The sequence below is a fragment of the Ranitomeya imitator genome, chromosome 5, assembly GCF_032444005.1.
Source record: "Ranitomeya imitator isolate aRanImi1 chromosome 5, aRanImi1.pri, whole genome shotgun sequence".
NCBI classification, from domain to species: Eukaryota; Metazoa; Chordata; class Amphibia; order Anura; family Dendrobatidae; genus Ranitomeya; species Ranitomeya imitator.
In genome coordinates, this window is record NC_091286.1 from 496,744,427 (window position 1) to 496,816,515 (window position 72,089).

Genomic DNA, 72,089 nt, shown 5'->3' on the forward strand with positions numbered 1-72,089 from the left:
TACATTACATAAGCCCTGAGTCTCTTGTTCCATTAATTGTACACAATCATGCATTGACTTTGATGGGTCAAAGGAGTTGGAGAGTGCAGTTTCCTCAGGTATGGTACCCCCCTCAGACTCTAAAGGGAGCAAAGACGCGAGATTAAGAGTCTGAATCCTGGCAAAGGAAATGTTGGGCGGCAGTAGTAGGGAACATTGGAGACGGAGGTGTCTGGCCATTGAAATATGTTTAGGTTGGACCTGGTTAAGAATGCCATGTACATCATGAGTGGTCTGAACTAGAAGTGGGTGATCAAGAACAATCTCAGAAGCTTTATCTAATAACAGTGAAATTGCGGCTACTACTCTTACACAAGAAGGTGCGGCTCTAGCTACAGGGTCCAGATGAGCTGATATGTATGCCACAGGTCTTTGTTTGTTTCCATGTTTTTGTGTGAGCACCCCTGTAGCATGTGAGGATATCTCAGCTGCCATCAATTGAAAAGGTTTAGTGTAGTCTGGGAGTCCCAAAGCCGGAGCTGATACCAGTGCTGTTTTCAAAGAGGAAAATGACTGTTTAGCCTCTTCACTGAGTGAATATGGTGTGTTGGCAATACAGTCATATAAAGGCTGCATGAGTTGACTTGCATGTATGATCCACTGTCTACAGTGTGAAACAATACCTAGGAAAGCACGCAGCTGTTTGTGATTCCTGGGTTCAAGCATGTTACGTATGGCTTCCGTACGTTGAGGTGTGAGGTGTCTGATGCCCTGTGGTATGCAGTGACCTAAAAACACGACTGTTTGTTGACAAGCCTGGAGTTTCTGTCTATTTACTTTACAGCCTTCTTGCGCTAGGAAAATTAAGAAATTAACAGTTGAGGTAACTGCCGTCTGCTCATCAGGGCAACAAATAAGTAAGTCATCTACATACTGTAGAATGACTACTCCTGGTTCTGGGATGAAATTTTTTAGCACGGTCTGCATTGCTTCAGAGTACAAAGTTGGTGAGTGTACCATACCTTGTGGCAATCTTGTCCATGCTAATTGTTTACCCTTGAATGTAAAGGCAAACAAATGCCAACAGTTCTTATGTAGTGGCACAGAAAAAAATGCGTTTGATAAGTCAATTACCGTAAAATATGTAGCAGTGCTGGGAATTTGAGACAGTAAGGTATGAGGATTCGGTACCACAGGGGTGACCGGTGCCAAAACCTTATTGATTTCCCGTAAGTCGTGCACCATGCGATATTTCACTATAGTTTCTTTGGAGGACACTTTCTTTTTAACAGGATATAAGGGTGTATTGGCGGGTGACCTGATTTCTACCAAAACACCTTGTAACACATAATCCTGAATTTGTTGATAAATCGCCTGTTCTTGCTGGGCGCTGATGGGGTATTGCCTAAGCTGAGGTAATATGGTTCCCAGGGCAGTTTCTAACAGTATAGGAGCTACTGATAAAAATCCTACATCAGTGTCTCCTTTTGCCCATAGGCTGTCAGGAACCCGAGACAAGTCAATTTTTGCTTGTTGAGTGTAAATTTCGGGAAAATCCTCCATTGCCTGTATTCTAACATATGGTTCCAGAGTTTCTGCATCTTCAGGGATGGTCAGCATAACTGTGCCATCTTCTCTAAAATGGATGTTTGCATGCATTTTACTTAAGACATCAGTACCCAACAAGCAGGTAGGTGCACCTTTAGCAAATAAAAATTTGGATACAAAAGTTTTAGGGCCAAAGCTCACATTTAAAGGTTTTGTAAAGGGCAACGCCTGAATTTTACCATCATACCCTTCTGCATATGTAACCTTTGAGGATATATTGTCAGGATATGGTAAAAAGTCCTGATTTAAAATGGAGGATGTTGCTCCCGTATCTATCAGAAAAGGTACATTTTTACCCTCAACTTCAACTTGTATTATTGGTCTTCTAGAAGGAAGAGAGACCTGCATAACTTTCAGTCATTCTGAGCTGTCTGTTTGATCAGGCACTGGGTTATTTATCCTATTTTTGGGTACAAAGGTTCCTGAATCTATATCTGCTTTTCTCTTCCTACATTCCCTTTGGAAATGTCCTGGCTTCTTACAGTAATGACAAGTAAACTTTTGATTAGCAGAGCCAGTATTAGCCTGTGCAATTCTTACTGGCTTAGAATTTTCTCTTAAGTCCATTTCTATCCCTACAGCTTTCTGTCTAGCCAGGTGTGGGTCTTCCAAGGTTCTCCAATCAGGGGTTGCGGCCTTAAGCTTTTCCTTCACTTTTGGAGACAATCCATCTATAAAGGTTTTTGTAACTAACCTCATCATTCCTGGAGCGGTTAGATCCATGCCTTCATCTCTGAAATTATTTTCTACACTTAGATAATATTCGTCTACTGATTGTCCAGATTTCTGAGCCACCACTCCCGTTGTTCCTCTCTGCCTCTGTCTCTCCCTCATGAAAACCATTAAGTGATCTACAAATTGTGTACCTGATTCTATCGTTTGTAAGGCACCATCTCCTGCTTGGGGCCTATGTACCTGTAGATTTGCTAATAGCTCCTGGAAGAGTCCAGGAGTCATTTTCATTCTACATAATTCTTCTCCATCTGCCCAAACTCCAGCGTGAGTCTGCATAATTTGCTGTATATATTGTGCAAATCTAACTGGACACTGGGTGGGATCTGGTGCGTTATGCAAGAGAGACATGCCTTCAGCGGAGGACCAAGGGAAATATTGTCGAGTTTGGTGATATCTAGTTCCCATTACTCCGTCAGCACCAGGTTCCCTAAAGGGTCTTGGTACTACCCTAACAGGGGCAAGTACAGCGCCATGTCTAGGTGTACCACAGGCTAGGCAATCATTTCTCCAGTCTGGATTTTGTTGTCCACAGTGCGGACATACCCATCCTCCTGGTCCGGCTAAACTTTGAGGTGGTGTTTGGAGAAAAGATGGGGCATGTGGGTTAAGGTATGGGGGTGGGGTATTTTTAGATTCCACATTTTGTTTTTCTCCACAGCCTGTGGGTCTAATACACCACTTTTTACTCTGTTGATTATATGTCCATCCCTCATTTTCTGCTACCCTAGAGACATCAATCAATGCTTGGATCTGATCTATCCATTTCTTGTCTCTGATTATGCCGTTTTTCCTTTCCTGAATTCCTTCCCATAGTTTTCTACTAAAAGCTTCTGCCCTAGTAACTCCAAACTTACTAAAAATCTTTTTCAGCCCCTTAGTGGCATCTTCACCACTTCTCTCCTTTATGATAGTATAGATATCTAATTCTTCTGGTTCCGACTTTGTTTGCTTATTCCCCATTTTCTTATCCTGAGCTTTCTTGCCCTAGGTGGCGTTTGGGTATGAGAATACCTCGTTACCTTCTTCCTAAGGAGCTAGGATGTCTTTTTCTTGCCCTAGGTGGCGTTTGGGTATGAGAATACCTCGTTACCTTCTTCCTAAGGAGCTAGGATGTTTAAACTGTGTTGATGTAAGAAAATCCTGATTCCTACACCTATAGCAAACAACACAAATGCAATCAGACAGAAAAAGAAAAAGAACATACAACGTATCTTGTCCCAGGCTAATTTATCTGTCCTGGGCTTATACTATCACATACAACGTATTCTTGTCCCAGGCTAATTTATCTGTCCTGGGCTCATACTATCATACACTTATCCGTGACCAGGTTTTTGTCAAAGACAGGATCAGAGATTGAACATAGGCGCAGAGGTCTCCCCGAAAGGACGCAACCACGTTGCCCAGTGGGACAGTCACTTCTTCTGTTTCAACCCCCTGGGCGGCTTATAGGGCTATTCCCAACTTCCACACACCTTCTATTCACATTCACTCTCATTCAATGCCGTACTCCGTGAGGTGATCAATTCCTAAATAGTTCAAGAACCCGAGCTATAGGTATCCTCCTCTACTAGAACTACCCGCTAAAGAACACGACACAGAAAATCTTACGGACGGTGCAGGGCAGATATAAGAGATCTAACAGTGTCTCTTACCTGGCCAGGTTTTTGTTCATCTGCCGTCCATTATCCCAGATTCTCTTTTCGTTCGTATTCTGCCGGTGTTCTTGAAGGAATACACAGACCTCGGGTCCCTGTTCAGGCGCCAGGAAATGTCGGGATCACACTCAGTCGGAGCAGCCTTTGGAAGTGGGGAATCACCAGAAATAATACACAAGACACGTCTTGTATAGTGTATCACTGGGAAGTCTCTGAAGCACGCCTGCCTTCAAGGTGCTATCCCTTCTTTATATAGTTGTTTCAGTAGGTTTAGTGGTTATACAAGTTTTGCATGTTTAAACAAAGAGACAAAACAGGAAAGAAAGAAAAGAAAACAGTTTCGTGGGCGGCAGTTTCACAACAAACAGTACAAAGGCAATTCCACAGACAAGAAAAACAGGATTTCATACTATAGCTAAAATGTCCTTGAATGGACAGGTCAATATTTATCACAAATTCTTTTTTTTTATTTTTGTTCATTGAGGTAATCATTTTTGTTCTGCTCTTCACAGCACCAACATATTCCGGAGCGCTTTACAGTTTAACAGATTCTAACACAACAGTCATAAGTAACAGCGTTAACAATACAATAATTAAAGCGAAATAAGACGACCCTGCTCGTGAGAGCTTACAATGAGGTGGGGGAGATACAAAGCACAGGTGTGTATTTACAATGATGTATTTACAATGATGGTCCAGCCATCTTCAGGGAGTGGGGGATAGATGGAGATAGTGAATGGGCTACACACACAAACATAACATGACTGATTTCTGAATGTGATAGGCCGCGCTGAACAAATGTGTTTTGAGCGAGCACCTAAAACTATGCAAATTGTGGATGGTCCTAATATCTTGGGGTAGAGCATTCCAGAGGATTGGTGCAGCGCGGGAGAAGTCTTGGAGATGGGAGTGGGAGGTACGGATTAGTGCAGAGGTTAGTCGAAAGTCATTTGCAGAGCGCAGCGGTCAGTTAGGCTGATAGACAGAAATGAGGGAGGAGATGTAAGGGGGTGCCGCGCTGTGGAGAGCTTTGTGGGTGAGAACAAATACTTTGAATTGTATCCTGTAATGAATGACTTGACGTGTGGTATTTCCTGAGGTAGGAGTCATGTGTACTCCGAAAAGCGTAGAATAAACCACTGTTCAACTATACAATTGTTTTTTTTGGATGTGCTGGTAGCGTGGATCAAAATCCACAAATCCTCCTTTTCAGCGATTTAACTATGGTTGCACACCGACCGGTGAATCTGCAGCAGCCGGCAATATATGCTTAATATTCTACATCAGGTGAGCAGCTAATTTTACAGATATATCTGCTATAATTTGTGAGACAAGACACTATTTGCGCTTCTTTCCTGCAAGTTATTTTATCAGTTCTATTGTGAGCATTCTCCAACTGGAACTTTGCGGGGACTTCTTGCTAAAAGATTAGCTTCACACAAGCGTCTTCTCTCACAGTACTCACAGGTAACTTGAGACTTGTCTGTGATCATTCTGAAGCTGATCATTGACTGAGCCTTTGCCATTCTGGTTATTCTTCCATCCATTCGAATGGTAGTCTTCAGTTTTCTTCCACATCTGTCTGGTTTGGCTTTCCATATTAAAGCATTGCAGATCATTTTAGCTGAACAGTCTATCATTGTCTGCACTCCTTTATAAGTTTTACCCTCTCCAATCAACTTTTTTTTTTCTTTTTTTCCAATGAACTTTATTGGGTTTTTGTATTTAAACCAGGGGGGGGGGGGGGATATGCAGGGGGGAGCGGAAGGGTGGGGGGAGGATAAGAGTAATGGGAAATAGGGGAGGGAAAATACAACACATGACACATAAAACTTTGAAAAGTAATAACATTTCGACGTGGAATGATGCAGGGGACGCAGCCCTTGAAAGGCACACAGGCAGAATACAAGTCATCAACAGTGTATCTTAACAATGCAAGGGGTTGACTATTGTGGGAAGCTTATTTATAGTAAGTAACTACAAAACCAGAGGTTAATGTGAGAAGGAAAGGAGAGAAAATCTTGTGAACATTTTTATCTTATCTTAGACCTAATTGGGAATGGAGTCTTTATGGTGAGTTTCCTATGGGAGGGTAGGCAATAAAGCAATATGACCAGGGTCGTTCAGATGGGATATAAACAGATTGGACAAGAGAGTGAACTTAGAGGAGAGGGGTATGTTGGAATGTTAATTGTTCGAGGATAATATTGTTCCCATTTATGCCACTTTTGGTAAAATTTGCCAAACTCGTTATTGAATAAGGCAAATTTAAGTTCGAGTTCTCTGTGTTGCATCATTAGTTTGGTAATAAAGGCTGCATTGGGCAGTGTGGCTTTTTTCCAGTGGCAGGCAATGGATTTTTTGGCTACCATACAGAGATGCAAGATTATGCGTAGTAAAGATCTGTCGATGAGGTTAGTGTCCAAGGAGAGTAGGGCTAATTGTGGGGGGAGGATGAACGGGGATCCTATCAATTTAGAAATAATTGAGGACATTTCCAGCCAAAAGAGGGCCACAGTGGGGCAGCTCCAAAAAATGTGCAGTAGGTCACCTTTATGACCACAGTTCCTCCAACATAGGGAGGAGTTGGATGAGCTGATGTGAGACAATCTTGCTGGGGTGTAATACCACCTGGAGCATACCTTAAAGTGTGACTCTAAAAGGGATATGGAGATTGTTGATTGGTATGATGCTGAAAAAGCCTCCTCCCAGTTGTCTATGGTGGCAGAGTAACCAAGGGATTTCTCCCAGGTTATGTGAGATGCGTTTTCAATAAGAGATGTATCATTGTTGAAGCTATTGTATATGAACTTATGGCTCCAGAAAATGGAATGATTTGGATTAGATAAGATTTTTGAAGAAGATTCTGAGAGTCTCAATTTGAGGTCTAGGAATAGTTTTAGATTTTCCCTCAGAATCATATAATCAAGGAAAAAGGAAGAGGGGGCGTGAAATTTATTTTTTAATGAACTAAAGTCAAGGAATTTAGACCCATTAAAGATGTCACCAAGGTTTTGGATTTTTAAGTCAGCCCACATAGCGGGTAGGTCCAGATTCAAAATTGAGTATATGAATGATAAAGAAAGTTTGAGCTGAACGGGTCCATTTTTACCACTGTCCCCTTTTGTTGAAATTGTGGACCATGCGAGTGAGATCGCTTTGAAAATTGGGTGATTGTGGATTTTTTGGAGGGAACTAGTTATGGCTTTAAGGATTATGGGTTTAAGAGATTTGCCACCATTGATTTCCACCTCCAAGTCGAGCCATGCAGGTTCGTTCTGGTCTGACCACCAGGACGAACTCTGTTTTAGTAGGAGCGTGTTGTAATGGGCAGTGATATTGGGAAGGTCCATTCCTCCGTGAGTTTTTGTTTTATAAAAAGGGATCTGGTATTTATTCTAGGTTTTTTATTGTTCCAGATGTAGTTATTTAACCGTGTTTGGATCTTCAGCAAGGAAGATGCGGAAATGGGGAGGGGTATGCATCTAAGGATATATAGAATTTTTGGTAATGTGAACATCTTGACTGTCAGATTCCTCCCCCACCAGGACAAGCTTTTATCATTAAAAGTGGTGCAGTCTTTTACAAGTAATTCATCTATTTTTTTCAAGTTTGAAGAGGCAGTTTTATTAAGATTTTTATTGATTATGATCCCTAAGTAGGGAAATTCTTCACTACACCACTTGAATGATATTGAATTCTTCAAGAAATTGATTTCTTTTTTTGCCGAGGTGGATGGGTAGGATGTTAGATTTTGAACTGTTGATTTTGAATTTGGAGAGGTTGCAAAGTTTTCCAATTCTTTGATGGTTTCTAATGTGGAGGTAACTGGATTGGTGAGGGTTAAGATAATATCGTCGGCAAATAGACTAAGTTTGTGGTGAAGTTTATTAGAGGTTATGCCTGTGATGGAAGTATTTTGTCTAATACGTTCCACCAGGGGCTCAAGAGCCAAATTAAAGAGTAGTGGGGATAGGGGGCATCCTTGTCTAGTACCGTTGTTAATTTGGAACGGGTCTGAGATGTGGTTATTGCAGGTGATTTTAGCTGTAGGTCCTTTGTATAGTAACATAAATGAGATGAGTTTGTCATTAAAACCAAATTTTTGAAGGGTCTGTTTGAGGAAGCTCCAATCGATACGATCAAAGGCCTTTTCAGCGTCGAGAGATACAAAGACTGTTGGGGTTTTGGATTTGTTAGTGAGTTTGATTAAGTTCAGGATCCTTCTAGTGGCGTCTGCTGGTTGCCTATTTTTAATGAAACCCATTTGGTCATTAACTATTAGCCAAGGGAGGATGACACAGTCTATTGGCCAATATTTTTGAATATAGCTTTATATCTGAATTCAGGAGAGATATTGGCCTATAGCTACGAGTAGATGTAGGATTGCCCAATTGCTTAGGAATGAGGACGATAGATGCCTCCAACATTTCTGGTAGAAAGGAACCCGATTTAGAAACGTAATTAAACAATTTTACCAGATGGGGTGTTAAATTTTTCCCGAAGGCTTTATAATATGCATTACAAAATCCATCTGGCCCCGGGGATTTTTGAACTTTGAGGTGGTTGATGGCTTCTTCAACCTCTAAGGAGGAGAAGGGGGCTGATAAAGAGTCAGTTTCTTCTTTTGAAAGGGAAGGAAGGTTAATGCTGGCGAGATAGGATTTGATGTCCGAATCTTTTGGAGGGGGGATGATGGATCTAAATTTAGGTTATATAATTTAGAGTAATATTTAGAAAATTCATTGACTATATCTTGGGGGTGGGACAAAATGGTGTTATCTGTCAGGGAAGAAATTCTGTTTATTTTGTTATGAGTTCTAAATTTTTTTATTCTATTTGCCATGTACTTGGTTGGCTTGTTCAGGGAGGAATATACCTTATATTTAGAGGAATTAAGGGCTGCTTCGTAAGGGGAGAAGAGGAGGGATCTTAAATCTTGCCTAAGGGAATTTAAGTCAGAGTGGAGTTTAGGTGAAGGGGAGGGGAGACCAATTAAGGTTTTTTCCAAGTTTCGAATGTCTTTCTGAAGTTTTTGAATTTTTACCCTCTTTTCTTTTTTGATTTTAGAGGATATGTTTATTAAGGTGCCTCTAATGACAGCTTTATGAGCACACCAGTTGGTTGCGGGGTTAGTGATTTCTGGAGGATTTTCGTTGAAAAAATTGGTTATATTGTTTTGAACCGTGGTCGCATGGATGGAGTCATGTATAATGAATGAGCTGCATTTCCATGTTCTGGAGTTTTTTAGGGAGGGGCCAAGGAGAATTTCTCCAGTGACAGGGGAATGATCCGACAGTGTCCTGTCTCCAATATCCACCTTTTTGAATTTCTCAAGAGAGAAAATATCTGAAAGTATCAGATCAATCCTAGATGCTGATTGGTGGACTGAAGAAAAATGAGTATATTCTCTAGATGTGGAATTGAGACATCTGAAGGTGTCATAGAGCTCATTCTTGTCCAGCCACCAATTCAGGTCCTCTGAGGCTGGTCTAAGGCCAGAAGAGGAGTCTAGTGTTTTGTTAGGAGTGGCGTTGAAATCTCCTAGGAAAATGAGGTTACCCTTCTTTACCTTATTAATTTTCCTCAAAAGCTTGGACAGGAAACTAACCTGGTTTTTGTTTGGGGCGTATGTGTTGATGAGAGTGCAAGCTTGGCCGTTAATATTGCAGATCAAAATGTGGTATCTGCCTTTGGGATCGACACATTCCTCAATGAACTCGAAAGGGACGGTATTCCTGATCAGGGTAATCACCCCCGCTTTCTTGCTGGAGTTGCAGGCCTCAAAAATATGAGGAAAGCTACGGTGATTAAAGTAGGGGTGATTTCCTGCCAGAAATTTTGACTCCTGGATGCATGCAATGTCTGTCTGTAGACTAATCAATTCTCTCCACAATGTGTGTCTTTTTTGGGGGCTGTTTAGCCCTCTAACATTATAAGATAGTACTTTGAACGACATTTTAATGGAACAAACCAATCAAGACGCCTAGGGTCTTGGAACTGTTGTAGCCTAAGGAAGAACAAACGCGAAATCACAACAAATGTACAAGGACTTAAATAAAACTTTTCCCTAGGAAATCTTTGAGTCAGCCAAGACTTGGTGGGTACCTAGGGAGAAAAAACTGAACTAAACTGGTAGGTTGACTGAGCTACCTAGAAGAGAAAAAAGGGGGGTTAGTACAAGTGGATGGGAATAAGGGGTATATCCCGAAATGTGACGAGAAAAAGGAGACCCTAGCAGTAGAAATTAACCATATATATAATACATGCAAATTCAACGGCCTAACGATCTGACGAAGTCCATGCCCCGAGAAAATCGGGATGGTTTTTTCCCGATAGGAGATTAAAAGTTTAAGCGGGAAGTCCCATTTGTACTTAATGCCTCTGTCACAAAGGGCTGTAGTGACTGGCCTAAACTCTCTGCGGCCCTCAAGGGTGTCTTTAGAGAAGTCAGGAAAGACTTATAGATTTTTGTAAGGATCCGGGAAGGAATTCTTGTCTCTCAGGTAGGAAAGAATGGCTTCCTTAGTTTTAAAGAAATGCACTTTGAGTATAGTGTCCCTTGGTAAGTCTGCAGGGACTTTAGGGGGTTTGGGCAGCCGGTGGGCCCTATCGATTGTCAAATCCAAGTCTGAGAGATCGGGCAGGGCTGATTTGAACATGTTTTTAATGTGTAGTGACAATTGGTCTTGGGGCACATCCTCAGGGATTCCCCTGATTTTCAAGTTATTCCTCCTGCTTCTGTACTCTAAGTCGGCCATCTTGGAGCGTAAATGTTTCATCTCCATGTTAACTCGGTCAAGTTCATCGAATGAGATTGATGACCTATGTTCAAGTCTATTAATCCTTTCTTCATGTTTAGATAATTGTTTGTCTATGTTGTCTAATTTGTCACAGTATTTTTGGAAATTATTATCCATTTCCGTTTTTAGTGTTTTGACAACAATATTTAATTTTTCGTCCATTTTGGATACTAGTTTGTTAAGTCTTCATAATCTGGCGGGTTAGGGCTTACATGAAGGGCTGGGTTGTCATATTTAGTTTTACTTTTCATGGGAGTTGGATTGGGAGGTGTCACTGGAGTCAACCTCGTCCTCCACTTCTGAGTAATTTCCAGTAGAGATGTATTTTTCGCTTGTTGCACCTGGGTTCGATCTTTTTAAGCTGGACGATGAGTCCATTTTTACAGGAGATTTACTGATTGGAGACTTGCTAAAAGACCCATATTCCAATAGGTTAGGTAGGTCTCTCCTGGGAGACCTAGATCTGCGCATGGGAGAGGAGAGGGAATTATGTCTGGTTCTTTCTTGGTCTCTGCGACCTTGGGTTTTTTCCTGATTCTGGCTATACTGAGATCTTAATGAAGAGGTTGGGACTGTTTTCCCTTTAGTTTTAGTGCTACTCATGGTGACAGATAATAGACACTAGTACCCTGGTAGGACGGGTTCTGATGTATTAAGCAAATGGGTAAGTCTCTCCGTTAGATAATGTGCGTCTGGGGTTTATCTTATAATTTTTGCTCCTATTGAGTGCAGTGGTCCGGATTATCAGTTGTTATTCTCTGTTATCTGCGCTCTGAGGAATAAAACAAGATGGCGCTGGTAGGGTGATTCTTATTCAGAATGGCAGGAACTACTTCCCATATATATTAGTAATAGGCACGTGGAGTTTGTTCTTTATATTTCTTTCCCTTGAAATGTTGTTATGGAGGCTATGTGAGGAGAATGATCCTATAGTATTTTTATTTTTATTATTTTGAGTGCAGTGATCCGGGTTTCAGCCTCTGTTCTGTTATCTGCACCCTGAAGTGAAAGTGAAAGTAAGATGGAGTCTGCGGAGTGATCCCTGCTTCTGACGGCCTGATCTACTTCCTATTGAAGTTAGTTATGGGTGCTTGGAAAGGACTCTGTAGTTAAGTGTTGAAGCCCCCTAATTTCTGGGTGGCTATTGTTGGGGCGATATGTGAGGTTAGTGCATATAATGACCCCCTTTTTTGTGCGGTTTCCGCAGAGAAAGTAAAGATTTACTGGGGACTACTTTTTGTTATCCGGCCTCCATGTAATTTAGGGTAGAAAGCAGGGCTCGAACCAGCAATGGACTGACCTTTTTAAGAGTTTGTGTGGAGCAGGGCCAGCTGTGACGGTCCGGGGTCGGGCGGTATTAAGGCACCGGCATCTGTGGGGGGGTTGCTGTGAGAGTCGCGCCGCTGCAGAGCCGCGTCCGCCGCCTGCAGCTGCTGGCCGCTGGGTGTCCGTCCTCAGCGAAGTCATGTTCCGGGGGAAGAGTCCCTCACCTGTAGAGCGTCGGCGCCGCTGTAGGTCCGCTCCTGCTGTCCGCGCCTGACAGGCACCGGTGGCGGTGGATAAGACTCGGCGGCGCTGCAGTCCTGGAAGGAGGGGAGGAGCCTTGGGTCTCTGTCCAATGCCAGCGGTGATGCTCCGGTACTTGCTGCTTGGATCTGCGGTCCGGGTCTTCTTATCCGGGACAGTCGGCCAGGGGGTCCCCGGCTTGTAGCTGCGGGGGCTTCCTGGGAATCAGAAGGTGCCGCTGTAGCTCCGCTCTCGCCGTCTGTGTTAGGCAGCCGCTGAGGGTGGATCTCCAGTGATGCCTCTTATCAGGGGAGAGAAAGTAGTCCTGAGCTGCGGTTTTCTGGATGGGACACAGGTCGCAGCCTCTTGGGATTTATGTCTCCCTTCTTGTGGTGGGCCGCAGTAGGGTCTTGAGCTGAGAGGGCTTCTCAGGAGGGAGGGAAGAAGAATCCTCTTCAGGCTTGGTCCCTTGAATGGGAGGCAGGGAAGATGGGGAAGATGGCTCCTCTTGTCCCTGTGCGGAGGGATCTTCCTATTAGAGGGCCTCAGTCTTCAGACAGTCTGGTGCTGTTTTGGAGCCCAAAATGCAGCAGAAGTGGCTCAAATTCTGGCTGTAGGGGGTCCCAGTAGCCTCAGAAGACAATAAAAGGGGTTTTTGTGGCAAGGGGTCTCCTTTGAGTGCGGTGGAAGTCGCTTAATTGGGATTTTTTCCCCTGGAGCTCCCTCTTCACGTGTGCTTCTTCATCAGCACCGAAGCCACGCCCCCTCCAATCAACTTTTTAATCAAAGTACACTGTTTTCCTGAACAATGTCTCAAACGACCCATATTTCTCAGGTTTTGAAGGAGAAATGCATGTACAACATGTCCTGGCTTCACCTTAAATAAGAGCCACCCGATTCACACCTGTTTCTTCACAGATGATTGACCTCACTAATTGAACTTCACACTATTATTTTGAACACCCCCCTTTCAATTAATTATTCTGATACATAACTCAAAAACATGCAGATCACGATTGCGGAGTCTGGTGGTTTCCTTGTGGTAATATAATTCATACCAAAAACAGTGATTAATCTGGTTAGTCATATTGAACAGCTATTTTGAACACTACTGTGAGTGAGTGGTTCCATGTTTGTTTGTTTTTTCCTGAATAGCGGTTTTGAGTTTACACAGAAACCCTGACCTAAGCGCTCAGCAGAGAGCGCAGAATAAATGTGAGCTGAGCCTTGTTCTGATTTTTTTTTTTTTTAGGTGAAATTAACAAAAACAGCAGTACAATAACAGTACTTATTTTTGTGCTGATCATAGTGCAGTATAAGTGACAGGGCGGATTTATTCTTCGAGTGGTGAAATTCCAAATTTATATTGGGCTTTGTTTGTTTTTTAGGTTTTGCTGCCATCAAACAGTAAAAATGCTTTGTTAGTTTTATTCATCAACATATTTTGAGTGCTGTAACTTTTTAATTTTTGGAAAACAATGGTGTATTAGGGCTTAGTTTTTTGTGGGGCGAGTTGCAGATTTTTTTGGTACCATTTTGGAGGTACATAATATTTTTTCATCGCTTTTTATTCAGATTTTTCAAATACAGAATGAACAAAAACTAGGAATTCAGTTTTGAATTTTTGCGCCGTTCACCAACTGTTCTTCAGGTCGGTACGATTAAAGCAATATCAGACTTATAGTTTTTTGGGGGGGTTTTTTGCTATTTTTACAGACTAAAACACATTCATTTGTATTTGCACATTCATTTGTATTTATTTTGAGATTTGTAACAATTTTTTTTGCCGAATGAGCCATATTAGGGGTAGATTTTTTGCAGGAAGATTTGGAGGTTTTGGTTTTTTTTTTTATACGACTTTTTGATCGCTTTTTAATCACTTTTTTGTGAGTCCTTATGATGAAAAAGCGACATTTTTGCCATATTTTTTTTACGGCGTTCACCATACTGAATAAATAACATGCCAGCTTTATATAGCCGATCGTTCCAGATGCAGCGATACCAATTATGTGTATTTTTTTTTTTTTTAACATATTTTACTTTTTCGTTTAGTCTCACTTTGGTACAAGTACAATTTTTCTTTTAATCTCTGGTCTCATACACTGCAGTACTCATGTACTTGTAGTACACGAGAGCAGTCAGTGATTCACTGACTCAGCCTGTGAGACACAGTTTATAGATGGTTCTCACAGGCCACCATACCCTGGGGTCAGCACATGACCTCAAGGTATGATGGTAGCCATCGGGACCCGCGACTCCCATCGTGGGGTCCGATGGTTACTAAGGGGGGGTCTTGTGACCCCCTTGTAACAACTTAAAACCACTGTTGCGATTGCCAGCAGTATTTAAAAGGGTTAATCGACCCCGATCGGTCACAAAATCATCCAGGTCCGATACTGCAGGGTGTCAGTAGTCATATACAACTGACACCCATGGGAATCGTCGCCACCGGGAGGTGCTATACTTTTATTCCTCAGCGTCATTGAAAAGCAGCGCTGAGGAATAAGGCCCATTAATGGCCGCCGTTAAAAGGCATATCGGTCAGACGTTAGGGGGTTAAAGCTGCTGGAAAAAAAATACACTGTAGAAGTTCGGAATCAAAGAAATATTAAAATTACTGAAAAAGATAGAAAATAAACCCTGTGGTATTAGTAAAAGACATAGGTTACAGATTTATTTTAATTTTATGGTTCAGAACTGATTAATAGCAAGTTCACATGTTGTGAAAACACTGCGGATCTTAAAAACTCTCAAGAGCATGCTGCAAAACATATCCGCAATGTACTTTTTCTTTTAGATGTGTATGTAGATGCGAATTACACTCATTGCAATACCTAAAATGAGGCTTCCCCCACTGCTTCTCCGCAAAGACAAAGTTGCTGTAGATATCGCTGCAGCATCTCCACAGTGGGAAGTCTGCAGTGTGAACCTAGCCCAAAGGCACTGCAAATACTTCGATTTGTAATCTAACAAACGTTCAAGATAAAAAGAAAGGAAATTTTAAAATTATCTTAAGAAACCAAAAAGGTGAAGAAAAAAAAATGTTTAATTTTACACACAAAAATAGAAGTACAATTTCTTACGATATGAATATAGTGGTTTCAGTACAAATTGTAAACATGGAAAGTAACAATGTAAACTAAAGAGAATACAATGAACTGTCTAATCGAGGCCCAAAGTCTGAGCCTGACATTCATCACTGCAGCATATTCCAGGGCAGACAAAACACGATTGGAGGTTTATCGGGCTGCAGAAGCATCCGCTTATTACTGTTACAAATATAGGCCATTATTTTCTAGCTGGATACCACAGGTCAGTATGGTATTTCAGTAACGTGTTAATGGACCACGAGATTGTTCAAAGATAACAAACTTACTGTGCAGCTCACGTAATGACCAGAAGAGCACGTTATCGGATGTTTCTTTGATTAAGAGTAGAGATGAGCGAATTTGATCGGGTCAGGGCTTATTCGGAATGCTATAGCTCTTACCGAATAATATGCAGAGGGAACCGGATACCTGGAGCGCTCCGACTGATCAGCTGTTCGGCTCTGCAACTGCATGTATCACGGCTGTGACAGTCAACACACAGGCTCTCCATGAATGTGCTGTGACTGTCACACAGCAGCAACAACAGTTGATCAGCCGCAGCGATCCAGGAAGCCGGGTTCCCTCTTCAGCTTATTCAGTAAGAGCTATAGCTTGCCGAATAAACCCTGACCCCATCAAATTCACTCATCTCTAATTATGAGCTCTTCGAGAAACCTGACCGCTGCAGTCAAACTTCGGGTGCGGTGATCCTGGTGACTTCCGAAGGAAACAGACCTACAGAGTGACCTGCGCTGGAACCACAGGGGTGCAGAGTATGCCTGCATTTATTGCTGTAAAACCATGAATGCCTACAAAAACCTTCAGTGTAGGATTACCCCTTTTAATGTGTCCATATACCTCAACAGCTTTAAGTGCACACTCGAAACAGCTCTGTGTGCATGTGTACTGGGAGAAATGGTTGACACTGCATGTAGTTTCAAAGGACTGGAGGGGAGTCAGCCTTTCTAAGACACCTCAGTTTGTGGCTTGTAGTCACCAAACAAAAGGATCTGGTCTTAAAAGAAACTCGTCACCAGGTTTTTCTCATTTGAGGCAAGGCCAGTACCTGTAAGTGCTCATATACAGCTTTCTAATATGTTGTTTATATTCCCCCAATCCAGCCTGTAAGACAAGAAAAACACCTTTTATTATACTCACCTATGGGGGGGTGGGGGTCTAGTCAGATGGGCATTGGTGGTCTAGGTCCAGCCCCTCCTCTCTTCTCCTGACTGCGGTCCTTCTCTGCTGTGTGTGGATGACACGTCCTATGGGTGCAGGTGCACTGCAGTACTTTACTCGGGGCAGAGAGAAATGCCTGAGCAGGACCAAAATGCTGGACAAAGTGTAGATGACCTTGGTCAAGGACGTGTCATCCATACTATGCAGAGAAGGACAGCATTGCAAAAAGAGAGGAAGAGCCAGATCCAGACCAGCAATGCCCATCAGACCGGAGAGTATAATAAAAGCTCTTTTTCTGGCCTTGGGGACAAGTTCCCTTTAAAGGTAAACTTTCCTAATTTTCACTCTCCTGAAATCTGGAGGTGGGGATCAGGAAGTCCCCAACATGTAATCTGACCAGCAGATCCATTGAAATCTGGAGGTTTGCCAACCTTGCTTTAATGTGTATGGGTCTTTACAAGGAGTTAGCTACATATAGCATTTGGCAGTTCTAAGGATGCTGAGGACAAGAGTCAATAGACTGCAGTTCAATTCTAGTTCTTTGGAGGGGCGCCTATGGCAAACGTAAGAAATGTAAACTCTGTGTCATTAAGAAAAAAAAAAATGTAGAGGCGTTAGCCTGATGTTTTATCTATCACTTTCCTATACAAAATACTCATGAGTATAGGCATGTAGACTATATTGGCAAGTGTCCATCTTTACTTATATTCTCATCATTTCGCGCGCAAAAAAAAAGTTGCTATAAAATTAACTTCTTGAAGTCACTGCTCAGCATCACATTATTGTCTGAACACACAAATGCTCTTGAAACAGTGTACATGACATCTCCAATAGCTTATTTTGTAGAATTGTGAAGAATAAAGAGGTGAAACAGAATTTTTGCAAAATACAGTACTAGTGACACAAAGGTGCACGGTTAACACAAAAAGTCTTCATATCTATAAAAGTCCAATAAAACGTGGCATGGCACTGATCATGAAGCTTTGTACTCTGTGGTCGAGTGGATCACATTACTTTGGTGATTTATTTTACTTTAATAAAACTTTTTAAAAAAAAACTCGACTTGTTACGTTGGACTTCTTTCCTCAGACTTTTGTCCCCTTCTGACAGGTTCCAAACTTCAGAAGTCTGTAGGAATGTAGTGGTGCAAATGGAGGCATTGTTGTAACCTCTACAGAATAGTGTACAAGATGAAGGGTTACTCTACTCCTCCCCCTCAACATATAGTAAAGGGGATCATATCAAAAAGACCCATGCACCACTTTATAAGGATTGGCCATCCTGACTCAAATTTGAGTCACCAGTAGGAAATGATTCAAAATGACCTAACCCCCCTACGTAATGCTTAGGTTTTTGTTTTTTTTAGATGGGTATGTTCTGGAAGTCCTTAAAAGTGTAAGTAATTGGCAAAGTTCCATCACTCTACATCTACATGTATTGAAGAGCTCTATGGTTCCATCATACAAATCAGTGCAACAATGCTGCTGGAGTGAACTCAAACATTGGTGCACCTTCCCCACCAGAAAGTTAGGCTGGCTGGTGACCAAAAGTTGGTATAAACCTTTAAGGTGGTTGTCCAGGTTTGGGACAAAAAAAAAGACTGTAGTCTCTCGGAAATCATGACAGCATGTGATGGTAGCGATTTCCTGGGATTCCTGATGTGGGTAGGTGGTCTCATGACCGCATGTATGCGATTTGGACACTTATGCCAAGTGCAGACTAGACTCATTTAGCTGCTTAGTGGAAGTGAATTGAGAGAAGACAGATGGGTCTAGACTGCACGATTTACATTTAGCAGACTGCAGTCTTGTAAAGCAAACTTTTGCCCCAAGTCCGGACAACCCTCTAACTGTGGAAATCCTTTATTGATAGGGTCGCAGTGGTGATATTAAACTTTATAACATGCCACAGCTACAGCCAATCAATCTCAATATAAAATGGTATGAGACCGCTGAAACTAATGATTGCCTGCAGTCGCTACAAGTTGAAGACCAGATGCAGCAATGAGGCACTGTAGAGAAAGCCTTGGAATGGCAAGTAATGGTAAGTTCATCATTTTAAAGCATTACCTACCTATTGACCAATTTGGTATGAAGATGGACAACCCTTTTAAAGTATATTATTCAATAGTATAATGACGTTTCATCAACCACCAGGAGAAGCAAAAAAAAAAAACCACTCAGAGCAGCACGAATAGCATATGACTTAAAAAGGAATCAAATGCTTATTCTGAACTCAGACAAACAGCATTGTTAGACAAGTGGACTAGAATCAGTGGCCATGTTTAATCATGCCCCTTAGTCTGATGTGTAAAGGCACACCGTGAGCACAGCTATGGGGTGGTGCTAAGGTTAGGTTCCCAAACCATAAGTGCAGTAAATATAAGCCTAGCACTCAGCTTAAATGCGGTGAAAAAGAATTTATTGCAGTACACGGAACCTACACGCTTATTCCAGCTTTACTTGTTACATCCGGTCTCTCAGAGAGCCACGTACCCTACATGTTCAGTACAACTGAAGGTTCTGTTTGGACCAAAATGTTTTCTGTGCACTGCAATAAATTCTTTTTCAACGTATTTAAGCTGAGTGCTAGGTTTATATTTACTGCCTTAGTCTGATGCGGCACGCTCTTTAAACAGATGATCTTTTCAACATATTGTGTTCCTGTAGTGTATCCAGAGTTCTATCTACCTAACGAGATTCAGATGAACTGCCGAAGAGGCCACAGGCTGGTAAATTTGACCCCTTTTAGGGTCATTGCAAAGTTTTTATTTTTTACTCTGAACGTGTCCGTAGCAGAATACGTTTGTGTCCATGTGAACAAATGAAATTCATGGCCCCCCATCGGTGGTTGTTCTGAATCAGGTTTTTATAGGGCAGGGGTTTCGAAAACAGTGTGAACAGGGCCTAGCAGGACTCCTACAGAATAGCTGTGCAGGGACACCAGTGGATCCATTGTAAACAGTCCATCTACTAGAATTTCATCAACGTATTACGAACCTTTGTGTCCGAGCATTAATTATAGCAGCCTTCACAAAGTACAGATGATCCCTATATTTCTCACCATTTACCAAAGTCAACGCAAAAGTCTCTATATTGCTTCTCAGAAGACTGGAGCATAACAAGTCATTTTTCAGATTACCCTGGCTTACCAGCTAGACACACTTTCCAGAGTATGAGCACCATTTATATTTAAAAAAAAAAAAAAAAAATAGGTGCATATCAATGTTGCCCAATTTGCATAGACTGAAGTCTTTGATACACAAAAATATTCATGTACACCCCTCCCCCCCATGTCTAAACTAAAAGCAGCATCATTAATCCTTTGGCATACTGAAAGACTATAACTTCTTGGTAAAATATTTCGGACGTTACTTTAGGACACTTCTGTGGGCCAGAGATGACAAGTGGCTGCAGTAATGCTCCGGCAGCTGGGGGGGAAACAAAGAAATAACAAAATAAGGGGAAAATCTGGTTATGAATCATTCACATTCTGAGTAGCAGCCACAAGGAATTCAGGAGATTTTATAGACGCTTCAAACGCAAATTCATCTTTTTGGGTGAAGACAACATGATGTTTTCCAAGTAGTTTCTAAGCGGTAACCACTATTGGTTTTAAATTGCAAAGTATATATGGAAATTGTTAAGTGGTTTAGTAAATACTGGTGATGAACGAACATATTCGGATGAGGCTTTTTCCGAGCACGCTGATGTGCTAACCGAGGGTCTTTGGCGTGCTCGAAAAATAAGTTCCAGTCCCTGAGCCTCCATGTCTCGTGGCTGTTTGATAGCTCCAACACATGCAGGGATTGTCTAACAAACAGGGAGTCCCCACATGTTTTGCGGCTGTTGAACAGCCGGGAGATATCCAGCCGCAGGGACTCGAACATATTTTAGGCCGAAGACAATGTTAGCACAGGAGCACGTTCACTCATCACCAGTAAATACACAATATATCATTACCAACTAACTCAAAGAACTACAATAATATCATGCAACACTAATCTTCCTAACAACATAGATCTGTTTAGCCCCCCACCCCCATCAATGACACCTAACTGGTGCCAATCAAATATTCCAGACACCTGGATGGTTATTGAACAGTGAATAGAATTTAGGGATAGAAAAGATGACAGTCAAAACATTTACATATTTAGAAGCATTATTCAATTGTTCATTACATAAAAAACCAAACACACATTTGTTACCAATGGTGATTATGACACGTACCTGTGCTCCCAACTTGGAGAGATATCTAACCCTTAAAGCAAAAGCGCTAAGAGGACGAAACCTACTTTCTGAATTTTGCCTTCGTATTCGTGCCTTTTCAGCCCTATGAATCATATGAATAAAGACATGGTAAATGGATGGCCTAATAGGATACACGTAGTAATATAGCAAGCAGTTTTGCAAAAAAAAAAAAAAAATTAAGAGTATAATTCTTCTGTCTGGTGTGTGATCTAACATTTGGGCACATCACCAAAAAAACAACAACAAAAAAAACCACAACACTAAGAAAAAGGTTAAATACGTTACATAAAGTTTTTCGGCCATATGTACGGAACAAACCAAAAACAGGAACCTGATCAAGGTCAGAGGAAGGCATTGCTGAGAAGATGGGCTCTGCTCACATTCGTGTGGCACTTCTATAGCGCAAGGCATAAACCAGGACCAGAGGTTACAAAGAAACAATACACCGATGTTATGGCTCCATTTCATGCAATGACGACAATAGAAACATTGTTTTTTTCAATAAGAATTTTATTTTAAACTTGGAATAAAGTTTTTTTTAAAGAAATCACATTTTCATTCTGGAAAATATTTGCTTCTTAGTAAAAAACACAACATGATAAATACATAACAAGTAAAGCATACAGTTCTGGTAATGAAATGCTCAGAGGGCTCCGCATATTAGAACAGACACATTCCCTGAGTAACGCCTGTGAGAACACCAGGTTAATACAAATTACGTTTCGGAAGATGACCATGTTTAAAAAAAAAAAAAAAACTGCTCGAGTACCAGCTATTGGGGCTGCTCCACTACTTATATTGATGACCTATTCTTAGGATAGGTCATCAGTTTAAGAGCAGTGGGGGTCCGACCACTGACACCCCCCAACAATCAGCTTTTCTCGGCACTAACGGCAGACAGAGGTTAGCAGTTGCAGAGCTGAACAGCGCCATCATCTGTATAATGGCCATGGCCGGGAACTGCAGATTGCTCTTATTAGCATAGGGACAGGCATGCAAGACCCGGCAGCCACCACTACAAAGCGGTTGAGAAGATGAACAGCATAGCTCACAGCCAACATCCAGCTGCAGCCCACAAAGAAAGCAGCTGATCGCAGAGCGTGCCGTGAGTCGGACCCCCACCAATCTAATATGGATGGCCCATCTTATGGCTATGTCATCAATATAAAAGTAGAGCAACCCTTCAAGCATAATAAATACCGCTGCCACTCAGGTACTACTAAAGTGCAAGACTAGAAAAGTGCTTAAAAACAGCAAACATTACAATAAAAACAAAATACAATGGTGTTACTACATCATGCCTAATATTCATTTTTGGATGACCCCTGCTGCCAACAAGTGTTGACAACATATTAATTACTGTATGTTCTGTTAAGTACCTCATAAAGTGGAGAAGAACCTTTAGGCTATGTGCACACGTAGGAAATGTGGTGCAGAATTTTCTGCACTAAATCTGCATCTCCTGGCAGAATCCGTAGGTGCGTTTTTTATGCGTTTTTTGTGCAGACTTTACCACTGTGGATTTCTATAATGAAGGGGTGCAGAAACGCTGCAGAACTGCACAAAAGTAGTGACATGCACTTCTTTGAAATCTGCAGCGTTTCTGCACAATGTGCACAGCTTTTTTTTCACATTGATTTACATTGTACTGTAATCACAGTGCAGTTCTGCAGCGTTTCTGCTGCAGAAAAATCTGCTGCAGTTCTGCACTAAATCTGCACTAAATCTGCATCGTGTGCACATACCCTTAAAGGGATTTTCTCAGCTTCTGCAGGAGCTCACTGGTCCCCAAACTCCCAACTTCCTAGTCTACAGCTGTGCTCCTGCTTGATTTACAGCAGCATCGCCTCCAAAATGTGCGCTATCCGATGCTGCAAGCCTTGGAGGAGCACAATGGCACTGGCTTCAGAACAACACTGTGCTCCCTGCCAAGGAGGCGGGCCACTGCCGACACAGCAGAGGTAGCCTGTAACCTAGGCAATGAGCAGCGAGCTGAACAATTAAAAATCCCTTTATTCTTAAGAATGAAAAAAGTTTTTAAATAAGTAAATTGCAAATATAATCATTTAGGAGGGTGAGAATAAACCTTTAAAAAGATTTTCCAAGCTTTGAAGACAATTGCCTAAAAAAGGAAAATGCAAAAAAAAAAATCATCATCAAAGAGAACCTATACTCGCCTGAAATCTGCTACTTCAGCACCTTAGCTCCAGTGTTCCCCCTTTGGTACAGTCAGCATTACCTCCTGCAGGAATAATGCCCCTTATGCCCACATCACCATCTCCACCAAACACCACTAAGGCCAGTGATTGGCTCCAGTGGTTGCACGGATAGAAGGGATCACAGGGGAACACCAGATGGTGCTGGAGCAGCAGGAGGGCGTTTATCAGGTGAGTCTATGTTCTCATTACTTTATGTCATTTACTACAGGGCTCTTGGAGCCACATCGTGCAATCTTAGCCAAGTATGGTGCAATTCCATTGAAAACAAAAAACATTTAAAAACATAGCAAACAAGCAAAAATGGTAACAGTACAAGCATGGCAAGAGGCATGGACTAGAGAAATTTGAATTGCCAAATGTGAAAAGGCAACAGCATGCTCCATTACAGAGTGACCACAAGATCACACAGCCAGTCATTATGTGCTGTAATAGCGGAAGCAGCTACCTACAGAAAAGGCAAAAAACTTTCATAGAAAATGTAACAAAGGACAAAACCACCAGAAAAAGAATAGTAAAGGCCAAAGCAGCAGCCTCACTTGAGTTCATACAGAAGAGGCGGTATAAAGTACTCTATAGTTACAAGCCTAGTATTACATTATAAGCAAATCCTTACAAAAAGCGGAATCGGATAATGAAGCAGGGAAACGGAATGGACAGGGTCCTTGCAGACTACCTCACCCCATCAGATGGCTTCCAGGCTGATAACATAAAAGGTGATGCTGTTTATGCAATTCCCCAATATATACCAGTACTTTCATACAAGGCATCTAGAGTTTGGATTTTAAACAGATAGCCATTGCTGGTAGCCAAAATAAAGAAAGTGCAGAAAAGAGTGCGAATAGCGCATATGCTTTCATACAAAAAAAAAAAGGAAAAATATCAAGCTCGACGTGTATTTTGGCAAGGGACAGACAAAAAAATATTGGGATAGGGGAATTGGATATTCACTAATCTCTGGTTACGATTGCCCATTTTTTGGCCTACCACATTTAGAATTGAGCAAGCCAGCAGACTCACTTCAGTCTCTTATAAATATATACAGTTGTGCTCAAAAGTTTGCATACCTCAACAAAAATTTTGCTTCCTTGGCCTTTTTCCAGAGACTGGCTTCTAAAGGTACCATCTTCACCTGTGACCTGTTTGCTTGTAATCAGTGTGTACATAAAAGCTGAGTGAATTTCTGGGATCCACACAGACTCTTGCATCTTTCATCCAGCAACTGACGTTTCTGGATTGTGAGTCATGGGGAAAGCAAAAGAATTGTCAACAGATCTATGGGAAAAGGTAGTTGAACTGTATAAAACAGGAAAGGGATACAAAAAGATATGCAAGGAATTGATAATGCCAGTCAGCAGTGTTCAAACTGTGATTAACAAATGGAAAATCAGGGGCTCTGTAAAAACAAAACCACGGTCAGGAAGACCAACAAAAATTTTGTCCACAACTGCCAGGAAAACTGTTTGGGATGCAAAGAAAAACCCACAAATAACCTCAGCTGAAATACTGGACTCTCTGAAAACTAGCGGTGTGGCTGTTTCAAGATGGACAATAAGGAGGCACTTGAAGAAAAATGGTCTGAATGGTCGAGTCACCAGAAGAAAGCCATTACTGAGCCAATGCCACAAAGTATATAGCCTACAATAAGCAAAACAGCACAGAGACAAGCCTCAAAACTTCTGGAGCAAGGTAATTTGGAATGATGAGACCAAAATTGAACTTTTTAGCCTCAACCATAAACGTTACATTTGGAGAGCGGTTAACATGACCTATGATTAAAGGAACACCATTCCTACTGTAAAGCACGGCGGGGGATCACTGATGTTTTGGGGGGATATGTGAGCTACATAGGAACATGAAACTTGGTCAAAGTTGAAGGAAAGCTGCACGTTATTAGCAAATACTGGAGGCAAATTTGCACTCATCAGCCCGGAAGCTGCGCATGGGACGTACTTGGACGTTCTAACATGACAACGATCCAAAACACAAGGCGAAGTCAACCGGTCATTGGCTACAGCAGAACAAAGTGAAGGTTCTGGAGTGGCCATCTCAGTCTCCTGACCTGAATATCATTGAGCCACTGGGGAGATCTCAAGTGCGCAGCTCATGCTAGACAGCCCAGGAATTTACAGGAACTGGAGGCTTTTTGCCAAGAACAGTGGGCAGCTTTACCATCTGAGAAAATAAAGAACCTCATCCACAACTACCACAAAAGACTTCAAGCTGTCATTGATGTTAGAGGGGGCAATACACAGTATTAAGAAATGGGGTATGTGACCTTTTTATATGGGTCATTTGGATGTTTTGGGTTGTCATTATGATTTAAAAAGAGAAAACACAGTAGTTTGCCAATAAACGGCTTCACCCAATCACTAACCAAACCAAGAGTGGAGAAGTTTTGGTGTTATTAAAAAATTCTGCCAGGGTATGTAAACTTTAAACTTTTGAGCAAAACATATATATGTCTCGTCATGGCCTAGTAGCTATAACTGTATGATTAAAAGGGAACCTGTCATGTAAAACAAATGCGGGGTTAATCAGCAGGTTAATAGCGTTACCAACCTGCTTGGATTATGCACTCAAAGTCCGGTGGCCAGTAGGAACTGTGGAGGCACGGCTGGGTATCAATGTAGAGCTACCTGTCAGTCACCTCTATGACTGAAAGCCTGAGGCTGCCGGGAGGAATAAGGTTCATTTCCTTCCAGCAGCTGTAGTTTCAGTGCAGTGGCTGGGTAGCTGTAGAATGCTATTAACCTAAAGATTAACCACATATTCGCAGGTCAAAATTATTTTTTGTTTTTACATGACAGATTCCCCTGTAATTGCTGTTTGTTTCATAAAACATCCTAAAGTGCAGGAAGATATTGAGAGCTGCTGTTTAATGCATATATCTACAGCTGGAAAATCTGCTGCATTTTGCAGTACTGGAGTGGATTCAATTTTACAATATCTCACCCACTCACTGCAGAAAAGCACTAAATAAAAATAAAATACATTTGTAAAACAAGCAGTGAATATGCAGCATTTCTGCAGTACGTTGCGCTAAGGCATAAAGTGCTAAAAAAGAGAAATAAGAGCCTTTAGAACATAAAGTGACCCATGTTAAGTGCATCAGGCCAAAACAAAATTAAAAGCAAGCTGGAAGAACAGACCATATGGAGTACCAAATGCAATCGAGGCCATTTAGCCAGTGTGTGCAATGACGACCATTAAGGATTCCTTCATTAGCACTGGCATACAAGGAGGTGGTTAGTTTATAGACCGGAATACAACTCTAGTAATGTCTGCAGCAAGCTCAGAAGACACTAAGGCTCTTCGAGGTGACAGCTTGCTGACCGCTTTCAGCGAACAGGAAGGTGATATTTTGCTATTCAGTTTCTTTTCTGCAAAAGATTATTATAAAGTTACATTAAGATCAGTATAAAATGTCAATGCTAGATTACAGAACCAAAGGCATAATGTAGGCAATCCCCTGTGGATACCAGTAAAGTTAGTGGCATGCACTTATCGTCCATGTCATGGGACCTTCTAAAAATCTCCAAATTTACACAACAGGAAAACCAACAGATTTGATAAAAGGTCTTCTATAACCGTATGGTCACTGGAGCACCCACAATCTAGAAGGGTTGTCCAAGGCATACTACCCTTTAAGCTGTTGTGGAGAAAAGCACAGAAGCTAAGAAAATGTCGCTTTTGTGATACCCGCTACCACCAAAACTGAAAATAGCAATCACACTTGAGTATTACTGCTATTGTCAAAGATTAGGGAAGTTGCACCCAGTAATCAAAGAACACGAGCGGGAGAAGAAACAAGCAAGCCAAGCAAAATAAATGCACAGCACAGATTAAGACTAGCGAAGCCTTCTATGGTAGTGATGACCAGCACACTCCGAAGGAAAAGCTCAGCGACACCACAACTACAAAGGACACAAATTTATAAAAACACAGACAGTGACATCTAAAATATTTTGATTCATACACAAGTTAAAAAGAAAAAAAAAAAAAAAAAGAGACAGATGGAGAAAGACAAGCTGAAAAGACAGAAAAAAAGTCTCATTATTTAACATTACAACAGCTCCCTACTGTGGCAAGCAAGTGAACACCAGAGCTCGAGCATTTGAGACCACAAATCTCCCATCAGTTACTGAAATGCTTCATCATCACATTTCTATAGCATTTTATTTTCACATTTCACTCAGACACCAGCAAAGCACTTTGGATCCTCTCTGTGTCAGTGCCAGTCTCCGATCATTAGCCAAGCAAGCCTTCAGAGTCAATGCAAACAGAGGAGGGCTGGCCTAGCTAATGAAGCAAACCTGACAGTACGTCCCCTTTCGAGGACATCACCAATAAAGGTTGGGGGAGCAGCGCTCTTTACTTGGGTCAGAACTAACAAACAGGACTGGTGGGAGCTGGACTCGCTGCACCCCGCTGATCGGCTTACTGGGGGCCCGAGGCACTCGTTCCTTGTCGTTCACCGTAAATCCAATAGATTGGTACCAAAAATAACAATATTTTCACAGAATAGTACCAAATTAAAATATAACTTAATATAATAGTATAAAAATTGACTAATATTTTCTCTATATTCCCATTATCCCATATGATATGGGTCTGTTCAAACAATTTGAAGGAAGGGGAAAAAAAAATCCCACCCTATTAAATCACTATAGACTTCCTTCTTAACAGCGGAGGTTGGCACCCTCAACCTGCGCAATGGCGCCCCCGCTCACCAGCGGCTCTCCCGCCTTTCCCTGAATGGCCCTAATAAGACAGAGTGCAAAAACAACACTATTGTACCATATGTAATAAGATGAACCTAATACCTTATCAATGAAAATTATCTCTCAAAATTTTGCAGTGTCACACGTCTGGACCCCGAGAGCGTCATAGGCTATGTTTTGAGGCAAAATTTTAACCCCGCGCGTTCCAATTCGCCAAACTATTTTGCCCCTATCTACATAATGGGGAAAAAGTGAAAGGAACAGTGTTGGAGGCAAATTGACAGCTGCCAGATGTGAACAAGGGGGACTTAAAGAATGAGAGCAAAGGCGCCAAAGAGTATATACCGTACAGTTGCTAAGGTGGGGCCCCGACCTGGGATACTCACCTCACACGGGGATATGAACACACACACAAAATGTGCCACACACTACCACGTGCTTGAACACATACCACCCTCAGCACACATTTCACCACACATACACCAATCTCGCCACACCAATCTCGCCACATAAAAATCGAAACACAAAAGTCGCCACTCAAAAGTCGCCACGCGCAAAATTCGCCACATGCAAAACTCGCCACATTCAAAAACTAGGCTCACGCAAAATTCGCCACATGTGCAAAGCTCACCTCGTGCAAAACTCGCCACGCGGAAAAATTGCCACATACACAAAAGTTGCAACACATGCAAAAGTTGCCTCACACAAAACTTGCACATACTCAAAATGCGCCACATATAAAACTCGCCACACGCAAAACTCGCCATGCTAAAAACTTGCTGCACACAACTTGCTACACTAACCTGTCACATGCAACTCGATACACAAAAAGTTGCTATACGTATGTCGCCACACAAAACTCATCTCACAAAAGTTGCTACATGCATGTCACCACACGCAACTCAACACACAATTTTCATCCATAGGGGCGGGGTTTTCGGGTGTTTGATTCACCCTTTCCTTACCCGCTGGCTGCAATATTGGATTGAAGTTCATTCTCTGTACTCCGTAGTGCATGCCTGCACAAGGCAATCTTGCCTTGCGCAGGCGTGTACTATGGAGGACAGAGAATGAACTTCAATCCAATATTGCAGCCAGCATGCAGCCAGCGGGTAAAGAAAGGGTGAATCAAACACCCGAAAACCCCACCTCTATGGCTGAAGATTGTTCCCTCCAAATTCAGGTGACAGAGTCCTTTTAAACGCCTCTAGTTTCCTCTTCGACAGGCATTTGATATGTCCATCAACAAGGCTCAGGGATCTGTGTGGAATCTCTCAGGTGTTGAAATATATGTTGTGAAATGCTTCTATTAGCTTACTTTTTGCCTTTTAATAATTGCATTTCTATCTATTTGTTTTGTGGTTTTTGTGTGCAGAATAAATTTTTGTTAACACATTCTATTTTGCTAACAGCAGTTATTAACCCGGGCGAAGATGGGTAGTACAGCTAGTATATATATAGAAAGATTTACATAGGCAGATATATGCTGCACATATTCCCAGATGTAGGGTATATCAAAGTGGCGCAAATACTAAAATATTCAAAATTCAAGTGGTATTTTAATAGATGTACCACACATCACACTATACTTTGGGTATATAGCCAGAGAGAAACGGGTAAAACTTATCTTAGTAGGAGACAGCGTGGGAATGGTGCCATATGGGATAATGGGAATATGGAGACAAATATTTATGTCAATTTTTATACTATTATATTATGAGTTATATTTTAATTTGGTACTATTCGGTGAAAATACTCATTCCTTGTCCCCTACCAAGCTTACAGCTCTGTACAGAGAGCAACACAGTCTGATGAAACAGAATCCCATTGTCCTGAGCGGTGCTTGGCAAACAGAGGGGACGCCGCACATACCGGAGCCCTCCTTTATACAGCTGATCAGAAGGGGTTCTAGAGCACGGCGGTATGAAGGGCCTATACTATGCCATGTAACTCAACCAGGCTCCCTGCATAGACTTCATATACACCATTAATCGTCTAACCTTCTTAGAAAAATTACCACTGAGCAACTGATCAGTTCAAGTGAAGGGAACATGGTCAAGGTCTCTCTGATTGTGAGGGGTTTGAAATGAAAATGGTCCACACAAAAGGACTGATTTATTCCTCCCAAAAGGACCATGGGATATTCTTTACATGTGGAAGAAAGGCAATTTTGGCAGGCAAAAAGGAAAGGGTTCTTTACTGCTAGAGCCCTACCACAAGTGGTAGTAATGGCAGACAATATAACACAAGGGTGGGCAGTTCATTTTCTCATTGGGCCACATGAGAGCATTTGACTGTTGTGGAGGGCCGAACCAACATGCCAAACTTATTGTTATATATCACTTAATATTGAACAGGATTACATATATAGTTACCCGTTGCTACTGCATGTTCGATAGGACTTAATCTATTGTGTCCTCTTAGCAGCAGGTATAATTAACAATGTTTATAAACAGAAAGTCATACTGCTCCGGTTGTTCAGCCCGTGTACCTTGATCAACAAGTTCCAACATGATGATGGCCCCAAACAAAGTAAGGTCTCCACACTTTCCTACAAGTACTAACAATTTAAAAAAAAAAAAAAAAAAAAACAACAGCATTAATTTTCCTAAAATACTTCAGATTTATCAGTGACTCATGTGGAATGATAAATCTGAGGCATCTTTAGAAAGTCTAAGTCTGCACCACTTATTATAGCTGGTTTACACTGTGCCAGGCATTAGCAGATTTGGTTTGTGCCAAGCTACGTTCATTTGCAGCCTCACCACCTTGACAGACAAGGTGCAGAAAGAGGTCTTTTTAAAAATAAATATGGTGTAAAGACTTTTTTTTGGTGCAAATCGTTCCAGAGTTCTGGCAAACGTCCTTTAAAACTTCTTCCTCATTAAATAGTGTCATGGATCCAGATTGTCTGTAGTAACTCATCTCCGCTCTGGGATTCTCTGTCTTCACTAAATACAGATTTTTCACCATGAACTTAGAACGAATGATGGGTCCAAGAGGAAAAAAGGTGGATTTCTCTGATAAGATATATTACGACGTTACTTCTTTTCATGTGATTGATCTATGAAGTAATATAAAGACTGATACTCTTTACGGGAATGTCGGTCGTACCCGCTGATTATAACCCACAGCCTAATGTGATGAAAGCCCCCAAAAGATTATGTTGGGGGAGCTAAGGATACGCTATGTCCGATTTCAGATTCTTTTGGTCTAAAACAGATGAGCCCCCGCCAGAAGAGTGACAGCAGCACTCTTATGTTCCCACGGTCAGGAAACGCTGCGGGTTGAACGCTGTGTACATCCGCAGTGTCCAACCCGCAGCTGCCATATGTTACAGCATAGGGGATGGGATTTAAAGAAATTCCATCTCCATTATGCGTGCACGGACGCCTCTGGCTTCCCTGCGGAGACGGACATGTGTCGCGCCTTTCGAGACCGCAACATGTCAATTTATCTTGTGCAGATGCTCAGTCTTTGCAAGATAAATGTCCCTGTACAATGTATTGGGCATGGTGATTCCACACGGTTCATTGAACACATGTGGAATCACCGGGGTTCAAAAGCCGGCAGCACTTTGGACGGAGCGGACACGTGCTGCATCCAAAGCGCTGCCAGTACCTGACCGTGGGAACACACACTTATAAAGAAATCAAGAACAGAGCGCTCCTGTGTATGGGAGAGTCGGGCAAAATAGCTTAGAACATTGGTTTGACCGCTAACTAAAGTGTAGGTAAGCCTTAGGATATGTGCACACGCTGCGGATTTTGCTGCGGATCCGCAGCCGTTTCCCATGCGTTTACAGAACAATGTGTAAACCCATGGGAAACTAAATCCGCAGTGCACATGATGCAGAAAAAAAACGCGTGGAAACGCAGCTGTTTACATTCCGCAGCATGTCAATTCTTTGTGCGGATTCCACTGCGGTTTTACACCTGCTCCTCAATAGAAAACAGCAGGTGTAAACCCGCAGCGGAATTCGCAATAGAAACCGCAATAAATCCGCAGTAAAAACCGCATCGGTTTTGCACTGCGGATTTATCAAATCCGCTGTGGAAAAATCCGCAGCCCTCACATATACGTGTGCACATACCCTTAAGCTCCGCTCACCCACTCTCTTCTGCTGCACGGTATATTCGCACAAGTAAATTAGGAAAGGGTAGAGGGGGATATAGAGTTCCACTTATGCTGCTTACCTCTCTAGAAACATAAGGATCAAACCTGAAAAAAACTGCTGAACCTATAGATCTTATCTAAAATTGTAGCCACCTAGAGATAGATGTGCCAAATGCGTTAAGAGGTAAAAACCTCAAATTTGGGGCAGACGCCAAATAAAACTACAGCAGCTATAAATTATCGTCTCAATTACAGTACAACTGATGAGCAGTGGTGAACCCTGCCCCTAGTCGGGAAAAGGGTTAAAACCAACTTCATTTTAGAGGCTAGTACCGGTATATTTAAATATTAGTCTTTGAATTAGATAGCGCAGAACCGGTACATGGAGTTTTTCAGTTGCTGACTGCACAAGGAGTGAAAATCCACTGCAGATCCGCACTGCATATTCCCGATTTCCACTCAGATTCTTATGTCACATATGGATGGGTACTGACAACACCATGTACATGTATTTTAATATATATTGCTGCAGACTAGGCGAAATCCTGCAATCCGCCTTGTCTGAGCGAGCCATAAAAAGGGAAGTTGCCGAGAATTTTCAGTGCAGACGCAGCACTTAGAAAACCAGACCAAGTGACAAAGGAAATCACGTGGAAACAGAGGCCTAATAGTAAGCAGTGGCAGGAAAGGGAAAAAGCGCAAAGCTGCAGAAAGCATTAACAGGTGCGGCCCAATCCTCCAAACTACAGCAGTTAGCAGCAATGGCACGGACAATCACAAAACATTAAAGGGTTGTAACATTTTGGAACTTAAAGTTTGTTGTTTGGAGTCAGAAACTAAAGCTCATCTGTTGTATGATAAAAAGTTAAAGCCATGGGGCATGAAAGCCATGACCCTGCCGAATCCATCATACAACTCTGCTCCAGTACCTTACAATCGGGTTAATTCATTTATACAGTGTCAATTCTTCAATTTTCTAGTTCTCCGCTTACAATCATTTAATGGGAGAGATTATAATTTAGTCCAAGAGGACACAATTAGATCCTTTCACAGTAATAATATTTATAGCAATTACCTCCAATAAGAAATGTAGTATAGTTCTGATGTTGCTTACCCCATGTGCAGGACATTGCAGTAGCTCACGTATCCACGGACACGACCACTAGCTACTAACTTACTATAGGAGTGGTCGTAACTATGGATACAATGACCTGCACATGGGGCAAGCGACAGTGAATCAGAAGGACAAGAACAATTGAAGGTATTTGCTATTGCTCCAACTATACATATTGGAATAGTAATTTGGAGATAGGAATACCCCTTTAAACTTTCCAAATACATCAGATCTTTGCAAAGTCTTTGATTATACCGTGGAGAATTTAATCCAAAAAAAAAATAAAAAATTAACATCGGAGATTTTAAAAAAATAAAAATGACTTCACCAGGTCAAGAGAGACCAGCTTTTGCTTTCATTTTTGCTGCTCCTGAGTATTTTAGTTCTACCATTTGGTTCCACAGTGTTGGGTCTTTTCCATTTAGTGCTAATTTTTATTGTTCTTTTCCAAAGGGGTGATGTTCACAGGGTAATAACATAGAGCAGCCTAAAGACATGACCACACAGAATCCTGAAAGCCACGCCCCCTTGGTGAAGACTACCACTAAATAAAAAGGCTTTCAAATCTGCCACTCAGGGGAGCAGTATGAATAAAATAAGAGCAAAAACTGTCTACTTTCGATCCGGTGACAGGTCCTCTTTTAAAAGTAGGTGTTCATCCTTAACTTTTTTTTTTTTTATCCCAAAGGCTTTTGTAAGTGTTAAAACAAAATCAGCATCACATAAACCCTCGCCAACTTTCCCTGGTCTTTGTTAACAAGGATGCAGTAAGGCTACGTTCACATTTGTGTTGTGCGGGGCTGCGTCGGCGACGCAACGCACAACGCAAACAAAAACGCATGCAAAACACAGCGAAATGCTGCGTTTTGTGACATGCGTTCATTTTTATAGCGCAAAAAAAATGCAACAAGCAGCGTCCTCTGCGCCCTGACGCTTGCGCCCAAAAAACGCATGCGTCACAAAACACAACAAAACGCATGTCCATGCGCCCCCCATGTTAAATATAGGGACGCATGGCGCATGCGTCGCCGCGGTTGCGCCCGACGCACCGCAAATGTGAACGTAGCCTAATATCACAACTAAAGCATGTGACCACTGCAGCCAGTCACTAAACAAGTCTGTCTTGATGTAGACATTCGAAGGACCAAGGAAGCTGCTTAGGGGGCAGTACTGGAGGAAAGAGTTACTAAGGCTCCTTTTTGAATTTTTAGCCTTTTCTGATACTGATACTCACTCAATGGCGGCTTGTTTTTGCAGTCTTTCCCTTTCCCACGACGATAGATTAAGGTCACCACCTAGGAAAAAGAGGTTTGAAAACTTAAATCTGAGGGCAATGCACAAGTAGAAGACACTTGGGACAATCTCATTTTGATACAAGACTCCAATAAATAAACAGAATACAAAAAAAAACAAAATATTGACTTCCCAATGTAGAGACATTTCACTCCTTACCAGTCACCTAGAACAGCAGATAAGACTACTTACCTCGAAGATGATTCACAAAATACAACATGAAAACTGCTACAATGGCCACTGAAAAAGAAAAGGACAAATTCATAAGAAGAAAACAAACTGCTATCAATCATCTGCCAAACCACAAAAACCGGTACGAAAAGCTTACAGATCAGATCAATTATCTAAAAGTCAAAATGAACTATGGGGGATTTACCCCCCCCCAAAAAAATAATACACCAGTGCACTAGAGATGTCCCCAGCTATATTTAAGTGCAGGTCTCTAAATAAATTTGCTTCATCTTAATTAGTATGTGCACCAGAAAATACAATCTACACCAGACATAAGAGATACAATGCGCACCTCACAAAATTAGATCATCATCAAAAAGCTGATGGATTTCAGGTCTTCAGTACAAAAAGTCAATCTCATCTACTATATAATTGTCTAAGGGTCACTTCCTTCTTTCTGTCCTCTGTAACGGAAATCCCAAGTAGCCGATTGGTCGTGGCTGTTTTGCCGCAACCAATCAGCGACGTGCACAATCCGGTGGCAAAATGGCCGCTCCTTACTCCCCGCAGTCAGTGCCCGATCCGTACTCCCCGCAGTCAGCGCTCACACAGGGTTAATGGCAGCGCTAATGGACCGCGTTATGCCGCAATGTAATGCATGCCATTAACGCTGCTATTAACCCTTTGTGACCAACTTTTTACTATTGATGCTGCCTATGCAGCGTCAATAGTAAAAAGATCTAATGTTAAAAATAATAAAAAAAATAAAAAATAGTTATATACTCAACCTCCGTCGGCCCCTCGGATCTAGAACAGGCCTTTCCCGCTCCTCGCAACTCTGGTGACCACTCCATGCATTGCGATCTCCCGAGACCGCAATGCACTCTTGGGACCAGAGCGCGCGAGGAGCATCGGTAAACGCTTCACCTGGATCCAGAGGCCAACGGAAGGGGAGTATATAACTATTTTTTATTTTAGTTCTTTTTTTTTTTTTTTTTAACAGGGATATGATGCCCACATTGCTATACACTATTTGGGCCGTGCTGCTGTGTTATACACTGCGTGTGTGGGCTGTTATACACTCCGTGGGCTGCGCTATATACTCCGTGGGCTGCGCTATATACTCCGTGGGCTGCGCTATATACTCCGTGGGCTGCGCTGTATACTCCGTGGCCGGCCGCGAACAATCAGCAACAGGCGCAGTCCGGCCGCGAATTGGCACGGGATTTGAACCACGCTTCGCTAATTGGTCACGGCCAGCCGAATCCTATGTATTCAATGTATTCTAAAATCTTCAGAAATAAACTACATACATATTCTAGAATATCCGATGCGTTAGAATCGGGCTACCATCTAGTATTATATATGGAGTCATTAAAAATAGAGTGACCTATTTCAAGCTTTTATTTCTGTTAATGTTGATGATTATGGCTTACAGCCAGTGAAAACCCCAAAGTCATTATCTCAGTAAATTAGAATACTTTACAATGCCAGCTTGAAAAATGATATTAAAATCTGAAATGTATGTTCAGTAAATGCACTCAATACTTGGTCGGGGCTCCTTTTGCATCAAATACCGCATCAATGCTGCGTGTCAGGAAGGGCAATTAGCCTGGGAAAATGCTAATTTGTTATGGAAGCCCAAGTGTTGCTTTGACAGCAACCTGGGGTTAAGGTCAGGCGAGTCTGCTGGCCAATTGGCCAATCAAGCACAGTGATACTGTTGTTTTTAAACCAGGTATTGGTACTTTTGGCAGTGTGGACAGGTGCCAAGTTCTGCTGGAGAATGAAATTTCCAACTCCAAAAAGCTTATCGGCAGAGGGAAGCATGAAGTGCTCTAAAATTTCCTTGTGATGGGTGCGCTGACTTTAGCCTACACCAGCAGATGACAAGGGTTCCCCAAACCATCACCGATTGTGGAAACTTCACACTAGACCTCAAACAGCTTGGATTGTGGCCTCTTCACTCTTCCTCCAGACTCTGGGACCTTGATCTCCAAATGAAATGCAAAATTTACTTTCATCTGAAAACAATACCTTGGACCACTGAGCAACAGTCCAGTTCTTTTTCTCTTTGGCCCAGGTAAGACGCTTCTAGTGTTGTCTATTGGTCATGAGTGGCTTTACACAAGGAATGCGACACTTGTAGCCCATGTCCTGGATACGTCTATGTGTGGTGGCTCTTGAAGCAATGACTTTTTCTACCACACTTTTTCCTTCCACTCAACTTTCCATTAATATGCTTGGATACAGCACTCTGAACAGCCAGCTTCTTTAGCAATGTCCTTTTGTGGCTTACCTTCCTTGTGGAGTGTGTCAATGGCTGCCTTCTGGATATCTGTCAAGTCAGCAGTCTTCCCCCTGATTGTGGAGCCTACTGAAACAGACTAAGGGACCTTTTTAATGCTTAGGAAGCCTTTGCAGATGTTTTTTCTTACTTATTCTAATTTACTGAGATAATGACTTTTGGGTTTTCATTGGCTGTAAGCCATAATCATCAACATTAACAGAAGTAAACACTTGAAATAGATCACTCTGTTTGTAATGACTATTTAATATATGAGTTTCACTTTTTATATTGAAGAACTGAAATAAATTAACTTATAATTAACGGATATTCTAATTTTGTGACAAGCACTTGTATGTTTTCTGTAATTTTATGTAAAACCTGTCAGCTGTGGGGCGCCTCATATGCCCTACACCAAGCCCCCACCCGTTATTTACCAAGAGAACAACAAATCCGAAAGTCTTTCCAACAGCAGATAAACGCTACAGTCAATCACTGGTGGTGAAGTTAATGTAGTCTGCATGAAACCAGATTGGCCGCACAGACATCACTACTGCAGCCTGTCAACAGTAATCCTCAGTTTGTTACCTTTACACATGGCAAACCTATGGACATAAAGGTAATGCAAGCTTAAGCCTGAATCCTCAGGTTTTAAAATATTATGCAGTAGATTTAATAAGATCCTTACTACAAATGCAGGAGCTGAAGAAAACTTCTAGAAACAGATATCCCCGAGAATCCAATATGACACCAGCAAGAATAGCAATAATGGCAAGACCCAGGTTCTGGATAGACTGCATACTGCAATGAGAAGAGCATAGACTTTCAGGGTGTTCCATATGTAGGATTAGTGCAGTACTGTTATTACACATTAAGTACATTACTACTATTAGGAAGTATTACTAATCTCCACAGGGAAAAATAGGTGGGAGGAAAGTTACTTACAATCCATATGCCGTTCCCAGCTGATGCTCAGGGACCACAAAAGCAACCATGGGCCACAGCGCACAGGCCAGAAGAGAATACGAGACCCCTAATAAACTCTGTTGAATGAATGATAAGCCAACATTACTAAGGTGTGCATTCATTTCCACAGACCGTAGCCATTTATATACAAATGCTTACACTTCTTGGCCGTTTGATTATAACAGAAGGAAAAGATTTTATGAACGAGCCATTAAATAAAATAAGTGTCTTGTGAAAACAATTTTTGCACTGCAAAGTTTTGCTTTGATCTTAATGAATTGCAAATTTAACTATATGAACTATATCAAAATGGTTTTATGAGTAATTACTGCACTGCAGCTGGCCAGGATCGGTAGCCAACAGCGTGCTCTTCGAGTGTATCCTGGGCAGCTTCAGAGGAGATGAACAGGAAAGAGCTGGTTAGTAGAGTCCATGTGAATCAATACACAGGACCAGACCCATTGGCCACATCAGTAATCTGTGGTCGCTGGACGAGAACCCCAAGAACCACCTCTTATCTACTGCCAACACGAACCTGATTCATGCTGCCCAAACAGTAGGCTGCAAGAAACAGGTTCCGATTCATGAACCCTAATGTTTGGGCAGCATGAATCAAGCTACAGATTCCCGCTCAAGAAAACCTCCTCATAGCATCCACTGTGCAGCTGGCAATTTTTTATTTTTGAGCAAGGTAGGTTAAAACCGTTTAAACTGTTATAAAATAACCAAAAAAGTAATGTTCAATTTACTGGTCCTCTGAATTCGACATTCCACAGATGGACCCATCTACCAGGCTCCTCCGCCTTTCACCGACTTTCACGAGTTATGTAACCGATCTATTTGTACATCAATTCCATTGGTCTGTTCCTAAAGATGTAAAGTCCATACAAACGACTGGACATAGTTTAACTTGGATCACAGGACTTGAAATATGAATTTAAGAGTGGACATTATTGCAATACATGTAGCAAATATAAATTTTATGTTTTTTAATTTTACATTTTCATTTTCTCTGAAGTTTACATCGTGAGGCTTATTCTAAAAAAAAGACTTGAATTGTATTTCTCTAACTGGGCTACCATGGCATCTCTCGGAATCACAATATGAACATATGGGCAAGTTAATAACGGACCAAAGTTTATGAATAAAAATAAGCCATCTGCAATCAATCATTTTCAGGAAAAGAAGCGTCACACTTGGTGGAGTGTGTGAAAGACCTATAAACGTTAATAAAGTGGCATTTTCTTACATAGGAGTTTTATCTGTTCTTACCATAGCAATCCAAGGATTCCATAATGTAAAGGCCAACATGAGATGAGCAGCAAGTGTTGTCACCACAGCGCACATCACCCAGATAATGTTCTTCCCGATTCGATCAACCATAAAACCAAATACAGGTGAGAGAGGTGCAGAGATGATATACACCACGCTAAAAGTTAGCCAGAAAAAAAAAGCAAAAATGCTAAAGGATAAAATAAAACCAATTTTGTACTCGGCACATGCTAATTTATGCGAAGTAAAAGGTGTACCTGTTTATGGCTCCTGCCTGTAGAGGTGAAAACTGAAATTTCTCCATGAAGAAAACCCTAAAGAGCAAGACATAATGGCAAATATTAATGATGGCAAAATGACAAGACATGCTGCCCTGGCTGTTCTAGTTTACGGCATTTTGAATGGATTTCCACTGTCCACACAGACTATTCGAGCATATAGACATTATGGTGATGGGTCTTCACCATAATCACAGCTTTCATGCATCTTGGCATGCTTTCCACCAGTCTTTCACACGGCTTCTGGCGCAAAGATTTAAGCAGTTCTTCTTTGGTTGATGGCTTGTGACTATCCGTCATCCTCTTGATTACATTCAATGGGGTTCAGGTCTGGAGATTGGGCTGCCCATTACAGGGTTTTTTTTTAATGCGGTGGTCTCTTAATTTTTGCCAGAGCTATAGCTATAGTTATGTCCTGGGAAGGGGTCATTCTCAGAGGGGTTGTCGCCCTTTTAATCCAGTATATGGTGGCAAAATGCTTAAACAAAACTAGAAAGACAAAATCTAAGCAAACATACTCTACATAATCTGACATATGCTGGAACACAAAGCTAGCTAGGGAAGACATAACGTATACTTACTTTCCAAGGCCAATGAAAGGGAAGACGGCAACATAATAGCACACACATACTAAAAAGATCAACCAAAGGCTGAGAGAAAAGTCCTTGACATCAGTCAGCTTAATGACTTCACCTAGAAAAAGAAACATCATCATTACAATGTGTTACCAACAGTGTGACTCAGTCTGCCCGCTATACCATGGGTACGCCATAGGGCTGATGGCTATAGTACAAATCCTACCAGTTTTTCCTTGCTCTTTCTTGAGTATTTTTTCAGCTCGCTTATCCAGATAACCAAGTACTAGGGCACAAGTCAGTGAGAACAAACACGTTATTGCACCTGGAAAAAGAAGAAAAAAATAAAATATAAGGACACCAAATCCCACCCAACATCACAAATGCGGTCTACAAATTATCACCTGTATGCGTACATGCATTAGACACCTAGTGCCAGCCATAAAATTGGCAGTGTGGTGCAACACACAGGAATTCCCTTGGTTCTTTGAATCCTTGTGCACAGAACCCACTATACCGTGCACTAAGCCCCCCACACACAGTCTGGAGTCATCAGAGCCCAAAATATGATGCACCTTCCCAAAGTCAATATGGTCCTTTGCAACAATGGTCGTATCAGTCATATGGTGAGAGATGGAAGATGTTTTGGGGGATTATTCTTCTGTTCATGAATGCACATAAGAGCAGGAAGATGTCGTTTTTAGTAGCGCCATATATTGGAACAAATCATCAGACCATTTAGGGAAAAACTTTATATTAGAAAATAGCAATGTTTTTAAGTTTATGTTGAATAAGCTCACTTTCGACAAAAATGACATTGTAAAGATTCTGTGCATCAATATGGTTACATCAATACTAGATTTAAAATGTTATGTTTTATCACATTTAAAATATAAAAATGCCTTTAAGAGATAGAGCACTGCAAAGAATAAGCCTTCCATGATAGCCTGTACTTAGTGATATCACGGAGATACACACCGGGGAAGGTGAATGTGAAACATCCAATAAACAGCAAGTCTGCCACATTTTCCACTCGCGGGAAAAACACGATATTTCAATAGTTCGCACCATTATAGACATGGCAATACCACTGCTGCTTATTTTACTTTTATGTAACAACTATAAACAATGTGAGGGAAAAGATACGAACGCGGTTGAACTGCATCATGGGGGATGTGTGTAGATAGGCATTAGATGTTATGGTAGTAATGGACCACAGCATCTGAGGGGCTTAAAGGGCTGGGATAAAAGTTATCAGATTATTACAGTATTTTAGGCCACCACATACAGAGCGAGCTCAGCTCCTGATGCTGGTCAATACACTCCCTGGCATCATGTATAGGAAATGGATGGGAGATTATGGCATACGGGCTCTGGAAAACAGCCTCAAACATGAATATATTAGCAGAAGTTGTTGTACATATATCAAAGACAATAATATTTTTCTAATATTATTATCTACCACATAATTGTCTAAGGGTCACTGCCGTCTGTCTGTCACGGATATTCATTGGTCGCGGCCTCTGTCTGTCATGGAAATCCGAGTCGCTGATTGGTCGTGAGCGTTTTGCCACGACCAATCAGCGACGGGCACAATCCGGGGGCAAAATGGCCGCTCCTTCCTCCCCGCAGTCAGTGCCCACTCCATACTCCCTTCCAGTCAGCCGTCACACAGGGTTAATGGCAGCGTTAATGGACCGTGTTATGCCGCGGGGTAACGCACTCCATTAACGCAGCTATTAACCCTGTGTGATCAAATTTTTACTATTGATGCGGTGTATGCAGCATCAATGTTAAAAATAATAATAATAATAATAAAAAAAAAAAAAGGTTATTCTCACCCTCCGACGTGCGCGCGGTCCTCGGCAGTGCAAGCGGCAGGTTCCGGTGCCAAGGATGCTATGCGAGAAGGACCTGCCATGACATCACGGTCATGTGACCGCGACGTCATCACAGGTCCTGCGCTCATACCAACCCTGGGACCGGAAGCTGCCGCCTGCACCGCACGCAGGGACCAGGACTACAAGGGGCCTTCGGAAGGTGAGTATATGTTTATTTTTTATTTTAAGTCTTTTTTAACCACGCATATAGTGCCCACATGGCTATATACTATACTACGTGTGCTGTGTTATATACTGTTTGGGCTGTGTTATATACTGCGTGGCAACTGTTATATACTGCGTGGCCTGTATTAACGCATCGGGCATTCAAGAATATGTCGTGGCCTGTGCTATATACACTATGTGGCTGCTATATACATACATATTCTAGAATACCCGATGCGTTAGAATCGGGCCACCCTCTAGTTAATAATAATCCACCAGTTAGAAATGTGGTATAGTTCTCCTGAAAACCTATGTACCTTACCTCATGTGCAGGGCGTTGCAGCAGCTAAGCCACCCATGGCTACGACCACTAGCAGCTAACCAAGAAACCGCAATGCCCTGCACATGAGGCAAGGTACATAGAAAGTATAGGTCTCCCGAGAACCTAATTGGAGGTATTTGCAAATAATATTATTACATCTACTACAACATACTGGGATAGGATCTTGGAGATGGGAATACCCCTTTAATCGTATGCTGTAAATTATCTGTAAGAAAAGACTCACCGATCATGAGCGTTATACCAAGCGTTGTGTGACCGGCAGAGCCCATTGCATCCTTTATCCGCTCGTACACCAGGCCCATGACATTCATATTTACTGTACTGCCCTGAAATGGAGAACAACATGTGAGCTGGCTTACTAAGACTGCAGCATGAATGGAACTGTGGCTTATGTATCTGAGGAATACCCATTGGAGAATGAGGTGAACTAGTTGCATCAGTGGCCAGGAAAGGAAAAAGGGGGGGGGGGGGGGGGGAAACAAAAAAAAAAAAAACACACACACTGACAAGTCCAGAGACAAGTCCAGAGACAAGTCCAGAGACAAGTCCAGAGACAAGTCCAGAGACAAGTCCAGAGACAAGTCCAGAGACAAGTCCAGAGCAGTCTACGATGTTTTTTTTTTTCCTCCTTCCGTGAAACAACCGATATTTGTCTTGGGTATATGGAGGTCTTAAAGGTGGCCCATACACATTAGATGGAAGGTGATTGATGGTTGAACAGACTTACATAGAATAAAAAAGTTGATATGGAAATGCTGGCATACCATTATTGTGATGAATGAACTGGTTCAAAGACTCCATTTCTCTTCAATTACACCACTCTCGTAATGGGCAATGATTTGGCAGCAGTAAAGTTGCAATATAAAGAAGATCAGAATGTCCATGACATCTATCATTGTGGCCTGTGTTGGTTGGCAGCTGAAACATCTCCACCATGGTGATTACATGACATGATAAGGTGTGTGTGCGTGCGTGTATGTGTGCGTGCGTGTATGTGTGCGTGCGTGCATGTGTGCGTGCGTGCATGTGTGCGTGCGTGCATGTGTGCGTGCGTGCATGTGTGCGTGCGTGCATGTGTGCGTGCGTGCATGTGTGCGTGCGTGCATGTGTGCGTGCGTGTATGTGTGCGTGCGTGCATGTGTGCGTGCGTGCATGTGTGCGTGCGTGCATGTGTGCGTGCGTGCATGTGTGCGTGCGTGCATGTGTGCGTGCGTGCGTGCATGTGTGCGTGCGTGCATGGTGTGCGTTGCGTGCATGTGTGCGTGCGTGCATGTGTGCGTGCGTGCGTGCATGTGTGCGTGCGTGCATGTGTGCGTGCGTGCATGTGTGCGTGCATGTGTGCGTGCATGCATGTGTGCGTGCGTGCATGTGTGCGTGCGTGCATGTGTGCGTGCGTGCATGTGTGCGTGCGTGCATGTGTGCGTGCGGTGCATGTGTGCGTGCGTGCATGTGTGCGGTGCGTGTATGTGTGCGTGTATGTGTGCGTGCGTGTATGTGTGCGTGCGTGCATGTGTGCGTGTATGTGTGTATCTATCTATCTACACACTAGATTGTGGCCCGATTCTAACGCATCGGGTATTCTAGAATATGCATGTCCCCGTAGTATATGGACAATGATGATTCCAGAATTCGCGGCAGACTGTGCCCGTTGCTGATTGGTCGAGGCAACCATGATGACATCATCGTCGCCCCCATGGCAACCATTATGACATCTACGTCGATACTGTGCCCGTCGCTGAATCAGAAACGTGGGATTTCTACGTCCTTTATGACATCATCGTCGCTATGCCCGTTGCTGATTGGTCGAGGCCTGGCAGCATCGACCAATCAGACGCGGATTTCTACGTCGATACTGTGGCCCGTCGTTGATTGGTCGAGGCCTGGCGGCCTCGACCAATCAGAGACGCCGGATTTCCAGGACAGACAAACAGAAAGGACAGACGGGAAAAACCTTAGACAAAATATATAACTCCTTCTACACACATATTAAAGTGCTGTAACAAGTGTGAGTGTGAAGTGGAAGGAAGTTGTTTCCCAACTCACTCGGCTGTGGCCGATGCCTTTGCCTTTCAACGAATATTCCCAATTCCACCAATATAAGTAGATGGGTGTATCCCGGGATGGGCTACATACAAGGAATATAGATCAGGTGAAAAACTTTAATATGCTTGAAATGTAGACAACATAAGAGCTGCCATGGTAATGACCATCAAGGAGGCCTAAAGGGTTACTGTTTATTTTTATTTTGGGAGGGGAGGGGGTGTAAAATAGCCAGCAACTGCTGATAGGCCATTGCCACTGCATTTTCAACATTCTTTCAAGTGAAGTGAGTATGTAAGTGTGAAATTCACTTAGCCATGTTGGATGTTGTCCAGTGTAATGCTTTGAGCAGGTTACAGGACCCCGGATCCCCGTTCTGAAGGACAAGGCAGTTGTGTGCGGGAGTAGAACAATTATATAGCTGGTGCACTGATCAGCAAGCAAGCGCTTTCCCGGTACTCACCACTCTGGCCATGCTCAGCTGTAATCCAAACACCAGGTTCAGCTCCTTCCCTTTGAACCAGCTGACTGCATACGTATTCTGCGCAACAGCTAGCGATTCCCCGCCAATCCTGAAAGAACAATGGAGTAACATTGGAGCCATTCAAACAACCATTCTATAAAGGAGAGGAAGATGTCTTCACACTATTCATTCCCAGAGGAGGTAACAGTAAGGCTATGTTCACACGTCAAATTTTTGCTGTGTTATTTTTATCCAAAGTTTAAGCTGTTTACGAAAAAGCAGGTTTTGCTTCGTTTTTGCAGCAGTTTTATTGCTATAGCACATTTGTCTCTTGTGCATGCTGATAAAGTTTAGTGCATACAAAAGAAAAATCTGATTCAACTTTATCAAGTTTTGGCACCAAAAATGCAGAAAACCTGATACCTGCGGGGGGTTTTATAGCGCTTTCTAAACTATCCATTACTTTCAAAGGAAAAAAAAAAACGCTGTAAAAATGGCTAAAAAAAAAATGCTGAAAGAATAAGTGACATGCTGCAGTTTACAAGATCGCAGTTTTTGACAAAAGTCAGAAGAAAAAAAAATGTGCGTGTGAGATTTCTTAATCTAAAGACATTGCAGGTACTGTGAAAAAGCAGAACATTTCATAAAAAAAAAAAAACAGCAAAACACAGCGTGTGAACATCGCCATAGAGAGGAATCACATCCCAGGAACAGACACATAAATGCTCGTGTATGTAGCATGAATACATGTACTGCGTGGCTAGCACAACTACCAGTGGCTCCAATGTAACTAGTAAGGGTAATGGGATGAGTCTATTAAACTGTGGTCCAGGACTTAACGAGGACCTTTCACCAGTTTGCGTAAACTAAAAGGAAAGGTGCTGCATTTATTTTTGTAATAATTGATTACGGTATATAAATCAATTATTTTTTTAAATATAAAATTAAATTCACTGTAATTTTTTTTTTTTTCATTCAACAACCATGTTCATAGGACTCTGCAGTCAGTCAGCGACAGCATCTCCAGGCTGTCTTAGCTGTGAGCTGGGCACACCCACTGGACTGTTCAGGTCACAGCTATGGGAGGAGATCGATGCCTTTTTTTTTTAAGCCCACAGCTATGCTGAGAGTCCAACTTCCCCCCAGTCACCAGAGATGACGTCACAGGACCACCAGATTGCATAGGCAATAAGTTGTGTGGGCAAGAGGACTATGGAGCTGCGCTATGGAGCTGCGCTATGGAGCTGCGCTATGGAGCTGCGCTATGGAGCTGTGAAATGGAGCTGTGCTATGGAGCTGCGCTATGGAGCTTGCGCTATGGAGCTGTGCTATGGAGCTGTGCTATGGAGCTGTGAAATGGAGCTGTGCTATGGAGCTGCGCTATGGAGCTGCGCTATGGAGCTGCGCTATGGAGCTGCGCTATGGAGCTGCGCTATGGAGCTGCGCTATGGAGCTGCGCTATGGAGCGTGTGGAGATTGACAATTTTTACCGCATACGTTTTTTTCGCGGTAAAATCCGCAACGTGTGCACACAGCCTATATACATATGACTATATGTCAGTGGTCCGGGGATGTATTTTGGGACAAAGAAGCATGGATGAAGTTACTTCCTGGGGGCTGCATGTTGGAGGCTTGCACAGGGAAGAGGCTGCTGCTTTTTGTATGGGGCTGCATATTGTGAGGGTTTTAATAGGAAAGTAGTTGATGTTCCTTTTGTGGGGTTTGCATGCTTGGGGCTGCGTGGGCAGGGAATGATAATGATGCTGCATGATGGGGGTCTGTGCAGTAAAGGGGGGTGGTTTTTACTTCTCATGGGGCTGCCTGCTGGGGGCTGTGTGATAAAAGGAGTGGGGGGGTGCGGTTACTTGAGTGAGCTACATGATGGGGGCTATTCGAGGGAGAAGTTGATGATGCACGCTGAGGGGCTGCACAAGGATGTTCCTTGTGTGAGGCTAAATTCTGGAGAGTTACTTGAGGAAGTGGGTGATGACGCATGATGGGGGGGGAAAAGTGCGAGCAAAGTGGGTGATGTTCCTTGTGTGAGGCTACATTCTGGAGAGTTACATGAGAGAGAGAAAAGAGAGAAAGAGGAGAGAGAGAGAAAAGAGAGAGAGAAAAGAGAGAGAGAGAAAGAGAGAGAGAGAAAAGAGAGAGAGAGAAAAGAGAGAGAGAGAAAAGAGAGAGAGAGAAAAGAGAGAGAGAGAAAAGAGAGAGAGAGAAAAGAGAGAGAGAGAAAAGAGAGAGAGGAGAAAAGAGAGAGAAAAGAGAGAGAGAGAAAAGAGAGAGAGAGAGAGAAAAGAGAGAGAGAGAGAAAAGAGAGAGAGAGAGAAAAGAGAGAGAGAGAGAAAAGAGAGAGAGAGAGGAAAAGAGAGAGAGAGAAAAGAGAGAGAGAAAAGAGAGAGAGAGAAAAGAGAGAGAGAAAAGAGAGAGAGAGAGAAAAGAGGAGAGAGAGAGAGAAAAGAGAGAGAGAGAGAAAAGGAGAGGAGAGAGAGAGAAAAGAGAGAGAGAGAGAAAAGAGAGAGAGAGAAGAAAAGAGAGAGGGGGAGCACTGCGCGATATTCACCTGTCCGCGTTCCGGCACCCTTGTGTCTTCCACGTCCTCTGCAGGGACGCTCAGGTCAGAAGGCGCGATGACGGGGTTAGGTCCGCACCCTCTGCCTGAACGTCAGTGCAGAGGACGCGGAAGACACAGGGGGGCCGGAACGAGGACCGGTGAGTATTGCAAGTGCCAGGGGCCTGAGCGACGAGAAGGGAGTATGCCATAATTTTTTTTTTTTTTTTTATCGCAGCAACACCATATGGGGCAAATATCTCTATGGAGCATCTTACATAGTAACATAGTAACATAGTTAGTAAGGCCGAAAAAGACATTTGTCCATCCAGTTCAGCCTATAAAGACCCTGTCTTATGGGGACATCATGAACTGTATGGAGCATTATATGGGGCTCCTGATTCAAAATGGATAATCAAAAACACAACCTACTGATGCCTCAATTAATTTTACTTTTATTGGTATCTATTTTTATTTTTGAAATTCACCGGTAGCTGCTGCATTTCCCACCCCAGGCTTATACTCGAGTCATTAAGTTTTCCCAGTTCTTTGCGGCCAAATTAGAGGGGGGGGAGGGGGGTGTCGGCTTATACTCGAATATATACGGTAATAAAGGTTGTGCCTCACTGTTTAAGATAAAATGACAGGAACTACTTTCATTTTAGTTTGGCGATGAATACTAAATGTGGCAAAAGTCACGTATGATAATTTTTTGGGCTAAAATGCAGCCAAAATTCTGGTGCACTTTTTATCTACCAACGTGTTATGTTACAAATGCAATAATCTCACCCAAACACAAGTCGGCCAGTTTCCATCAGCCAGAAAGCATTGAACAGGGCACCTGCTGCAAATATTACCTGAAACGTAAAATTCACAAACACCATAAAGACTTATTTATGCAGTAATTAACAGAAGAGGGATCAATCAATGATGTCTTATGCAGCTAACGTAAGTGATTATATTCTACGTCTCCGTGGCCTGACGTTCAGGAAACCCTGTGTGTAATGCTCGGCACAGAGTCCCGTGGTTTCCCGGGCATGCAGGGATTTTACTATGTAATGGACTTTCAAATAGAAAACAGAACTATGCTCAGATCAAAATCCTTATGAGCAAATTATGCCCCTCAATGAAGACAGTCACACAACACCACATCATCTTATATAGAGAAGATACGGCTCAGTTAACAGCGATATTTGCCATTTCGGCTCTCATACGGCAAAAACGTATTAAGAATCAATAGGATCAACAAGCTAATCATATCCTGCATGGATTAGGTAGAGAGAGAAGAGTGGACACTAGCGAGTACAAAGTCTTCGTTGCCATTAAAGTGCTTTTATGAATGATAAAGGGAAACGGTCATCGGATTCATGCTGCCCGAACCACAAGCAGTGTTAATAAGTCACTGGCTCCATTATTGCCGTCATGTACTTTACATTCTGAAAAGCTGCAGAGTGTAAATAAATATACTCTGAAAAGCTGGCAGGGAAATAGGTGTCTCAGATGACAAATCTGAAGTGGGTCCCCATCAACTTGTAGGAGTGTCAATCTTTTTACTGAAAGGTGTCCCCCCATATGCAAATGGAGAAACCTGCCAGTCTCCGGGAGCATAGCAGGGAGAAGTCGCCTCCAACTAGTCAACTGAGACACATAAAACATACCGGGCAGCAATCAGCAGCCAAAGGCATTCATTCTGTCTGTGGTTTGGGCAGCATGAATCAGATGACAGGTTCTCTTTAAAATATATGATGGCTTATTAATGCATTATTATAGCACTGGTGCTTACCTGCCCTGCACAGACAAACAGGCTAAAAATTATCGTTCCCATCCTGTGAATAGAAAAAAGAAATACAGTCAGTCAAGTGATCAGTACTGCACAGAAACGGTCTCACGGTGCTAGCGGGGATCTCACCGAGGTCGGCTGGGAACGGAGCCTCAGTGACCGGACGAAACCTCAATGACGTCACCACCAGTCTCTGAGGCGGAGTTCCCAGCAGCTCATTCACCAATGGTTTTCAGACAGGACGGTTGCATCTTGGCACCGTCCAGATTGAAAACGGTTTATCCCCCAGATATGGATTACGGTGTTTTATTATTTTACTTTTATTATAAGAGATCGAGGGCTTCACTGGAATTAGGAGTATGATAAAAATGGAAAACTGTGTTTAGTCTTATTTCAAATACAGGACTTTATTCTTGCTCGGTCTTTATTTATCATACAACTGTAGGATTAGTAATGAATAGGTGTCTTATAGAAATTTCTCCATTACTAAGCCGTGGGCTTGATGTCACCGGACAATACAAAGGTGCCATCAACCCCACAACTCTTACCCCACTTGCCGCTACAGGGCAAGTGGGAAGAGCCGGGCAAAGCGCCAGAATTGGCGCACCTAATAGATGTGCCTTTTCTGGGCCGCTGCGGGCTGCTATTCTTAAGCTGGGGAGGGCAATATCCATAGCCCCTTACCAGCCTGAGAATACCATTCCCCAGGTGTCTGCTTTAGCAAGGTTGGTTGTCAAAAATGTGTGTGTGGGGGGGGGCCCCATGTCGTTTTTTTGTGTGTGTTTTTTTTTTTAAATTACTTATTTAAATAATTAAAAAACTAGCGTGGGAACCCCTCTATTCTTGATAACTAGCCTTGCTGAAGCCGGTAGCTGAGGGTTGCAGCCTCCAGCTGTGAGTTTTTCTGGCTGGTTAGCAAAAATACAGGGGAACCAAAGCAGTTTTTTTAATTATTTATTTATTTACAGCACAGGAGCGGCAGATGAATACTCCCATCCACCGCTCCTGCGCTTGCCGTTATTAGCGGCAGCAAGTGTCAGCTGATGGGACAGTAGTCCCATCAGCTGATACCAGTGACCGAAGGTTAAGTTTATACCTCCGATCAGAGCGCTCACAATGTCATTTGACAGTGTGGGAACCGCGGCTCTCTGACCAGCGGTGATGATTTCACTGCCAATCAAAAGTGGCATTTGCCGCACTGTCAAGCACATGACAGCGCAACAACCAACCGGTGTTCGGGCAGCCTGGTGAAGTCCGTGCCCGAACAGTAGGTGTTTGGTACGGACGCCGAACTTTACTGTTCAGGCTCGCCCATCTCTAGTTATGACCACTAAGAACTGTCACTATGAGTGGCCGGAACCATGGATGCCTAAGCTACTGCAATGGCCTGCACATGGGGTAAGCGACATAAGCTTTCAGGAAAACTATACTACATTTCTAATTGGAGGCATTTGCTAATATTATACCTACTACATATTGGGATTATGATGTTGAGATGGGAATACCCCTTTAACTTATGTTGACATAGCCGTAAGAGGGCTTGCTCTTTGGCAGGATGAGATATAGGTTTACACTACATCATATTGAGGTAATCAGAATTTAATTTTGTGGGTTTTAGTAGATTCTTGGGAGAGGCATACCGAATTCCAAACACTCGATCAATGAGAAATCCTCCAAAAAAGCAAAGGACAACATTGGGCCAGGAATAAAAGGCATACAGCTGCATGAAATCAGCGGTGTTCACCTTCATGTCCTACAGAAAAGGAAAAAAAATACAAAAAAGGTAAAAAACACTCAAAAATAGTCCATTAGCATACATCTCTAGCAAATAAGTCTTCTGTGGGCCCCACAAATCCAAAATATGGCAGCCAGGATATCTGTATGTGGGAGGCATTGTGTGGTTCTATGGATTCCTCTGACCCCACTATTTAAGACACAGTCAAACATGGAGCGCCTACAAGTTCATTTATTAATTTGTGAGAAAAGACATTGGTGTGCAACAAGTAACTACTTACCAGCTGAACCTGAGTTTGCAGAGCTGATGGGTTGTCATAGCAAAAATAACTTCCTAAAAAAAAATTAAAAAAAAAGATATATACAGGAACAACTCAAAAAACACAGAATATCAATAGTAACAATAAAATAAACACATGATGATGCAGAATAGAATCCAGGCAAAATATCAGTGATAACTATTTAAAAGGGATACTTACGGTAACTATTTGCTGCTTCCAAAACTACATAGACAACTTATGTCGTATACAAGATCATAGAATCTTCACAGAAATCCAGACAACACCAAAGGTATGTTCACATTATGGGTTTTTCTTTTCTTTTTTTTTTTTTTTTAGCCGATCGACTTAAAAAGAAAAAAGCCCTCAGAGCACATCTGAAATTATCTTCCCATTGTAAAATAACTTGCTTTGTATAATGTTCAGGTTTTTGAAAGTTTTCGTTTAACTGCTGAAGTTTTCCTTCTTCTTTAAATATAAGCAGTTAAAAGACGCGAGACGACCACTCTTCAGGGCATTTTCTCTGCTATGACGCCGCTCCATAACTTTACAATAGAAGTAATTGGCAAAGCTTAAAATGCACTGGTATCTCTTACTCAATTGATGTACAGAAAAAAAGTCCCCAAAAACTATGTTAAAGGGGTTGTCCACTGCTAGGACACAGATAAAATAATAAAGCCTATACTTACTTCCCGCGCTGGCCCCATTCCCGCGGTGTTGTGACACGTGATGCCCGGTGCCCAATCAGTGCATGAAGAGGAAGTGAGAGATGAGCTGCAGCTGATCCCTGGCTTCATGTTCATACAAAGGTGGAGACACTGACGCCAGCGCTGATTGGGCACCGGCGTCACAACACCGCATCACAGCCCTGGTGAGAGCGAGTGCCGACAAAGCGGGAACGGCGCAGGCATGGGAGATAAGTATAGGCTTTATTATTTTATCGGGGCCGAACATTTGTTTAAGAAGGGGTTGACCTAGTAGGGCACCCCTTTAAGAAAATACTTCATGAAAGCTCAATAAAATATTAAAAAACACAAAAAAAAAAAAAAGATTTTTTTTTTGGTACGGTAGCTTCGTCCCATGATCCAAAAATATACGTAGATTAATTTACACTTTTGATAGGGAGTCGCAACAGGGTAGGGAGCAATGCGAGTGATAATCTTTTTAGAATAAGTGGCGCTACATAAATTAATAAAAGCTCTACCAAGTTTACGCTGGTTGATAAGAGGGAAAAAAAAGTATAAAGGTACCGTCACACTCAGCAACTTTGCAAAGAGAACGGCAACGATCCGTGACGTTGCAGCGTCCTGGTTAGCGATCTTGTTGTGTTTGACATGCAGCAGCGATCAGGATCTTGCTGTGACATCGCTGGTCGGAGCTAGAAGTCCAGAACTTTATTTCGTCGCCAGGTCGGCGTGTATCGTCATGTTTGACATCAAAAGCAACGACGCCAGCAACGAGCATAGGGCCCTTAGATATGTGTCGGAACGGTACACTCCGGCTGTTTGACATGGAGCTAACAACCAGCGAGAACGAGAAGTGAGTCGCCGTTACGTCACTGGATCGCACCTGCATCGTTCTGGAGTTGCTGTGTTAGACGTCTCTACAGCGACCTAAACAGCGACGCTCCAGCGATCTAGTTTAGGTCGGCTTGTTGTCTATATCGCTGGAGCGTCGCTGAGTGTGACGGTACCTTAAGATTTATGGAGGACAGTTCCAGTGTAACCTTATCAGAACCTTTTTTTTCCTTTGTTTAGATATAAGAACAAAGAGTTTGGCTTCTGCAGACCTCAGCGAAACATCACAGGCAGGGAGTAGTCTCCTGAAAAGAAACCCTCCCAACTATTCACTGGTCATCATGCCAAGGTCCTGATAACAGCTCCTCTGAGGTGCCAAGGATGAAGGGTTATATTACAGGGCGGTACAAGAACACCACGCCAGCTTCTGAGGTTGTAGGAAATGCACAGCTAACTGGACATAAGATTATAGGTCCCTGGTAAATGAGGACTTTGGACACGTGATAACGGCGGACCACACGGCACACAGGAATGCATGGACCCAAACAAGCTCTTCAAGGGGTTGCACACAACAGGAATGTAAAACAGTGCAGCCGTGTTGGTTTTCAGATAGCTACCGTAAACAGTGTTTTTCCAGCATTATCAGGCAAAAAAATTCCAAATGTGCTGAAAAAAAAACATTATTATTCAACAATTGTGTTTCCTTTTAACGTCAGAGTGTGGGAAAAATAACCTGCGCCAGAACGACTAACACAACGTGGGGAGAGGTGTATGTCTATATTAGTGGAATCAGAAGTTTGTCACCATCTTCTGAATCTGACAGTGTGCTTTATTTATCAATGGAGCAGTGTGATGGCATATTGTGAAAACTGAGCTGTAGGTATTATTGGTACCATTATGGAGCAGAGAAAACAATTGTTTCACTTTTTTGGTGGGGGAAGGGGTGGATAGAACTGTGACGTCACTTTCAGGAGAGGGGTGGGGCTGATCTCTGCTTTTCCTGCTTGCCAGGTGATTTCTTTACAATGCACACTGACAGTGTGCTCCCTTGCTGGCTTGTTATTTCTCATCAGAGCTCCTGAGGGAGCGCACTGTCACTGTGCATAAAGAAGAATATCGTACAGTAACAAGATCCTACTGAGCATATGCTAAAATGGAAATCTGACGCATGCTCAGAGCTGGCACAAACTAAGCCCCTGAAACTGAGGTCACTGACACTTCATTTCAGGCTGGGGAGAAAGCGTTTAAAAGATTTTGAAGCTAAGAATAAATAAATGTACTCCTTGCCTAAAGATTTTTAGCTAGAGGGAGAATAAGCGCTCCTAGATCACGATTACAGGACAAAGCAGTCAGCTAATCCGTGTGAGCAGTATTAGTGACGCCCAGCTGCCGCTCCCTCATTGATGTAGGTAAACACTGGATTACCCTGAGAACATGAGGACATTGGGCCCTGACTCATAGGTATATCCCTCAAAATAAAAAGGATTTCCTCATAAAACCAGAAATCCAGTAACCAATATTGAGTGTGTACAGAGTATGCAGAGATGGTCACATATACAGTACTGTGCCTCCTCCTCACAGGACAAGTCACACAGGGAGACTGCTGATGTGCCTTCCTTTCTGTAGAGCTTGGGGATCAGACCCCCAGTGTTCTGGCAGACCATGGACAATGGGAATTACACAAGGATAGTCATTTATTGTACTGGCTTTATACTAAGAATTCATTCTATGGTCTTTTACACACTTTGTCCTATAAGTATAATCAGTTATACAGAAGTGGAATGTCCTATTTCAGGTACCTTTGTTTTAAATTATTTTATTGTACATTTTATGTATTATCCAAAACAATTTTGGAATTTTAATTCAAGTAATAGTTCTCTTCTTTGAGATACGAGCCATCACAGATGAATGTTAAAAAACAACTTAGGCATCATTCAGATGTAAAAAGAAAAAAACAAAAAAACTTGCATAAAAAATGTCACTGATTTCTCACAAAAGATCCACATGTGAACCCACACATACCCTTTATAATGTATGTGTCAAAATTATTGGAAAACTCGTAGAAAAAAAAATGAAACGAAGCTGAAAATCTGCGTAAAAAAAAAAATGCACCGTGTGAACATAGTCTTACTTGATTCACAGATGTCTTAGGCTAGGTTCACATTGCGTTACGGCAGTCCGTTTAGCGCATAGCGCTACGGACTGCGCTAACGCAATGTCCCAAAAGGGATCGCGTTTGCCGATCCTGCTAGCGCAGATACAGCGTCCGCGGTCCATCCGAAACTAACGGGACATCGCTAGCACGTGCCGAAAATGGCATGCGCTAGAGATCCGTTAGCACATTGCCGTCAATGGGTGCGCTAACGGATCCGTTGCATGGCGTTAATTGCGACTATTTCGTCATGTAACGGAGTCCGCTAGCGTTAACCCATTAACGCAATGTGAACCTAGCCTTAATTTGGCCTCAGGCCATGTGCACACGTTCAGGAATGTCAGCAGAATTTTCCTGAACAAAACAGGACTTTTTCTGCAGGAAATCCGCTCGGTTTTTTTGCATTTTTTTTTCCGGAGCTTCCCAATGCAATAAGGCTGTGTGCACACGTTCAGGATATTTTGCGTTTTTTCCACGGTTTTCCGTTATAAAAACGTGATAAAACCACAAAAAAAAAAGCTTACATTAAGCATCCTATTATTAGAATGCAATCCGCAATTTTTGTGCACATGTTGCGTTTTTTCCCGCGGCGGAATCGCATTGTGGAAAAAAACACAGCATGTTCATTCTTTGTGCTGAATCGCAGGGATTCTGCACACATAGGAATGCATTGATCCGCTTACTTTCCACATGGGGCTATGCCCACCATGCGGGAAGTAAGCGGATCATGTGCGATTGGTACCCAGGGTGGAGGAGAGGAGACTCTCCCCCAGGGACTGGGCACCATATCCTGTGTAAAAAAAATAAAATAAAAATAAGAATTAAATTAAAAAAAAGGGATATTCTCACCATCCGGCGGCCCTCGCAGCCTTCCCGCTCCTTGCGATGCTCCCATTCCCAGTGATGCTTCGCGGCAATGACCTGTGATGATGTAGCGGTCTCCCGTGATGCTACGTCATCTGGGGTCATTGCCGCGAGGCATTACTGGGAACAGAAGCATCGCGAGGATCGGAAAGGCTGCGAGGGCCGCCGGATGGTGAGAATATCACGATTTTTTAATTTTTGTATTATTATTTTTAACATTAGATCTTTTACTATTGATGCCGCATAGGCAGCACCAATAGTAAAAAGTTGGTCACACTTGTCAAACACTATGTGTGACCAACCTGTCAGTTTTCCAAGCGATGCTACAGATCGCATGCAAAACGCTAGTGTTTAGCGGGAAAATGCATGCCAATTCCGCATGCGTATTTCCCGTGGCAGGGAGTTGCGGAATCGCCCCGGAAATTTCCGTGGCAATTCCAGATGTGTGCGCATAGCCTAATATAGCGGCAAAAACTCGAAAAATCCGCAAAATTAATAAACATGCTGCTTTTTTACCGCGATGCGCTTTTTCACAGAAAAAAAACGCAGCATGTGCACATAAATTGCGGAATGCATTAAAATGATGGGATGCTTAATGTAAGCGTTTTTTTTTAGCGTTTTTTTCTGTGAAAACGGCTGAAAAAAAAACACAAAAAATCCTGAATGTGTGCACATAGCCTTAAAGTGATCCTGCCTGCTAATATATACAGCACGAGCAACATGTATCAGGCACTGGCTGGATTAGCTCAGCTAGGCATGTTTGACTCAAATGCTGCGTCATTTCAGGGAAAAACACATACTTTAAAAGCCATTGGGGACTAGTCAGACAAGCAGGGCCCCATTTTTAAAGTGTGGATATTCCACATTTAATGCAATCCTATGGCAAACATCTGCACACAAAATCTCAGTGTAAGAGAAACTGGTGAGTTGCAGATCTGAAACCCGCACCGCAGGTCAGTTTACACTGACTAAGAAAGTAGCACAGTGGGCAGGAGATTGCTATAAATCCCATCCACTCTGCAGAAACTGTAATGACGCAGCAAAAATACACAGGATCAAAACTCACAAAAAACTGATCACAGGCACACTGCCTAAAGGTACCTTCACACTGATCAACTTTCCAACGATCACGACCAGCGATACGACCTGGCCGTGATCGTTGGTAAGTCGTTGTGTGGTCGCTGGAGAGCTGTCACACAGACAGCTCTCCAGCGACCAAAGATGCCGAAGTCCCCGGGTAACCAGGGTAAACATCGGGTTACTAAGCGCAGGGCCACTCTTAGTAACCCGATGTTTACCCTGGTTACCATTGTAAATGTAAAAAAAAAAAAACAAAAAAAAAAAAAAACTACATACTTACATTCCGGTGTCTGTCACGTCCCTCGCCGTCAGCTTCCCGCACTGACTGTGAGCGACTTTTTTACACAGTGCAGGGAAGCTGACGCCGGGGGACGCGACAGACACCAGAATGTAAGTATGTAGTGTTTTTTTTACATTTACAATGGTAACCAGGGTAAATATCGGGTTACTAAGCGTGGCCCTGCGCTTAGTAACCCGATGTTTACCCTGGTTACAAGTGAAGACATCGCTGGATCGGCGTCACACACACCGATTCAGCGATGTCAGCGGGTGATCCAGTGACGAAATAAAGTTCTGGCCTTCTAGCTCCGACCAGCGATGTCACAGCAGGATCCTGATCGCTGCTGCGTGTCAAAAACAACGATATCGCTAGCCAGGACGCTGCAACGTCACGGATCGCTATCGTTATCGTTCTAAAGTTGCTCAGTGTGAAGGTACCTTTAGGCCGGTTGCCCACAATCAAGAACCAGGATGTTCGCTGCATGCAAAGTGCTGCAGTGTATTAAACGCAGGTGTTCAGTGAACCATGAGGATTCACCGCTTTCAATATATTTCTATTGATGATATTTCTCATGCAGAGACTGAGAGTCTCCGCAAGATAAATAGACATGCTGCGGTCTGGAGAGATGCGCCGCATGTCCGCACTGCGGATGATCCGCAGGCATCTGTGGACGCATAGTGGACATGGGATTCCTTGAAATCCCATCCACTGTGCTGTAACATCTGGACGCTGCGGGTTGAACGCTGCAAAAGTACACAGCGTCAAACCCGCAGCAATTACTGATAGTGTGCACATACCCTTAGGCTATGTATCCACGGGGCGCAATCTCTGTGCTTTGGACGCAGCGGATACCCTGCTCTGCCCAAAGCGCCGCCCCCTGTTGTAAGTGCGGTGATTCCAGATGTGTTCATTGAACACATGCGGAATCACCGCATCGTATTCATAGACCGGGCTATTTATGTTGTGGAGACTGAGCGTCTCCGCAAGATAAATAGACATGCTGCGATCCGGAAAGACGCGCCGCATGTCCGGTTACGCAGTCACCGGATGCAGCCCTGCAAGCATAGTGGAGACGGGATTTCACAAAATCCCATCGACTATGCTGTAACATCTTTAGGCAGCGTCCAAGCAGCAGAAAAAACTCAAGCAATACCTGTGAGGCCCCAGGAGTAATGTGACTGGCTATAAGAGGGGAGCACACTTAACCCTAGTGGGATTCATTGGAGATCCTAGCCTAATTACCAAAAGCCATACAACCTATTGTGAATGAGCACAATACCGAGCCTACATTTCTGCATACCAGTGAAGCCCCCTGGTCTGCATTCACATGCAGTCGTTTGCTTTAGTTCCAATGGCAGCATAATCTGGGCATGAGGCGACATTTCTGCCAACTTGCCTACAGGAAAAACACGATGCAAACCACAACAAGTGTCTGAAAAGCACCTGAAATTCAGACCATCTTTAACACAAAGGTATGATGAAGAAACGGAAAAAATAGTGTATGAAGGAGACGTCACCACAACAAAGAGGGGCAGTTTTGTTCTTAACTTATTTCCACTGCTCTCTGTCTTCAGCACTGCAGCCAGTAACTCTTCACACCACACAGCAGGTGGACAAGGGGTTAACTGCCTCCCAATTCCTTGCCCAGCTGATCTCAGATGGTTATGCAGAGCATTGTCCTCACACAGTGGGATGAGACCACTGGACTCCTGCCTCTCACAGCCAAAAAGTGACATTAACCGTTTATGTGAACAAGGAGAGTTGGTGAGAAGCACAGCACCCACTACTGAATATGAATGCCATCTTCTGAAACTGGTACAAGTGTATGGGAAGTCAGAGGTGCCAGGAAGCAAAGGGGCTTAGGGGGGACTGGCGGAGGAAGGAGCTGCCCCCTCACACAGTGACGAAATGTGCACCAAGGGGCGAAACAGCCCAAATTACACAGAATGGAAGCGTATTGTAACGTCTGGGCATGTGCCGCTCTAGGATCCTGTGCTGGGCTCAACACATGCTGAATTGTGGAACCAAACCATAAATACTGGTCCACGCCAAGACCGTCTGTTTAAATATATTTGATACGGTAAAGGGACACTTCGGCTCAGTTCACACCTGGGTCTCAGGGTCTGTTTATCTGTTCAGTGTTAGGAATATGGACCCATTACAGAACAGATGCAAAGCAGCAGAAAGCTCCCGTTAACTACAATGGGGTCCGTCTGGGTTTTGTGAACAGAAAGCCCATCACACAGCTGCTTTCCCCATTCATAAAATGGAAACCAGACGGCCCCCGTAATCAGAGGACGGTCCATGGTGGTGTAGCCGGTCAGCTTTGCACATTTAGCAGGTGTGATCAGTGAGTATAGGTTGTTAATGCCCAAGTGCGGTCACCACGTACAGCAGAGGTGCGCAGTCACAACATGAAACGCAAAAAAGGGGAGAAAAATACAAAAAGAGAATCTTTACTTTTCTCACTGCCAAAAAAAGTTGCTTTGATCCCAAAATGGTATTATAAGTACCCTCCTGCACAAAAGACTATGCAGGTCCGGATACATCTCTGCCCCCCAAATATAAACACTTGGGGGTCTCAGGATAGAGCGGCTGAGGACAAGGGCTAGTCCTGCAGAAGAAGGGTCGCAGTGACAGACAATGAAACGGTATGGCGCTGGAAGAGGGGGGCATGACAAAGGGATTGCAGGATCCTTAAGGGGTTAAATAATAAAAGGTGATGACCCCCCATACAATGTCCTGCAGCCCCGAGACCACCATACACCGCGCACTATCCCCAGCAACTCCTAGGACAAAGCCCACCATGTGCGCCCCCACACCCTGTAATAATCCGGCACTTCCGCACACACAGGCGCTCACTCACCGAAGCCCAAGAAACACATAAGCATCAGCACCACGACCCGATGGGCGAACCTGCTGGGGTCACAGATGGCCGCCATCTGCGGCCGGGGCTCCCTGCTAGAGGGGCTACCACCGCTCCCGGGCAGCAGAGCCTCCTGCTCGTCTTCCAGCGCCATGATCCGACAACTCTAATCACGTGACCGTGCGGTCATGTGACAACATCCCACGTGACCGCCCGAAAGGTTGCGTGTGTGTGACGTAAAGGTGGGGCCGCTCCTTGCGTCCTTCTGCCTGGATGCCTGCTCGTTCTGTGTCAATGTCTCACTCTGCCTCATGCTTCCTCGTTCTCAGTGCCTCATGCCTCCTCACCCTGCCTCATGCCTCCCCGTTTTCAGTGCCTCATGCCTCCTCACTCTGCCTCATGCCTCCCCGTTCTCAGTGCCTCATGCCTCCTCACCCTGCCTCATGCCTCCCCATTCCCAGTGCCTCATGCCTCCTCACTCTGCCTCATGCCTCCCCGTTCTCAGTGCCTCATGCCTCCTCACCCTGCCTCATGCCTCCTCCTTCTCAGTGCCTCATGCCTCCTCACCCTGCCTCATGCCTCCCCATTCTCAGTGCCTCATCATGCCTCCGTGTTCTCAGTGTCTCATGTCTCCTCACCCTGCCTCAGGCCTCCTCGTTCTCAGTGTCTCATGCCTCCTCGTTCTGTGTCTCATGCCTCCTCACCCTGCCTCATGCCTCCTCGTTCTGAGTGCCTCATGCCTCCTCTTTCTCAGTGCCTCATGCCTCCTCACCCTGCCTCATGCCTCCTCACCCTGCCTCATGCCTCCCCGTTCTCAGTGCCTCATGCCTCCCCGTTCTCAGTGCCTCATGCCTCCTCGTTCTCAGTGCCTTATGCCTCCTCATTCTCAGTGTCTCATGCCTCCTCGTTCTGTGTCTCATGCCTCCTCACCCTGCCTCATGCCTCCTCGTTCTCAGTGCCTCATGCCTCCTCGTTCTGTGTCTCATGCCTCCTCACCCTGCCTCATGCCTCCTCATTCTCAGTGCCTCATGCCTCCCCATTCTCAGTGTCTCATGCCTCCTCACCCTGCCTCATACCTCCTCATTCTCAGTGCCTCATGCCTCCCCGTTCTCAGTGCCTCATCATGCCTCCGTGTTCTCAGTGCCTCATGCCTCCGTGTTCTCAGTGCCTCATGCCTCCTCACCCTGCCTCATGCCTCCCCGTTCTCAGTGCCTCATGCCTCCCCGTTCTCAGTGCCTCATGCCTCCTCATTCTCAGTGCCTTATGCCTCCTCATTCTCAGTGTCTCATGCCTCCTCGTTCTCAGTGCCTCATGCCTCCTCACCCTGCCTCATGCCTCCCCGTTCTCAGTTCCTCATGTCTCCTCATTCTCAGTGTCTCATGCCTCCTCGTTCTCTGTGTCTCATGCCTCCTCACCCTGCCTCATGCCTCGCCGTTCTCAGTGCCTCATGCCTCCTCGTTCTCAGTGCCTTATGCCTCCTCATTCTCAGTGTCTCATGCCTCCTCGTTCTCAGTGCCTCATGCCTCCTCACCCTGCCTCATGCCTCCCCATTCTCAGTTCCTCATGCCTCCTCATTCTCAGTGTCTCATGCCTCCTCGTTCTGTGTCTCATGCCTCCTCACCCTGCCTCATGCCTCCCCGTTCTCAGTGCCTCATGCCTCCTCATTCTCAGTGTCTCATGCCTCCTCACCCTGCCTCATGCCTCCCCGTTCTCAGTGCCTCATGCCTCCTCGTTCTCAGTGCCTCATGCCTCCTCACCCTGCCTCATGCCTCCCCGTTCTCAGTGCCTCATGCCTCCTCACCCTGCCTCATGCCTCCCCGTTCTCAGTGCCTCTTGCCTCCCTGTTCTCAGTGCCTCATCATGCCTCTGCATTCTCAGTGCCTCATGCCTCCACGTTCTCAGTGCCTCCTCATTCTCAGTGCCTCATGCCTCCTCGTTCACAGTGTCTCATGCATCCTCGTTCTGTCTCTGCCTCATGCCTCCTCACCCTGTCAAAAAATATTTAACAATGGTCATGTAGTATGAGGACATCAGAAATTAGTTACATAATTGTAGATTGTGAGCCAGGGTCCTCTCTCCTCTTGTACCAGTTGTGACTTGTATTGTTTAAGATTATTGTACTTGTTTTTATTATGTATACCCCTCCTCACATGTAAAGCGTGATGGAATAAATGGCGCTATAACAATAAATAATAATAAATTCCCCTAAAAACACTTTTAACCCCTTTACCCCCAAGGGTGTTTTGCACGTTAATGACCCGGCCAATTTTTACAATTCTGACCACTGTCCTTTTATGAGGTTACTAGATGGTGGCCCAATTCTAATGCATCGGGTATTCTAGAATATGCATGTCCACGTAGTATATTGCACAGCCCACGTAGTATATTGCCCTGTCACGTACTATGTTGCCCAGTCACGTACTATATTGCCCAGCCACATAGTATATTGCCCAGTCACGTACTATATTGCCCAGTCACGTACTATATTGCCCAGCCACTTAGTATATTGCCCAGTGACGTACTATATTGCCCAGTCACGTACTATATTGCCCAACAACGTAGTATATTGCCCAGTCACGTAGTATATTGCCCAGCCACATAGCATATTGCCCAGCCACGTAGTATATTGCCCAGTCACGTAGTATTTTGCCCAGTCACACAGTATATTGCCCAGTCACGTAGTATATTGCCCAGTCACGTAGTATATTGCACAGCCCGCGTAGTATATTGCACAGCCCGCGTAGTCTATTGCCCAACGCGCGTAGTATATTGCCCAGCCCGCGTAGTATATTGCCCAGCCCTCGTAGTATATTGCCCAGCCTGCATAGTATATTGCACAGCCCGCGTAGCCTATTGCCCAGCGAGCGTAGTATATTGCCCAGCCCGCGTAGTATATTGCCCAGTCACGTAGTATATTGTACAGCCCACGTAGTATATTGCCCAGCCCGCGTAGTATATTGCCCAGCGCGCGTAGTTCATTGCCCAGCCCGCGTAGTACATTGCCCAGCCCGCGTAGTATATTGCCTAGCCCGCGTAGTATATAGCACAGCCCACGTAGTAAATAGCAATGTGGGCATCATATCCCTGTTCAAAAAAAGAATTGAAATAAAAAATTGTTATATACTCACCTTCCGTTGGCCCCTGGATCCAGGAAGCGTTTACCGACGCTCATCGCGCGCTCCAGTCTCAAGAGTGCATTGCGGTCTCACAAGATGATGACGTAGCGGTCTCGCGAGACCGATACGTCATCATCTCGCGAGATCGCAATGCATGGACTGGTCACCGGAGCGTCGCGAGGAGCGGGAAAGGCGCCGGAAGGTGAGTATATGATGATTTTTTAAATTATTTTTAACATTAGATCTTTTTACTATTGATGCTGCATAGGCAGCATTAATAGTAAAAACGGTCACACAGGGTTAATAGCAGCGTTAATGGAGTGCATTACACCGTGGCATAACGCGGTCCATTAGCGCTGCCATTAACTCTGTGTGAGCGCTGACTGGAGGGGAGTATGGAGCGGGCACTGACTGCGGGGAGGAAGGAGCGGCCATGTTGCCGCCAGACTGCGCCTGTCGCTGATTGGTTGTGGCAATGGTCGTGGGCGTTTTGCCACGACCAATCAGCGACTTGGATTCCATGACAGACAGAGGCCACGACCAATGAATATCCGGGACAGACAGAAAGACGGAAGTGCCCCAGAGATAATTATATAGTAGATAACCCTGGAACGCTTCAACGGATCCCGGTGATTCTGACATTGTTTTCTCGAGACATATTGTACTTCATGATAGTGGTAAAATTTCTTTGATATTACCTGCGTTTATTTGTGGAAAAATATGGAAATTTGGCGAAAATTTAGAAAATTTCACAATTTTCCAAATTTGAATTTTTATGCCTTTAAATCACAGAGATATGTCACACTAAATACTTAATAAGTAACATTTCCCACATGTCTATGCAGCGCCCCAGAGTCCTGGGCGTTGCAGTAATGTCGCTCTGCCACTGAGGGGAGCCATGTTATGTCTGATTGCACTAAAGGAGTTCACCTGACCAGGTACCACAGTCACACATTACACTTCACACTCCGGCCACCAGGGGGAGCAAAAGGCACTATGTATTAGGCCACTCCTCACACTCTGGTAAAACTGGGGGTTGGATAGGAAGTTAGAACAGAACGCAGCCTGGGAGACCTCCAGGGAGGACCTGTCAGAGGTGGGAACCTGGCAGGTACCTAGCAGGAAAGACAGATTGTTACGGAGCCGCGCCTGCACTACCTTGCGGCGGCATCTCAAGGAAGGACACGAAGCGAAGGATATTGTGGAGAAGTGAGAAGTGGGATCATAGTACGAAGGAGATAGAACCAGAAGGAGTCGTGCCCCGAGATTGGCAACATCCTTCTGAGGCGCGTAGCCGGTGGCCGGAGCACCGAGGAAGTAACAGACTCCACGCATTACTTCAAACAGCGGCAGGACAGTTAATTACAGGTTGGCTGTCTGACTTAAATCACCTAAACGGACATAGGAGGCAATCGTGGGAGAGGGGCGTCTCTAGGGTCCCAGAATAACCCCAGGCCTACCTGTCATATGGGTGCGTCCTAGCCATATAATCTGGGGGACGGAGAGAGAAAGAACAGATACGACAGTTGTGAGGACTATCCCGTGGTGCTCAGCAGGGAAGGACTACAACACACAGGCGCTAGAAGGTAGACACTGATTCCCACCTGCAAAGGGAACTCTGGATGTGCCTTCGGACCGGCCGGACTCAGCCAGCCCTGTTAGCAGTGCTCTGGTTTGCGGACCCCGAAGCCTTCAGTAAAAAGGTAAAGAGACTGCAACCCTGTGTCCTCGTTATCCCTCGCCCCTTGCACCAAGCACCATCACGTTTCATTGGACGCCTCTTAGCAGGGTCACGGACCGGGTCTAGCCACCGTGACAACCCCGGACCGAGTACCCCGCGGCCCTGTGTCTGGGGGCGCTCCAACTTGGCGTCACGAACAGGATGTACTTAAGACTGAAGAATCAGGTCATGTGTGCCTTGGAACTGTGATTTAACTGTGACTTATTGCAAAGACTGTGTATCGCTATTTGCCGCCAATAATCCGCCATTGCCGCGCCTGTTGTGAATTCTGTGGTCACAAGTGGTATTGCAGTCTCTGGGCGTCCTCCCTCAGGTGTTTTGGTGAGCTCGTTGGCTGCCTTGCTATTTAGCTCCACCTGAGTCTGTCTTCCTTGCTCCTTGTCAATGTTCCAGTGTTGGATCTGAGCTACTGCATCTTTCCTTGGGCCTGCTGCTCTGCTAGATAAGTGCTTCTAGTTTGTTTTCTGTTTTTTCTGTCCAGCTTGTTATTATCTTTTGCTGGAAGCTCTGAGAAGCAAAGGGGTGCACCGCCGTGCTGTTAGTTCGGCACGGTGGGTCTTTTTTGCCCCTTTGCGTGGTTTTCGTTTTAGGGTTTTTTGTAGACTGCATAGTTCTCTTTGCTATCCTCGCTCTGTCTAGAATATCGGGCCTCACTTTGCTGAATCTATTTCATTCCTACGTTTGTCTTTTCATCTTGCTAACAGTCATTATATGTGGGGGCTGCCTATTCCTTTGGGGTATTTCTCTGAGGTAAGTCAGGCTTGTATTTCTATCTTCAGGCTAGTCAGCTCCTCAGGCAGTGCCGAGTTGCATAGGTAGTGATAGGCGCAATCCACTGCTGCTTCCAGTTGTGTGAGGACAGTTCAGGTACTGCAGTCTACAGAGATTCCACGTCTCAGAGCTCGTCCTATTGTTTTGGGTTTTGGCCAGATCTCTGTATGTGCGCTGATTACTGCACGCTGTGTTGCCTGATTGCCAGCCATAACAGTACAAGGAGCCAATTCAATGATTTCCAATAGAGGGAAAAAAGAAATCCTGACATCATTTTTTTTTCTTAGCTCTGTCTTCAGTCTTTTTTTTCCCCTAGACATTAGAGTGCTTCAGGACACAGCTGTGGACATGGATATTCAGGCTCTGTGCTCCTCAATGGATAATCTCGTTGTAAATGTACAAAAGATTCAAGATACTATTGATCAGAAATCGATGCTAGAACCAAGAATTCCGATTCCTGATTTGTTTTTTGGTGACAGAACTAAGTTCCTGAGCTTCAGAAATAATTGTAAGCTATTTTTGGCCTTGAAACCTCATTCTTCTGGTAATCCTATTCAACAGGTTTTGATTATTATTTCTTTTTTGCGCGGCGACCCACAGGACTGGGCGTTTTCTCTTGCACCAGGAGATTCTGCATTGAGTAATATTGATGCATTTTTCCAGGCGCTGGGATTGCTTTACGATGAGCCTAATTCAGTGGATCAAGCTGAGAAAAATCTGCTGGCTTTATGCCAGGGTCAGGATGATGTAGAACTATATTGTCAGAAATTTAGAAAATGGTCAGTACTCACTCTGTGGAATGAATCTGCACTAGCGGCTTTGTTCAGAAAGGGTCTCTCTGAAGCTCTTAAGGATGTAATGGTGGGATTTCCTATGCCTGCTGGTTTGAATGAGTCTATGTCCTTGGCCATTCAGATCGGTCGTCGCTTGCGCGAGCGTAAATCTGTGCACCATCTGGCGGTATTGTCTGAGAGTAAGCCTGAGCCTATGCAGTGCAACAGGACTATGACTAAAGTAGAACGGCACGAACACAGACGTCTGAACAGACTGTGTTTCTATTGTGGTGATTCTACTCATGCTATTTCTAATTGTCCTAAACGCACTAGGCGGTTCGATAGCTCTGCCGTTATTGGTACTGTACAGTCCAAATTCCTTTTGTCCATTACCTTAATGTGCTCTTTGTCATCATATTCTGTCATGGCGTTTGTGGATTCAGGCGCTGCCCTGAATCTGATGGATTTGGATTATGCTAAACGTTGTGGATTTTTCTTGGAGCCTTTGCGGTGTCCTATTCCGTTGAGAGGAATTGATGCTACACCTCTGGCCAAGAATAAGCCTCAGTACTGGGCCCAGCTGACCATGTGCATGGCTCCTGCACATCAGGAAGTTATTCGCTTTTTGGTACTGCATAATTTGCATGATGTGGTCGTGTTGGGGTTGCCATGGCTACAAACCCATAATCCAGTATTGGATTGGAACTCTATGTCGGTAACCAGCTGGGGTTGTCAGGGAGTACATGGTGATGTTCCATTTTTGTCTATTTCGTCATCCATTCCTTCTGACATCCCAGAGTTCTTGTCGGACTTTCAGGATGTATTTGAAGCGTCCAAGTCTGATGCCCTTCCTCCGCATAGGAATTGTGATTGTGCTATCGATTTGATTCCTGGTAGTAAATTCCCTAAGGGTCGTTTATTTAATTTGTCCGTACCTGAACACACCGCTATGCGCAGTTATGTGAAGGAGTCCCTGGAGAAGGGACATATTCGCCCATCGTCGTCACCATTGGGAGCAGGGTTCTTTTTTGTGGCCAAGAAGGATGGTTCGCTAAGACCGTGTATTGATTACCGCCTTCTTAATAAGATCACTGTTAAGTTTCAGTATCCCTTGCCATTGATTTCTGACTTGTTTGCTCGGATTAAGGGGGCTAGTTGGTTTACTAAGATTGATCTTCGTGGTGCGTATAATCTGGTGAGAATCAGGCAGGGAGATGAATGGAAAACGGCATTTAATACGCCCGAGGGTCATTTTGAGTATCTGGTGATGCCGTTCGGACTTGCCAATGCTCCATCTGTTTTTCAGTCTTTTATGCATGACATTTTTCGTGAGTATCTGGATAAATTCTTGATTGTTTACTTGGATGACATTTTGATCTTCTCAGATGATTGGGAGTCTCATGTAAAGCAAGTCAGAATGGTTTTCCAGGTACTGCGTGCTAATTCCTTGTTTGTGAAGGGATCAAAGTGTCTCTTCGGTGTGCAGAAAGTTTCATTTTTGGGGTTCATCTTTTCCCCTTCTACTATCGAGATGGATCCGGTTAAGGTTCAGGCCATCCAGGATTGGACTCAGCCGACATCTCTAAAAAGTTTGCAGAAATTCCTGGGCTTTGCTAATTTTTATCGTCGCTTCATCTGTAATTTTTCTAGCATTGCCAGACCATTGACCGATTTGACCAAGAAGGGTGCTGATTTGGTTAATTGGTCTTCTGCTGCTGTGGAAGCTTTTCAGGAGTTGAAGCGTCGTTTTTGCTGTGCCCCTGTGTTGTGTCAACCTGATGTTTCTCTTCCGTTCCAGGTCGAGGTTGATGCTTCTGAGATTGGTGCAGGGGCGGTTTTGTCACAGAGAGGTTCTGGTTGCTCAGTGTTCAAACCATGTGCTTTCTTTTCCAGGAAATTTTCTGCTGCTGAGCGTAATTATGATGTGGGCAACCGAGAGTTGCTGGCCATGAAGTGGGCATTCGAGGAGTGGCGTCATTGGCTTGAGGGTGCTAAGCATCGCGTGGTGGTTTTGACTGATCATAAGAACCTTACTTATCTTGAGTCTGCCAAGCGCTTGAATCCTAGACAGGCCCGTTGGTCGTTATTTTTTGCTCGTTTTGATTTTGTGATTTCATACCTTCCGGGCTCTAAAAATGTGAAGGCGGATGCTCTGTCTAGGAGTTTTGTGCCCGACTCTCCGGGGTTATCTGAGCCGGCGAGTATCCTCAAGGAAGGAGTCATTGTGTCTGCCATCTCCCCTGATTTGCGGAGAGTGTTGCAGAAATTTCAGGCTAATAAACCTGATCGTTGTCCGGCCGAGAAACTGTTCGTCCCTGATAGGTGGACTAGTAAAGTTATCTCTGAACTTCATTGTTCGGTGCTGGCCGGTCATCCAGGAATCTTTGGTACCAGGGAGTTGGTTGCTAGATCCTTTTGGTGGCCGTCTCTGTCGCGGGATGTGCGTGCTTTTGTGCAGTCCTGTGGAATTTGTGCTAGGGCTAAGCCCTGCTGTTCACGTGCCAGTGGGTTGCTTTTGCCCTTGCCGGTCCCGAAGAGGCCTTGGACACATATTTCGATGGATTTCATTTCTGACCTTCCCGTTTCTCAAAAGATGTCAGTCATTTGGGTGGTCTGTGATCGCTTTTCTAAAATGGTCCATCTGGTGCCCTTGGTTAAATTGCCTTCCTCCTCTGATTTGGTGCCTTTGTTCTTCCAGCATGTGGTTCGTTTGCATGGCATTCCTGAGAATATTGTTTCTGACAGAGGTTCCCAGTTTGTCTCAAGGTTCTGGCGAGCCTTTTGTGGTAGGATGGGCATTGACCTATCTTTTTCCTCGGCCTTCCATCCTCAGACTAATGGCCAGACCGAACGAACCAATCAGACCTTGGAAACATATCTGAGATGTTTTGTTTCCGCTGACCAGGATGATTGGGTGTCATTTTTGCCGTTGGCTGAGTTCGCCCTTAATAATCGGGCCAGCTCGGCTACCTTGGTCTCTCCATTTTTCTGCAATTCTGGGTTCCATCCTCGTTTCTCTTCAGGACAGGTTGAGTCTTCGGACTGTCCTGGTGTGGATTATGTGGTGGACAGGTTGCAGCAGATCTGGACTCAGGTAGTGGACAATTTGACCTTGTCCCAGGAGAAGGCTCAGCTTTTCGCTAATCGCAGACGCCGTGTGGGACCCCGACTTCGTGTTGGGGATTTGGTTTGGTTATCTTCTCGTCATATACCTATGAAGGTTTCCTCTCCTAAATTTAAACCTCGTTTTATTGGTCCGTATAGGATTTCTGAGATTCTCAATCCGGTGTCTTTTCGTCTGACCCTCCCAGACTCCTTTTCCATACATAATGTATTCCATAGGTCGTTGTTGAGGAGATACGTGGCACCTATGGTTCCATCTGTGGAGCCTCCTGCCCCTGTTTTGGTGGAGGGGGAATTGGAGTATATTGTGGAGAAGATTTTGGATTCTCGTGTCTCTAGACGGAAACTCCAGTATCTGGTCAAATGGAAGGGTTATGCTCAGGAAGATAATTCCTGGGTTTTTGCCTCTGATGTCCATGCCCCAGATCTTGTTCGTGCCTTTCATGTGGCTCATCCTGGTCGGCCTGGGGGTTCTGGTGAGGGTTCGGTGACCCCTCCTCAAGGGGGGGGTACTGTTGTGAATTCTGTGGTCACAAGTGGTATTGCAGTCTCTGGGCGTCCTCCCTCAGGTGTTTTGGTGAGCTCGTTGGCTGCCTTGCTATTTAGCTCCACCTGAGTCTGTCTTCCTTGCTCCTTGTCAATGTTCCAGTGTTGGATCTGAGCTACTGCATCTTTCCTTGGGCCTGCTGCTCTGCTAGATAAGTGCTTCTAGTTTGTTTTCTGTTTTTTCTGTCCAGCTTGTTATTATCTTTTGCTGGAAGCTCTGAGAAGCAAAGGGGTGCACCGCCGTGCTGTTAGTTCGGCACGGTGGGTCTTTTTTGCCCCTTTGCGTGGTTTTCGTTTTAGGGTTTTTTGTAGACTGCATAGTTCTCTTTGCTATCCTCGCTCTGTCTAGAATATCGGGCCTCACTTTGCTGAATCTATTTCATTCCTACGTTTGTCTTTTCATCTTGCTAACAGTCATTATATGTGGGGGCTGCCTATTCCTTTGGGGTATTTCTCTGAGGTAAGTCAGGCTTGTATTTCTATCTTCAGGCTAGTCAGCTCCTCAGGCAGTGCCGAGTTGCATAGGTAGTGATAGGCGCAATCCACTGCTGCTTCCAGTTGTGTGAGGACAGTTCAGGTACTGCAGTCTACAGAGATTCCACGTCTCAGAGCTCGTCCTATTGTTTTGGGTTTTGGCCAGATCTCTGTATGTGCGCTGATTACTGCACGCTGTGTTGCCTGATTGCCAGCCATAACACGCGCCGTGTGGAGTGCGAGGGGAGGAGCCATAGCTTCGTGGGTGGAGCCGGCTGGAAAAGAGTAGAAGACACGGTGAGGTGCCGATCCCGGAAGCAGAGCCCCGACCCCGGCGCCGATCCCGGAAGGAGAACCCCGACCCCGACAGGTTAGCAAGGGGGAAGAACGGCCATGTCGGATCCCGGAGGAGCGGAGGCGGCGGCCACAGCTGCAGACTCGGGAGCACTTCCAGATTCCGTGGTAGATGCAGCCACGGGTCTGGTATCACCGCCGGATGCCGCGGGGCTTGCCGCTCCCATCAACCAGCCGGATACTGCCGCTGCTACAACAGCCATAATGCCCTTCTCTATGCCGTACCTACCAGGAGCCGCCTGGCTCCCGCGATACTCCGGAGAAGCCCATACGTTAACTGACTTTAAAGAGGGGATTTGTAGCCTGCTCGAGTTTTATCCCTTGACGGAGCCTCAGAAAGTTCATATGATAACCCGCCAACTCTTTGGAGCAGCATTGAGGGAAGTGAAGTCCTGGCCCGTTGCGGACAAGAAAACTGCGCAACAGGTATTTGCAAAGCTTAAAACCACCTTTGACACCCGCACCGCTACGGAAATTAAATTGACGTTCTATGGGTGCAAGCAGAGGCCGCAGGATAGCCCAGGAGTAGAACGGTCAGGCCCGCAAAATTGGAGACCTAAATACATCGGAGGGCGACCAGTTCTCCCCATCGTGATCGACGGTATCCCCATGAACGCTTTGCTGGACACCGGTTCCCAGGTGACAACTATGCCCTACATTCTTTATAGACGTTATTGGGAGGACACCGACATTACCCGTGCCCCGAATGATGATTTTACCATAATAGCTAGCAATGGTCAGCCGCTGCCGCAAGTGGGGTATAAAGAGGTCACTATTAAGGTGGGGCGGGTAGAACTGGAGGCCCAGGGAATTGTCATTGTTGATATTGACCGACGTGAACGTAACCCCATGATGACCATCGGTACTAATGTCATAGAAAATTGTCTTGCAGAAGTTATTGTCTTGTTGCAGCAGGTAGCAGAGACAGCTGGTTACATTGAACAACGTGCCTTGCAGAAAGAAATCAGAGCCCTAATGCGGAGACAGCAGGTGGAGCTGACTGGTGGTGAAATTGGCCGGGTCACAGTGAGTGATTCGAACCCCATTGCAATACCCCCCAGGAGTGAAATGTTAATATGGTGTCGGGCAGCCATAGGCCTCAGGGGTAAAGACTATCAGGCCCTGGTAGAACCCGTGTATTCGGATAATAGGCCTACCCTCCTGACAGCCAGAGGGGTGGTTGACGTCCGCAAGGGGAGGGTGCCGGTACGTGTTCTTAACTGTGGGGAGGAAGAAGTCCACCTAACCAAATATGTCACACTTGCCAAGCTGTTTACTGTTAATAATAATGTGATACAGGCACACGGGCCCTTGGCTCCGTCCAAACCGGCGGAGGACAACGGCTCTGCAGAGCAATCGAAAGATTGGTGTCAAGAATTACA

The 72,089-nt window shown here is 44.0% G+C and overlaps 1 protein-coding gene across 2 annotated transcripts; it reads right to left on the reverse strand.

Annotated features, from left to right (window-relative positions):
- Positions 1-15,314: 15,314 nt before the first annotated feature.
- MFSD1 (major facilitator superfamily domain containing 1) lies at positions 15,315-59,989 on the reverse strand. Of its 2 annotated transcripts, XM_069727430.1 has the most exons (17): positions 59,810-59,989; positions 51,054-51,106; positions 50,679-50,791; positions 49,042-49,084; positions 48,048-48,115; positions 44,708-44,816; positions 42,428-42,530; positions 40,043-40,141; positions 39,823-39,934; positions 39,221-39,277; positions 38,964-39,120; positions 37,671-37,768; positions 37,414-37,526; positions 34,460-34,507; positions 34,209-34,269; positions 20,784-20,886; positions 15,315-19,984 (listed from the first exon to the last, which is right to left on the reverse strand). In XM_069727430.1, the coding sequence occupies exons 1-17, from the start codon at positions 59,961-59,963 to the stop codon at positions 19,925-19,927; spliced, it is 1,551 nt and encodes a 516-aa protein (XP_069583531.1). In that variant the 5' UTR covers positions 59,964-59,989; the 3' UTR covers positions 15,315-19,924. The 2 variants fall into 2 exon arrangements, with proteins under 2 accessions (XP_069583531.1, XP_069583532.1); XM_069727431.1 differs by lacking the exons at positions 15,315-19,984; positions 20,784-20,886 and adding an exon at positions 23,306-26,403 and having other exon boundaries at positions 59,810-59,983.
- Positions 59,990-72,089: the final 12,100 nt, after the last annotated feature.

Bases quoted from the DNA above. Each gene is read 5' to 3' on its own strand.
- MFSD1 (XM_069727430.1), bottom strand. From the start codon at position 59,963: ATGGCGCTGGAAGACGAGCAGGAGGCTCTGCTGCCCGGGAGCGGTGGT. The intron at 39,278-39,822 runs GTAAGTATACGT...CTTGCTCTTTAG, and splicing joins CCTTTCATTGGCCTTGGAAA to GGTTTTCTTCATGGAGAAAT. The intron at 34,508-37,413 runs GTAAGGATCTTA...TTTCTTTTTCAG, and splicing joins CTTCAGCTCCTGCATTTGTA to TGGCCATTGTAGCAGTTTTC.